A 72,089-nucleotide genomic window follows, 5' to 3' on the forward strand; every position below is an offset into this window, starting at 1 on the left:
TGTTGGCTTTGGGGATGACCAGTGAGATATACCTGCTGGAGCGCAGACTACGGGTGGGCGTTGCTATGGTGACCAGTGAGCTAAGGTAAGACGGGGATTTGCCTAGCAGTGATTTATAGATGACCTGGAGCCAGTGGGTTTGGCGACGAATATGTAGTGAGGGCCAGCCAACAAGAGCGTACAGGTCACAATGGTGGGTAGAATATGGGGCTTTGGTGACAAAATGGATGGCACTGTGATAGACTACATCCAATTTGCTGAGTAGAGTGTTGGAGGCTATTTTGTAAATGACATCGCCGAAGTCAAGGATCGGTAGGATAGTCAGTTTTACGAGGGCATGTTTGGCAGCATGAGTGAAGGTGGCTTTGTTGCGAAATAGGAAGCCGATTCTAGATCTAACTTTTGATTGGAGATGCTTAATGTGAGTCTGGAAGGAGAGTTGACAGTCTAACCCAGGGGTGTCAAACTCATTTTAGCTCAGGGGCCACATGGAGGAAAATCTATTCCCAAGTGGGCCGGACCGGAAAAATCATGGTATATATAACTTAAAAACAACAACTTCAGATTGTTTTCTTTGTTTTAATACGATCAACATACAACATAAAGCTGGAGCCTGAGGACAGTGTGTCCAAAATAGTACAAGCACAACATCACTATTAATCATAAAACACGTCAAGTTTATTTGAAAATTCTAAAGAAAAAGAACACACAAACACACAATGCCTCAGTGATTAACAGAGCTGTTTCACAGATCACAGAACTATATCAGGGTGTCATTTCTCAGGCAGAAATGTAGATAAAAATAACGAAATCCTGTTCCCCAAACAAGTGCAAGAACCACAGAGTCAAGAATAGGTTAAATATACAAATAAAATCAATTAAAAACAATAGCACATCAACATAAAAACATAAACATAAATCTGAAAGCGTTGCTCAAACTCCCGTAACAGTCCCGTTATTTTATCTTTGAACCGCTTCATGTCTGCCACATGTTGGGTCGCGCACACATTTTTCAGACAGGGGAAGTGAGCTGCATCACCACCGGCAAGTTGCGTCTCCCACAATGACAGCTTCAACTTGAAAGAACGTATGCTGTCATAATACTGCGTGACAACTTTGTTGCGCCCTTGCAGCTGTTTGTTCAAGTTATTCAGGTGCTCTGTAACATCCACCATAAATGCAAGGTCCTGCATCCATTCTGCGGAATGAAATTCTAACACTGGTTTGCCCTTTTCTTCCATGAACTGTTCAATTTCTTCTCGTAAATCAAAGAAACGCCTCAGCACAGCACCTCGGCTTAACCATCTTACCTCAGTGTGGTATGGCAGGCCATAGATGTGGTCTTTCTCTCTGAGAAGGCTGTCAAACTGACGGTGATTCAGGCTTCTGGATCGGATGAAATTAACAGTTTGGATGACCACCTTCATGACGTTATCCATCTTTAATGACTTGCAACACAAAGCCTCCTGGTGCAAAATACAGTGAAAAGTCAAAAAATCACGTCCTCCATTTGCAGATTGCACTTTCTCTCTGAACTTTGTCACAACGCCTGCTTTTTTCCCGATCATTGAGGGCGCACCATCTGTAGCCAGGCTGACAGCGCGGGACCAGTCCACTCCGACCCTGTCCAGCGCGCTGACGAGTGCGGTAAAAATATCAGCTGCTGTCGTTGTATCTGTCATCGGCACCAACTCCACGAACTCCTCGGTGACGGTCAATGTGTCATCAACTCCGCGGATGAAAATGGCCAGTTGTGCAACATCTGTAATGTCCGTGCTTTCATCAATTGCAACCGAAAACGCAATAAATGACTTTACTTTTTGCTTCAACTGGCTGTCCAAATCCACTGAAAGATCGGAAATCCTGTCTGCAACTGTGTTTCTTTTCAGGCTGATATTTGCAAAAGCCTGCCACTTTTCAGGGCACACAATCTCCGCTGCCTTCATCATGCATGTTTTTACAAATTCACCCTCACTAAATGGTTTTGAAGCCACTGCGATTTCATTAGCAATGAGGTAGCTAGCTTTCACTGCAGCGTCACTGATGTCTCGGCTGTGAGTAAACACAGACTGCTGTTTCTTCAGACCCGCCAACAGTTCATTCACCTTCTCTCATCTCCGCTGTCCTTGAAAGTTGTCATATTTGTCGGCATGAAGACTCACATAGTGGCGACGAAGGTTATATTCTTTCAGCACTGCAACATGCTCTGAACACACCAAACATACAGCTTTCCCATTCAATTCCGTGAATAAATAGGATGACCATTTTTCTTGGAACACTCTGCACTCTGCGTCCACTTTTCTCTTTTTTGACAGAGACATATTGGGGCAATGAGGGTGCCAAAGCACATAATGTTAAAAGTAGAAGCCGTAATAAATATCGCGGGCAAAACAAAGTAGCTCATTGGCTGCACGTGCTTGACCTACTTGCTCTGCCCCGGTATAAACAGTTTGCTTGCTTAACACAATTGCTATTGCGCAATCCAGTGGACGCAATTGGAACAGCAGTTTATTTTATTGAAAAATTGCAGCGCATTTTTATACTTTACAACAAAAAAAATAATAATAATAATAATAACATTTTTTAAAATTTTTTTTTTTTTTTTTTAATCATCTCGCGGGCCGGATTAAACCCGTTTGCGGGCCTGATCCGGCCCGCGGGCCGTACGTTTGACACCCCTGGTCTAAGCAGACACCTAGGTATTTGTAGTTGTCCACATACTCTAGGTCAGACCCGCCGAGAGTAGTGATTCTAGTCGGGTGGGTGGGTGCAAGCAGCGTTCAGTTGAAGAGCATGCATTTAGTTTTACTAGTGTTTAAGAGCAGTTGAAGGCTACGGAAGTAGTGTTGTATGGTGTTGAAGCTCGTTTGAAGGTTTGTGAACACAGTGTCCAATGAAGGGCCAGATGTATACAAAATGGTGTCGTCCGCATAGAGGTGGATCCAAGGTTCACCAGCAGCAAGAGCAACATCATTGATATACACAGAGAATAGAGTCGGCCCGAAATTTGAACCCTGTGGCACCCCCATAGAGACGGCCAGAGGTCCAGACAACAGGCCCTCCGATTTGACACATTGAACTCTGAGAAGTAGTTGGTGAACCAGGCAAGGCAGTCAGAGAAACCAAGGCTATTTAGTCTGCCGATAAGAATGCGGTGGTTGACAGAGGCGAAAGCCTTGGCCAGGTCAATGAAGACTGCTGCGCAGTACTTTATTTTATCGATCGCGGTTATAATATCGTTTAGGACCTTGAGCGTGGCTGAGGTGCACCCATGACCAGCTCGGAAACCGGATTGCACAGCGGAGAAGGTACGGTGGGATTCGAAATGGTCGGTGATCTGTTTGTTAACTTGGCTTTCAAATACTTTCGAAAAGCAGGGCAGGATGGATATAGGTCTGTAACAGTTTGGATCTAGAGTGTCACCCCCTTTGAAGAGGGGGATGACCGTGGCAGCTTTCCAATCTCTGGGGATCTCAGATGTTACGAAAGAGAGGTTGAACAGGCTAGAAATAGGGGTTGCGACAATTTCGGCGGCTAATTTTAGAAAGAAAGGGTCCAGATTGTCTAGCCCAGCTGATTTGTAGGGGTCCAGATTTTTCAGCTCTTTCAGAACATCAGCTGTCTGAATTTGTGTGAAGGAGAAGCGGGGGGGGGGGGGGCATGGGCAAGTTGCAGCAGAGGGTGCAGAGTTGGTGGCCGGGATAGTGGTAGCCAGGTGGAAAGCATGGCCAGCCGTAGCAAAATGCTTGTTGAAATTCTCGATTATTGTAGATTTATCGGTGGTGACAGTGTTTCCTAGCCTCAGTGCAGTGGGCAGTTGGGAGGAGGTGCTCTTATTTTCCATGGACTTTACAGTGTCCCAAAACTTTTTGGAGTCAGTGCTACAGGATGCACATTTCTGTTTGAAAAAGCTAGCCTTTGCTTTCCTAACTGATTGTGTATATTGGTTCCTGACTTCCCTGAAAAGTTGCATATCGCGGGGGCTGTTCGATGCTAATGCAGTACGCCACATGATGTTTTTGTGCTGGTCAAGGGCAGTCAAGTCTGAGGAGAACCAGGGGCTATATCTGTTCTTAGTTCTGAATTTTTTGAATGGGGCATGCTTATTTCAGATTAAGAGGAAAGCACTTTTAGAGAACAACCAGGCATCCTCTACTGACGGAATGAGGTCAATATCCATCCAGGACACCTGGGCCAGGTCAATTAGAAAGGCCTGCTTGCTAAAGTGTTTTAGGGAGCGTTTGACAGTGATGAGGGGTGGTCGTTTGACTGCGGACCCATTACGGACGCAGGCAATAAGGCAGTGATCACTGAGATCCTGGTTGAAGACAGCGGAGGTGTATTTAGAGGATAAATTTGTCAGGATGATATCTATGAGGGTGCCCATGTATACAGATGTAGGTTTGTTGATAATTTGTGTGAGATTGAGGGCATCTAGTTTAGATTGTAGGTTGGCCGGGGTGTTAAGCATATCCCAGTTTAGGTCAACAAGCAGTACGAACTCTGAGGATAGATGGGGGGCAATCAGTTCACATCTGGTGTCCAGGGCACAGCTCGGGGCTGAGGGGGGTCTGTAGCAAGCGGCAACAGTGAGAGACTTATTTCTGGAAAGGTGGATTTTTAGAAGTAGAAGCTCAAACTGTTTGGGCACAGATCTGGATAGTATGATAGAGCTCTGCAGGCTATCTCTACAGTAGATTGCAACCCCACACCCTTTGGCGGAAAATGTTGTAGTTGGGGATGGACATTTCTGCATTTTTGGTGGCCTTCCTAAGCCAGGATTCAGACACTGCTAGGACATCAGGGTTGGCGGAGTGTGCTAACGCAGTGAATAACTCAAACTTAGGGAGGAGGCTTCGGATGTTAACGTGCAAGAAACCAATGCTTTTACGGTTACAGAAGTCAACAAATGACAACGTCTGGGGAGTAGGAGTAATACTGGGGGCTACAGGGCCTGGGTTAACATCTACATCACAGAGGAACAGAGGAGGAGTAGAATAAGGATACGGCTAGAGGCTTTAAGTACTGGTCTTCTAGTGCGTTGGGTACAGAGAAAAAAAGGGGCAGGTTTCCGGGCGTTGTAGAATAGATTCAGGACATTATGTACAGAAAATGATATGGAAGGATATGAGTACAGTGGAGGTAAACCTAAGCGTTGGGTAACGATGAAAGAGATAGCATCACTGGAGGCACCGATTGAGTCGGTCTCCGCGTGTATGGGGGGTGGGACAAAGGAGCTATCTATGGCAGGTTGAGCTGGGCTGGGGGATCTACAGTGAAATAGTACAATAAGAAATAACCGAAACAGCAATAAGCAAGGCATATTGACATGGGAGAGAGGCATAAAGCAATCACAGGTGTTATTCGAGAGAGCTAAGACAACAGCTGGTAATGGCAACAAAGTTTGGGCTGAGGCTAAACATAAATAGGATGCGGTACCGTATAAAGGAACAGTCCAGCAGTTATTATAAGGTCCGGTGAACAGCAATAGGAGAGTTCGGAGGTAGTTCGGGGGCTGCTATAGCACTGGCGAGCAAGAGGCCACGGCTAGCGTGTGCTAGCGGGCCGGGGCTAACAGATGGATCTTCGTGGTCGACGTCGTAACGGGAAACCTGTTGTAATCACATCAGACGATTTCGTCGGCAGACCAGTCGTGTTGGATCGGCGGGGCTCCGTGTCAACACTAGAAGGTCCCGTCCGGTTCACAGAGAGGTAGATAGCCGGGAGAAGGGCCTGGCTCGCGGCTAGCTTGAGGCTGATTAGCCAACAACAACGTCCATTTGATTGCAGCTATCTAGCTACGATGATCCGGTGTTAAAGGTCCAGTGAATCAGTGATTCCGGCAGAAAAACCGATATGTTCTGGGTCGATAATGCGCTGTGCAGACAGTGCACTGGCGATAATAGTCCAGGCTAGAGCTGGCTGGTAGGTAGTGCAGGCCACGGACAATGGTGAGAAACCGCTAGCGGTGGCTAATGGCAAGTAGCTAGTTAGCTGGCTAGTCCTGTCCGGTAGACAGAGAGGTAGATAGCTGGGATATGGGCCTGGCTCAAAGGCTAGCTCAAGGCTAACTGGTGCTTGCTTCAGGGGCAGTAGTGATTAGCCAAACAGCAACATCCAATTCGGTTGCGGCTAGCTAGTTGCGATCCAGTGTTAGTGTCCAGTGATTCAGTTATTCCGGCAGAAAATCCGATGTTCTGGGTGAAAACCGCTAACGGTGGCTAATAGCAAGTAGCTAGTTATCTGGCTAGCTGGTATCAACTGGAGATTCTAGATAAATGGTAAGTCAATAATAGAATCCGTTCCACATTGAGTGAGGCGGGTTGCAGGAAAGTATATTTTGTAGAAGGATGAAAAGTGTGATAGGGAAATATGTACGAAAAATACAAAAAATACAAAAAACTGGCTATTTACACAGACACACAACAAAGAACACGACCGCACTGCTATGCCATCTTGGATAGTGTATGTGAACTTGCATTGCCTAAGGCAGGGAATATTTATAACTTCAATCAATTCACAATGCATAGCACTCCTACAGTTCAGTTTGCCTCCCATTCACTGTGTGTGTAGCTACAATGAGGGCTTGGATGAATTCATATTCAATGGCACTATAGTTTAAATAATATTTCAAATGGAGATGTGAAGGTGGGATTCAATCAAACCTGCCAGATTCATTATACAATATCTTTGTTTACAAAATCATTCCCCACACTCTTACTATGAAACGGGTGGACATGCAGAGGAAATGAATGGTTTATTATAAATCCATTTGTCAATCCTTTCCATGCTGAAGCATGTTATTCGACTCTACATTTAATTAACATGGGGATCACGGCTAGAAAAATTCAATTAATCAACTGACAGGACCCAATATTTGAGCTACTCCACACAAACACCAGCGCCCAGGTTGTCCCTTATGCATTCCAATGAACCAGCTAGGCCACCAGATCCCTGCTTCACCAATAAGACTGACAGCAAATAATCTCCCTGGCACATCTAGCCATACAGATGTAAAAGTATTGCTTCCGTCACTCTCCTTGCCCCAACCCGGGCTCGAACCAGGCACCCTCTGAACACATTGACAACAGTCACCCTCGAAGCTTCATTACCTATTGCTCCACAAAAGCCACAACCCTTGCAGAGCAAGGGAAACAACTACTTCAAGGTCTCAGAGTGAGTGACGTCACCGATTGAAACACTACTAGCACACATCGCTAACTATCTAGCCATTTCCTACCGGTTACACTCATCCCCTTTGACCTTCTCCTTCTCCGCAGCAACCCCAGCAGCTGGTCAGAGCCCAACGCACCACTAACTAGCTAGCCATTTCACACCGGTTACACAGAGAATAATGACAATTTCTTGTCTGATTCAAAATGTATTATCCAAAACAAGGGAACCAGGCACAGATGTGACACGTGACTTCCGTCTCGCTTCCGCATTGTCTCCGTGCTGCTCTGCTGTTTGTTGCTACTTGGCTACCTGCCAAACTATTCACGTTTTACTTTTAATAAACGTTTAATCAATCTCTGTGTTCAACAAATTTACCAACTTTTTAGTTTTGTCCTCACTCATCTTTTTTCGTTAAACTTTTTCACCCCGGACGTTTATCCCGAGACAGAAGAGTCATTTTCCTGTGCGTTTTAGCTGCCAACTTTACGTTATTTTCCGTTTTTCCATCGCAACTTTTTTTCCCTTATTCAACTTTTTCACTCCGGACGCTTTATCTGGACATGGCTCATCAACATCTTCAACAGCCGAAGCTAAGTAGTAACATTAACATGATGTCTTTTAATTGCAGTCGCTGTACTCATAATATACAGGAGAATTCTCGCCTTACGGCGAGAATAGCTGTGCTACAAGCCCAGCTTCAGACGCAATCGTTAGGCAAGAGTATTATCAGTGTAGGAAAGGAAGAAACAGCGTCTGTGCCACCAGTAAGTACAGACAGTAACGTTAGTATAACTCCCCCCGCACAGTCCCTGCAGCCGGACAACTTTCTCATGGCTTCTGGAGGGAAATACTGTTGGAATGCTCAACCGGTGTCGCTCATTCAGCCGACAGAAACCTTCAACCGGTTTTCCCCATTATGTAGCGAGTCGGAGTCTGAGTCTGAGTCTTCTCTAGTCTCTACTCCTCCCGTTACGGGGTCTGAGACGCCGAAGGCTCCCACCATTAGCTCTGACAAATTGAAAACCCTAGTCATTGGCGACTCCATTACCCGCAGTATTAGACTTAAAACGAATCACCCAGCGATCATACACTGTTTACCAGGGGGCAGGGCTACCGACGTTAAGGCTAATCTAAAGATGGTGCTGGCTAAAGCTAAAACTGGCGAGTGTAGAGAGTATAGAGATATTGTTATCCACGTCGGCACCAACGATGTTAGGATGAAACAGTCAGAGGTCACCAAGTGCAACATAGCTTCAGCGTGTAAATCAGCTAGAAAGATGTGTCGGCATCGAGTAATTGTCTCTGGCCCCCTCCCAGTTAGGGGAAGTGACGAGCTCTACAGCAGAGTCTCAGCACTTAATCGCTGGTTGAAAACTGTTTTCTGCCCCTCCCAAAAGATAACATTTGTGGATAATTGGCCCTCTTTCTGGGACTCACCCACAAACAGGATCAAGCCTGACCTGCTGAGGAGTGACGGACTCCATCCTAGCTGGAGGGGTGCTCTCCTCTTATCTACCAACATAGATAGGGCTCTAACTCCTTTAGCCCCACAGTGAAATAGGGTGCAGGCCAGGCAGCAGGCTGTTAGCCAACCTGCCAGCTTAGTGGAGTCTGCCAATAGCATAGTCAGTGTAGTCAGCTCAGCCATACCCATTGAGACTGTGTCTGTGCCTCGACCTAGGTTGGGCAAAACTAAACATGGTGGTGTCCACCCTAGCAATCTTATTAGGATAAAGACCTCCTCCATTCCTGCCATTATTGAAAGAGATCGTGATACCTCACATCTCAAAATAGGGTTACTTAATGTTAGATCCCTCACTTCAAAGGCAGTCATAGTCAATGAACTAATCACTGATCATAATCTTGATGTGATTGGCCTGACTGAAACATGGCTTAAGCCTGATGAATTTGCTGTGTTAAATGAGGCCTCACCTCCTGGTTACACTAGTGACCATATTCCCCGTGCATCCCGCAAAGGCAGAGGTGTTGCTAACATTTACGATAGCAAATTTCAATTTACAAAAAAAAAAATGACGTTTTCATCTTTCGAGCTTCTAGTCATGAAATCTATGCAGCCTACTCAATCACTTTTTATAGCTACTGTTTACAGGCCTCCTGGGCCATATACAGCGTTCCTCTCTGAGTTTCCTGAATTCCTATCAGACCTTGTAGTCATAGCAGATCATATTCTAATTTTTGGTGATTTTAATATTCACATGGAGAAGTCCACAGACCCACTCCAAAAGTCCTTCGGAGCCATTATCGACTCAGTGGGTTTTGTCCAACATGTCTCTGGACCTACTCACTGCCACAGTCATACTCTGGACCTAGTTTTGTCCCATGGAATAAATGTTGTAGATCTTAATGTTTTTCCACAAAATCCTGGACTATCGGACCACCATTTTATTACGTTTGCAATCGCAACAAATAATCTGCTCAGACCCCAACCAAGGAGCATCAAAAGTCGTGCTATAAATTCTCAGACAACACAAAAATTCATTGATGCCCTTCCAGACCCCTTCTGCCTACCCAAGGACGTCAGAGGACAAAAATCAGTTAACCACTTAACTGAGGAACTAAATTTAACCTTGCACAATACCCTAGATGCAGTTGCACCCCTAAAAACGAAAAACATTTGTCATAAGAAACTAGCTCCCTGGTATACAGAAAATACCCGAGCTTTGAAGCAAGCTTCCAGGAAATTGGAACGGAAATGGCGCCACACCAAACTGGAAGTCTTCCGACTAGCTTGGAAAGACAGTACCGTGCAGTACCGAAGAGCCCTCACTGCTGCTCGATCATCCTACTTTTCCAAATTAATCGAGGAAAATAAGAACAATCCAAAATTTCTTTTTGATACTGTTGCAAAGCTAACTAAAAAGCAGCATTCCCCAAGAGAGGATGGTTTTCACTTCAGCAGTGATAAATTCATGAACTTCTTTGAGGAAAAGATCATGACCATTAGAAAGCAAATTACGGACTCCTCTTTGAATCTGCGTATTCCTCCAGGGCTTAGCTGTCCTGGATCTGCACAGCTCTGCGAGGGCCTGGGATCGGGAGAGACACTTAAGTGTTTTAGTACTATATCTCTTGACACAATGATGAAAATAATCATGGCCTCTAAACCTTCAAGCTGCATACTGGATCCTATTCCTACTAAACTGCTGAAGGAGCTGCTTCCTGTGCTTGGCCCTCCTATGTTGAACATAATAAACAGCTCTCTATCCACCGGATGTGTACCAAACTCACTAAAAGTGGCAGTGATAAAGCCTCTCTTGAAAAAGCCAAACCTTGACCCGGAAAATATAAAAAATTATCGGCCAATATCGAATCTTCCATTCCTCTCAAAAAAAAAAAAAAAAGAAAAAGAAAAAAAAAAATATATAAAAAAAAATTAAAAAAAAAAAATTAAAAAAAATTTTTTTTGAAAAAGCTGTTGCGCAGCAACTCACTGCCTTTCTGAAGACAAACAATGTATACGAAATGCTTCAGTCTGGTTTTAGACCCCATCATAGCACTGAGACTGCACTTGTGAAGGTGGTAAATGACCTTTTAATGGCGTCAGACCGAGGCTCTGCATCTGTCCTCGTGCTACTAGACCTTAGTGCTGCCTTTGACACCATCGATCACCACATTCTTTTGGAGAGACTGGAAACCCAAATTGGTCTACACGGACAAGTTCTGGCCTGGTTTAGATCCTACCTGTCGGAAAGATATCAGTTTGTCTCTGTGAATGGTCTGTCCTCCGACAAATCAACTGTACATTTCGGTGTTCCTCAAGGTTCCGTTTTAGGACCACTATTGTTTTCACTATATATTTTACCTCTTGGGGATGTTATTCGAAAACATAATGTTAACTTTCACTGCTATGCGGATGACACACAGCTGTACATTTCAATGAAGCATGGTGAAGCCCCAAAATTGCCCTCGCTAGAAGCCTGTGTTTCAGACATAAGGAAGTGGATGGCTGAAAACTTTTTACTTTTAAACTCGGACAAAACAGAGATGCTTGTTCTAGGTCCCAAGAAACAAAGAGATCTTCTGTTAAATCTGACAATTCATCTTGATGGTTGTAAAGTCGTCTCAAATAAAACTGTGAAGGACCTAGGCGTTACTCTTGACCCTGATCTCTCTTTTGACGAACATATCAAGACTGTTTCAAGGACAGCTTTTTTCCATCTACGTAACATTGCAAAAATCAGAAATTTTCTGTCCAAAAATGATGCAGAAAAATTAATCCATGCATTTGTTACTTCTAGATTAGACTACTGCAATGCTCTATTTTCCGGCTACCCGGATAAAGCACTAAATAAACTTCAGTTAGTGCTAAATACGGCTGCTAGAATCCTGACTAGAACCAAGAAATTTGATCATATTACTCCAGTGCTAGCTTCCCTACACTGGCTTCCTGTTAAGGCAAGGGCTGATTTCAAGGTTTTACTGTTAACCTATAAAGCGTTACATGGGCTTGCTCCTACCTATCTTTCCGAGTTGGTCCTGCCGTACATACCAATACGTACGCTACGGTCACAAGACGCAGGCCTCCTAATTGTCCCTAGAATTTCTAAGCAAACAGCGGGAGGCAGGGCTTTCTCCTATAGATCTCCATTTTTATGGAACAGTCTGCCTACCCATGTGAGAGACGCAGACTCGGTCTCAACCTTTAAGTCTTTACTGAAGACTTATCTCTTCAGTAGGTCATATGATTGAGTGTAGTCTGGCCCAGGAGTGTGAAGGTGAACGGAAAGGCTGGAGCAACGAACAGCCCTTGCTGTCTCTGCCAGGCCGGTTCCCCTCTCCACTGGGGTTCTCTGCCTCTAACCCTGTTGCAGGGGCTGAGTCACTGGCCTGCTGGTGCTCTTTCATGCCGTCCCTGGGAGGGGTGCGTCACTTGAGTGGGTTGAGTTACTGACGTGATCTTCCTGTCTGGGTTGGCGCCCCCCCCCCCCCCCTTGGTTTGTGCTGTGGTGGAGACCTCTGTGGGCTATACTCGGCCTTGTCTCAGGATTGTAAGTTGGTGGTTGGGGATATCCCTCTAGTGGTGCGGGGGCTGTGCTTTGGCGGAGTGGGTGGGGTTATATCCTTCCTGTTTGGCCCTGTCCGGGGGTTTCTTCGGATGGGGCCACAGTGTCTCCGGACCGCTCCTGTCTCAGCCTCCAGTATTTATGCTGCAGTAGTTTATGTGTCGGGGGGCTGGGGTTAGTTGGTTATACCTGGAGTACTTCTCCTGTCTTATCCAGTGTCCTGTGTGAATTTAAGTATGCTCTCTCTAATTCTCTCGTTCTCTCTTTCTCTCTGAGAACCTGAGCCCTAGGACCATACGTCAGGACTACCGGGCATGATGACACCCTGCTGCCCCCAGTCCGCCTGGCCTTGCTGCTATTCCAGTTTCAACTGTTCTGCCTGCGGCTACGAAACCCCTACCTGTCCCAGACCTGCTGTTTTCAACTCTAAATGATCGGCTATGAAAAGCCAACTGAGAGACCTGAGCCCTAGGACCATACGTCGGGACTACCGGCCGTGGTGACTCCTTGCTATCCCCAGTCCGCCTGGCCTTGCTGCTATTCCAGTTTAAACTGTTCTGCCTGCGGTTATGGAACCCCTACCTGTCCCAGACCTGCTGTTTTAAACTCTAATGATCGGCTATGAAAAGCCAACTGAGATTTATTCCTGATTATTATTTGACCATGCTTGTCACTTATGAACATTTTTGAACATCTTGGCATGGTTCTGTTATAATCTCCACCCGGCACAGCCAGAAGAGGACTGGCCACCCCTCATAGCCTGGTTCCTCTCTAGGTTTCTTCCTAGGTTTTGCCTTTCTAGGGAGTTTTTCCTAGCCACCGTGCTTCTACACCTGCATTACTAGCTGTTTGGGGTTTTAGGCTGGGTTTCTGTACAGCACTTCGAGATATTAGCTGATGTAAGAAGGGCTATATAAAATAAAATTGATTGAAATTGATTGATTGATATTATGCTACATCTGTACTAACTATAAAACCCCATCAGATTATAAAAACAGTCCATTTGGAACAGGGAAGGAGAGGGGAGGCAGAAAGAGGCAGGGAGTGCTGTGGCCTGGAGTTTCCCACTCCCACTCTCACTTCCACTCTACCGTCTCTCAAGGAATGAAAAATTCATGGAAGACCTGGGCTGCGTTCAGTACATAAAATAGAACGTTCAATTGAACGGAAGCAGTGCTGAACTGAACGACCAGTTGAAAAATGGGGAGGGGTTGGGTTTTGGGTCCAAAATGCACTGCTGCCCTTTAAATACGTCACTCATTGCTTCAAACCGCACACCGACTTAACGGAGCAAACGTATCTCAAAGTCTGTTCAAGAACATACAAGAACGTTTTGGGAAACCTTGTTCAGTACAAACCCTTCCGCAACATAGCAAACATTCAAGCGAACTGAATGAACCCCAGGATTTGATCTGCTTCCTATCATACTGCTGTGCCCCCCTGAGTTCACAGTTTATTTCAAGAGCAGGGCCCTGGCAATGGCAACCTCTATCCTCCCTCCATCAGAATAAATGCAAAAGTGTCAAACAGAGAGGGATGCTATGTTAGCTAGCTGGCTATGGCTATCCAACACTGGAACACTTCCAAGTCAAGGTAAGCTTTTGGTTTTATTAATTTATTGCTACTGGGGCCCGCCGGTGGAACCGCTAAACTGCTTGTTGTACACTGTACTGCATGATTGTAGAGGGTTTACTATACGCGTTAGTTCTAGTAGCTATGTTGACTATGACGTTAGCTAATATGGTGACAACGATGTAGGCTGTGTATAGCGGTTAGCGGTTATGGTATGAAGGTTTGGCTTGGTCACAGACAGCTGTTGTGTTGTGCAATGAAGTCCACAAGAGAAGGGAAAAGGTGAGAGGAAAGCACGTAGATGTGAGAAGGAATTCTACAACGAGCGAAGTGATCATGTTGTTTGTATGTGGCTACTATGAAAGTGAACTGTGTTTGCTGGTGATGAGGGTGTATTCATTCCGCCGATTCTGTTGAAAAACGTTTCTTAAACGAAAGCAAATGAAAGGAAACTGGGATAAACATACCTGCATTTGTCCAATAGAAACTCTCGTTTGCAACTGTTGGACTAATGATTACGCCTTAGATCAGCTAGATGCAGGCAAGAGTGTGCAAGTCGGTATTGAATGTGTCACTCACTGTCTGCCACCTTGTTTACTCCAATTTTTATTTCGACCTGTGCACCTACGTTGTAATCTTTCATTCAAAGGCTAGGTTGTACCAACCTCATGATGGATATAGGGAAAATTACAGTATCATGTAGTAGCCTAAACCTATCGATGTTACATTGAGCTGGGTGAATGGAATATGAATGACAGTCATCCAATATGCTGTAATAGAAATAAGGCCATCTGATGTAAGGCCATCTGATGAAATAAGGCCATCTGATGTCTAGATGCAGGCGTCTGCTGCCGAGGGTGAGCCAGCTATTCCTAGTAGCAGTGCACTGGAGATTTTGAGGTAAATGTCACTTGGCTGTTTCTACAAAACACTATATATTTCTTTATTTAACACCACATGTTTTTTCCACACCACCATGCAGAATTGAATGACAAAATCTAAAAGTTTGGAATAATTGGAATGGCAATGCATCTCATCCAGTCAGAGTGAAAAGCAGTGGTTGTTTAGTTACTTCAAAGCCTGGAAGGATGGCTCCCTCAATAGGGCCTGAAAGATTATTCCTTACAAAGGGAGTTTTTCATTGTCAGTTTTTGCTATCTTGGGTTTTGTTTTGGCTTTTAAGTTGATGTATGACTAATTACTTTGTATTAAGTGCTATAAGAATCAAATGTATTTGAAGATTGATGATGATGGGTCAGAATGCTAAGACACAGTAGAATTTATAATTTAAAGGTTTTTATTAAATGTGTGTACTTTTGTACAATATGAGGATTGGTCTCACAGTATTATCACATAAACGTTCACAAACTCAATCTGGGATAAAAATCTTACATTTGTAAATTTCTTGATAAAATCACCAGTGAGCCACAGAGAATAGGCTTTTCAAAACAATAGGATCTCAAGAAACAACATCACAGCCATGTTAAGAGTTTGGCTACTGCCTTGTATTCATATTTGTAGAATGTCTACACAAAATCACATATTCTGTGTGTAACCCTCTCACCAGGCTCGAATTTGACTCTCAAGATATTACCTTACTTAGAATATCTGAACAGCATGGGATATTAGGTGAGAAGGACATCTCCAATAAGAATCCCTATTGTAAACTCGCTAGGATGATGACAACTAGGGTATTAACTTCAGATAAAATGATTATAGATTTGATTATTATTATAAGGATATGCTTCCCCATGCATTAAATGAAACTGAAATGGTAAATGACTCCACCAATGCAACAGACATAAGGTTCAAGATCTATATTATCACATTTTCATTGTACCACATCAAAATAAATAAAAATAATAAACCCCAATGATTTTTCCACAACCCATGTCCAAATTACTTGCAAGCTTGCTTAAACCCTTGGCGCGCGTTGGAGCTAAAAAAATTACGACATACACAAAGTACCAAAGTATCCCACATTTGTATTTCACCAAGAAGGAGAGTGATGGAGTGCTGCATCAGATGACCTGGCCTCCACAATCCCCCAACCTCAACCCAATTGAGATGGTTTGGGATGAATCAGACCGCAGAGTGGAGGAAAAGCAGCCAACAAGTGCTCAGCATATGTGGGAACTCCTTTAAGACTGTTGAAAAAGCATTCCAGGTGAAGCTGGTTGAGAGAATGCCAAGAGTGTGCAAAGCTGTCATCAAGGCAAAGGGTGGCTACTTTGAAGAGTCCCAAATATAAAATATACACTACCGTTCAAAAGTTTGCGGTCACTTAGAAATGTCCTTGTTTTCAAAAGAAAAGCAAATGTTTTGTCCGTTAAAATAACATCAAATTGATCAGAAATACATTGTAGACATTGTTAATGTTGTAAATGGCTATTGTAGCTGGAAACGGCTGATTTTTAATGGAATATCTACATGGAATATCTACATAGGCCTCCTAGGCAGAGTTGCAAAGAAAAAGCCATTTCTCAGACTGGCCAATAAAAATAAAAGATTAAGATGGGCAGTCTGAGATATGGCTTTTTCTGTGCAACTCTGCCTAGAAGGTCAGCATCCCGGAGTCGCCTCTTCACTGTTGACATTGAGCTGGTGTTTTGCGGGTACTATTTAATGAAGCTGCCAGTTGAGGACCTGTGAGGCGCCTGTTTCTCAAACTAGACACTCTAATGTATTTGTTCTCTTGCTCAGTTGTGCACCGGGGCCTCCCACTCCTCTTTCTATTCTGGTTAGAGCCAGTTTGCGCTGTTCTGTGAAGGGAGTAGTACACAGCGTTGTACGAGATCTTCAGTTTCTTGGCAATTTTTCGCATGGAATAGCCTTCATTTCTCAGAACAACAATAGACTGTCAAGTTTCAGAAGAAAGTTATTTGTTTCTGGCTATTTTGAGCCTGTAATCGAACCCACAATTACTGATGCTTCAGATACTCAACTAGTCTCAAGAAGGCCAGTTTTATTGCTTCTTTAATCAGCACAACAGTTTTCAGCTGTGCTAACATAATTGCAAAAGGGTTTTCTAATGATCAGTTAGCCTTTTAAATGATCAACTTGGATTAGCAAACACAACGTGCCATTGGAACACAGGACTGATGGTTGCTGATAATGGGCCTCTGTACGCCTATGTAGATATTCCATTACAAATCAGCCATTTCCAGCTACAATAGCCATTTACAACATTAACAATGTCTACACTGTATTTCTGATCAATTCAATGTTATTTTAATGGACAGAGAAATTGCTTTTCTTTCGAAAACAAGGACATTTCTAAGTGACCCCAAACTTTTTAACGGTAGTGTATATTGATTTGTTTAACACTTTTTTGGTTAACACATGATTCCATATGTGTTATTTCATAGTTTTGATGTCTTCATTATTTTTCTACAATGTAGAAAATAGTAAAAATAAAGAAAAAACCTTGAATGAGTAGATGTTCTAAAACGTTTGACCGGTAGTGTATGTCAATGGGTTGTTGTCTGTTCTAACCTCGAACTTGACCCCATACAGGTAATCATGTAGTTTATCAACCACGGCCCACTTCAACGCAAGAAACTAACTTGTGAGCTGGGTAGTTGTGTTCAGAAGCGGTCAGGCTTCTACTCACAAATGCCACAGGACGCAGACCCTCACATTGATCTTGGTACAGTACTTCACCTAACCCTTCGCGGCTAGCATCTACATGTAGAACGTATGGCAACTGAGGATCAGCAAAAGCCAACACAGGAGCTTTTGTGAGGCTTTCCTTCAATGTCTCGAATGCCAATTCACACTTCTCATTCTACCTTGATTCAAATGGTTCTGAGGGGTTGAGGTAGGCTTTCTCCTCTTCCTTGGACTTTCTTCCTTTCTTGGCTGCGGGAAGATAATAATATATAATAATAATATGCCATTTAGCAGACGCTTTTATCCAAAGCGACTTATAGTCATGCATGCATTCATTTTTTGTGTATAGGTGGTCTCGGGGATCGAACCCACTACCTTGGCGTTACAAGTGCCGTGCTCTACCAGCTGAGCAGATATCCACATAAGAGCTGATTCAGGGGGTAACTCACTTTAGAGTAGTCTTTCACAAATCTTCTGTAATATCCACAGAATCCTTGGAAAGAGCGCAGAGCAGTCACAGTTTCAGGCCTTGGCCACGTGGTGACAGCTTCAATCTTTGAGGGGTCTGTGGCCACTCCATTCTGGGATATGATATGTCCAACATAGTTGACAGATGTGCGGCAAAACTGACACTTGTCAAGGGACAGTTTTAGGCCTTCACTTTTCAAGCGGTCTAACACCTTGAGTAACCTCTACTCGTGTTCTTCCAGCGTCCTTCCAAACACGATTAAGTCGTTGAGGTAAACAAGAACTTCGAGTACATTCATATTTCCAACTGTCTAATCCATGACACGTTGAAATGTTGCAGGTGCTCTGGACACACCCTGCGGCATCCTCTCAAATTGGTCAAATCAAACTGGACAGAAAATGCAGTCTTCTCTTTATCTGTGTCGCCCATTGGGGTTTGATACTATCCGCTTCTGAGATCTAACACACTGAACCATTTGCTCCCACTCAAACATGTCAGAGCATCCTCCACACGTGGGACTGTGTACTGATCGGGAACAGTGCGCTTGTTGAGGGTCTTGTAATCAACACACATGCATATGGTGCCATTCTTTTTCCTCACCACCACAATAGGAGATGCATAGGGGCTTCTCGACTCAGATATGACCCCAGAACTTTAAGTTATTAAGATGCTTCCTCACATCTTCATCATCAGCTGGAGCCAAGCGGTGAGATCTCTCCCTAAACGTCTTCAGTAACTCTGATTGTGTGGTGAGTACACTTTGAACAACCCACATCAAACTCATGTGTTGAGAACACTTCTTTCCGTTCCATCATCTTTTCACATAACCTCTTCTTCCATCCCTCAGGCACTGGAGAATCTCCAAAATTGAATGAAGAAGACGTCAGTTTCTCAGATGAATCCTGCTTACTTTTCAATGGAACACCAGGAACAACATCTACAGGAAACAGATGAGCAGTAGGCATACCTCATTTCAGGGTGTTCTCCTTTGTCGCGACATCCCTGACAGTAAGGGTGATTCTTCTAGACGATACAACTGCAACCGTCTGGATTTCAGGCCTCACTAGTAGTTCTTCAGGGAACCGGGGTTCTTCAGGCCTCTCTACCAGAAGGGTTTGAGTAGAAGGTATCCCAGGAAACTTTGGAACTCCAGAGACTCTCGCCTGGCCACCAGGTGGCAGGGTGACAGGTTTTGTCTGTGCGAACCAGACCATTCCTCTCTTCTCGTCCTCATCAGTTGCGCTTTCTCTCATCCTCTCATATGCCTCCTTGATTGCAGGATGAACTTGTAGTGTGCTGAGGAAACCTTCACCTTCCTTTACTCTGCAAGCAGTCATAAGTCTCTTCACTACAGACGCATTTGTGCCAACCAGAATAGACACATCACCTTTCATGGCCGGATCTGGACATACCAACACAAGTGCTTCAATGGTCTCTGCGACGCCCACAACCGATCCTGAGAACTCAAGCTTGAGTGACAAATAGCCATCATATGGATACTACTCAGAGCTAAGGCCCCATATCTCTAAGTTTACTATAGGAATCAATGGCAAATGCGTCAGGTACTTGTCATAAAAGGATCTGTAAAGTAGAGTCATCTGAAAACCACTATCTAGTAAAGCTTTAGCATAGATAACTTCAATCTGTAAAGAAACGACAGAACTTGGGCCAACTAAACCTGTAGGTAGCATGTCTTTCATGTCTTCATACTTGTGGCACTTTGTGGAATGTATCTTCACCGGGACGTCAGGCCGCTACTTTACTGGGTCCCTCTGTAGTTTCCCCATAGACCGCTTTTGTTTGATCAGGCGTGTTGACTTTCCTCAAGTCCTCTTCACCTTCACAGTTTCTCTTGAAATGGACATCTTCTCCACATCTATAACAGAACACTCCAGGGTTTCTGTCGGCCTGTGTCTGTTCTTGTGATGGATTTACTCTCTTCTTTTCGCTTTTAAATGCAACATCTGACTTTGTGTGTCGGATTGAGCTGCTGTGACGTTAGCAGACATGAGACCTGTCATTTCAATTTGCAAACCTTTTAGCTCTTTTCTCAGCACTTCTATCTCGGTATTAGCTTCTTCGCAAACTGTAGCAACAGGAGCAACAGCTGATGGCTTCACAACACTCTTCGTTGTGTTCCTGTCTTGAATCATGTCCTCCTCCTCCCTTACTTCCTGCAGCAGCTCAGTAAAGGTTGGTGGATCACGCAGCTTATAGGTCATGCGAATACGAAGCGCAACCATGTCATGTGAGGATGCACCTCTCACTACTTGGCCAATGCGTATGCGATTAATCTCTGACAGCTCAATGCCTCCTGCAGCAATTTGTCAAGTCTCAACAGATAAGCTGAAAGCTTCTCTCCTTCACTCTGGAATGTGTTTCTGAACCTTACCATGAGATCAGGTGCATTTTCGGTGGTACCGAATGCGGTTTCTAGAGCCTTCATGTATTCGATCGCTGTAGCATGGGGGTTTCCTGTCTTGAAGAACCTCACAATGTCAGCAGCATGCCCTTTAAGACTTTCTATTATTCTCTGCTTTTTCACATTGTCAGTGCACTGCCATTCCTCTAGAAAATGGGTGGTTTGCTCAGCCCATGCGTCATACTCTTCCTCTCCACTAGGAGTGGGCTTCACACCTGAGAACATACATAGCTTACGGTAACTCTGAGTCTCAAATGGCACATTGTTGCATTTCTCTACCAGTGAACTTATGGCAGTAACCAGTTCAGCGTTGAGGTCAGCACCAGAGGGACTTACCAGGCCTTTAACATCAGCCACAGTCTTCCCTTCATATCTCAGAAAGGATAATAGCTTCGCCTGAAAATCTTCACCCTCTCTCTCTCTCAACAGGAGATGTGACTTGTGAAACTACATGTACAGGCCAGGGACCCAACTCTCCAGGTATCCCAACAACACTTGGCACAGCTATTTCGTTAAGGTTGTTTGATATCTCTACCAAAACATACTGCTTTTTACCAGCTGAATAAGAACAACGACCACGCAGTCTAATTTTACCAAAAGCCTTAACATAAGTCAACGTTTCCAGCAGAACCTCATCAGACACATAATCTGTAACACTGCTAAGGACAACTGCACGATTAGTAGCAAGCTGTTTCTCTCTACACCAGGTAACAATCTCTTCAACATCCATGTTGTAGATTTATGCCTATACAGCAATGTCAGAAAGAAATCCAAAATGTCTGGTGAGTCAGTGTAGAGTCTTAGTATAGATGTCAGCAGTGAAACAGTTCAAAAAATTACACCAGAGTCATTTCTGAAAATATCCATCAACAATAACAAAAATCCCGGACGAGCCCGCAAAAATGTAACCCGCTCACCAGGCTCGAATTTGACTCTCAAGATATTACCTTATTTGGAATATCTGAACAGCATGAGATATTAGGTGAGAAGGACATCTCCAATAAGAATCTCTATTGTAAACTCGCTAGGATGATGACAACTTGGGTATTAACTTCAGATAAAATTATTATAGACTTGGTTATTATTATAAGGATATGCTTTCCCATGCATGAAATGAAACTGAAACAGTAAATGACTCCACCAATGCAAGAGACATAAGGTTCAAGATCTACATTATCACATTTTCAATGTACCACATCAAAAGAAATAAAAATAATAAACCCCAATGATTTTTCCACATCCCATGTCCAAATTACTTGCAAGCTTGCTTAAACCCTGGGCGCGCGTTGGAGCTGAAAAAAAATGGCAACATACATAAAGTCCCGAAGTACCTCACATTTGTAGTTACTCACTCACTACTCGTAGATATTGCTTCAGCAAAGTATAGCAGTTCCGTGCAGGTGTCCTCACAAGATCCACAGCAAACACAGCTATCAATGCAGCCAGTACTCCGTAGCAGCAACAGACATCCCGTGGAAACCCAAACTCGTTGATCGTCACAAGCAATTCTCTCCAGGTCTCGCACGATGCTAGGCTAACCTCGAAGATGTCAAATGCCTCCACAATGCGAAGGCAGCTTCAGTCTCCACTAGGTCTTTCTTAACAAAATAATAACACTCTCTTATAGAAAATAAAATCAGGATTTCCCTTCAAAACTCTGTAGGTATGTTTTTGTTCTCTCTTTATCGTTTCCTTTAGTCGTTTTTCTTCAACTACACCGATAACGTCTCTCCTCTCTTTCCTTTCAACGTTTCCCTCTCCTTTTTTCCCAGGCCTTCCTGTTAACCAGTCAACTCTCCCATTGGCCACAACTTAACAAGCTACCTCATTGTTCAAAACTTAACAAGATACGTGGGAAACTTAAACCTAAAAGTAAACCAACCTATTCACTTGTACATTAAAGAAACATTGATTCAAAAGAAATGCATTACAATGTATTACATGTGTATATACACCCATAGTGACCCGGTCTCCATCCACTGCAGGCGGTAGGTCACAATTACCTAAGAAGAGTTTTAATTTGGGGAGACCCCATTTTTAATGTCACAATCTTCTCAGATCATCAGAGATAATTTAAGCACGGCATTTAAAGGGTATGATGCGGAAAAAGCTATGTTTCCTAGCTAATTATGAAATTAAAATATTTAATCTCCTCCTGAACAAGAAAGAACCCTATGGATTGTGTTGACTATCTGATTATGGACGAAGTAGACCAAAGCATGTAATTAAAAGTGAGGAAAATCTGCAATCTGGTACTGCATATCCATTTCTACAGCAAGAGCATGATACTTTACCAAATTAAATCAAATACTATTAAGTGCTATTGTCAGCCACTAATTACGGCAAAAGCATAGAAATGTTACGTTAAAATGCTGCAATTATTTTTTTATATATATCTATATGCTTTACATTAATATTATATAGACGTCATACATTTTAGGATCAATTTGTTGTCGGGTAATGTGTATTGTAATTCATGATGATTGAATCAGATTTTCCAGTAGAAGTGTCATGGGACTCTGAGTTACAGTGTGTATAAACGTAGGAGCTAGACTATTTGTGCACCATTCTACTCTCTCCTTATGAGGGTGTAGGTTGCCTCATGAGGCTGCCTTATCAAAAATAAATAAAATATATATACCAACTAAATATATGTGCATAACTGCACCTTTATTTGCACTTATATCTTTATTCAACACAACAGATGTGCAATGGCTATGGAATGCTGTACTTTTCTTTACAAAATAAAGGAACAAAAACTCATTCCTCATAAAGAATGTGGAATGAAGTATAAGGTGCGACATATGGTACTTGAAAGCAAACTACAGGTAGTAGTACATTAATAATATTACACATGCTCATAGGAAACACAAAGGGTATGACAACAAGCAATGTGACATATTCCTCCTGGACCACTATCCTTGCTTCTTTAGACAATGTTCTTCATGATAAAACATTAAAATAAAACTGTTTCAGTTATTTAGTTTGGAAAAAACAATGAATTAGAACCTTCTTCTTTCCTGAGACACAATCAAACCCTGTTGAAGTACATTAGGGCATCCTCATTAAACCTCTTTACAACAGAGGCAGATAAAGTGGCGAGACTAATACTGCGAAGTGGAGATGGACAGAGATCCTACTAAGGAAAGAAATACACCTATACCTGAGATCAAATAATGTCATCTTAGCTATCTCCTTCCTCATTCATAATTTTTGTGCTTAAACAAGATTTGATAACAGGTAAGCATTACAGTTGACTCTATGGGAAAAATGCAAATACATGTATTACCTCTTTGACATCAATATGAACCTCTTGGTTGATATACAGTACCAGTCAAAGGTTTGGACACACCTACTCATTCAAGGGTTTTTCTTTATTTTTTAAAACTATTTTCTACATTGTAGAATAATAGTGAAGACATCAAAACTATGAAATAACACATATGGAATCATGTAGTAACCCAAAAAGTGTTAAACATATCAAAATATATGTTTTATTTTAGATTCTTCAAAGTAGCCACCATTTGCCTAGATGCCAGCTTTGCACACTCTTGGCATTCTCTCAACCAGCTTCACCTGGAATGCTTTTCCAACAGTCTTGAAGGAGTTCCCACATATGCTGAGCACTTGTTGGCTGCTTTTCCTTCACTCTGCGGTACAACTCATACTAAACCATCTCAATTGGGTTGAGGTCAGGTGATTGTAGAGGCCAGGTCATCTGATGCAGCACTCCATCACTCTCCTTCCTGGTCAAATAGCCCTTACACAGCCTGGAGGTGTGTTGGGTCATTGTCCTGTTGAAAAACAAATGATAGTCCCACTAAGCGCAAACCAGATGGGATGGCGTATCGCTGCAGAATGCTGTGGTAGACATGTTGGTTAAGTGTGCCTTGAAATCTAAAGAAATCACTGACAGTGTCACCAGCAAGGCACCCCCACACCATCACACATCCTCCTCCATGCTTCATGGTGGGAACCACACATGCAGAGATCATCCGTTCACCTACACTGCGTCTCACAAAGGCACATGGCGGTTGGAACCAAAAATCTCCAATTTGGACTCATCAGACCAAAGGACAGATTTCCACCGGTCTAATGTCCATTGCTCGTGTTTCTTGGCCCAAGCAGGTCTCTTCTTATTATTGGTGTCCTTTAGTAGTGGTTTCTTTGCAGCAATTCGACCATGAAGGCCTGATTCACACAGTCTCCTCTGAACAGTTGATGCTGAGATGTGTCTGTTACTTGAACTCTGTGAAGCATTTATTTGGGCTGCAATTTATGAGGCTGGTAACTCTAATGAACTTATCCTCTGCAGCAGAGGTAACTCTGGGTCTTCCTTTCCTGTGGCGGTCCTCATGAGAGCCAGTTTCATCATAGCGCTTGATGGTTTTTGCGACTGCACATGAAGAAACTTTCAAAGTTCTTGAAATGTTCCGTATTGACTGACCTTCATGTCTTAAAGTAATGATGGACTGTGATTTCTCTTCGCTTATTTGAGCTGTTCTTGCCATAATATGGACTTGTTCTTTTACCAAATACGGCTATCTTCTGTATACCATACCTACCATGTCACAACACAACTGATTGGCTCAAATGCATTAAGAAGGAAATAAATTCCACAAATTAACTTTAACAAGGCACACCTGTTAATTGAAGCTGGTTGAGAGAATGCCAAGAGTGTGCAAAGCTGTCATCAAGGCAAAGGGTGGCTACTTTGAAGAATCTGAAATATAAAATATATTTTGATTTGTTTAACACTTTTTGGGTTACTACATGATTTCATATGTGTTAGTTTATAGTTTTGATGTCTTCATTATTATTTTATAATGTAGATAATAGTAAAAATAAAGAAAAACCCTGAGTAGAATGAGTAGATGTGTCCAAACTTTTGACTGGTACTGTATATGTTTTTACAGCTGAATATCTCAAACATTAAAAAAAAATTACTTAACATTGTAGAACATGTGACATCGCTCAGCTTTCCTAATACTATCATAAAAAACTTAAGACAATAAAACAATAAAGAAATAAAATCAGATTGTCAGAAAAACAATGAAAGAATACAAACTGAAAAGAATACAAACAACAAAAACACAGGTCTACTAAGACACAGAGAGGAGATATTGATCATGCCAATGTTAGGCCCTTGGGCTGAGTTCAGGTGTGTTGATCCTACTGCCTTTCCATTGTTCTAAAGAGGTCAGTGAGACCAGGGCCTCTCAACACATCAACCACTTTCACCCACTGTGTTTGTGGATGTGTCAGGCCTCGACAGGACATCCCAACACAGCCATGCTTTTGTTTTTACAGTGTGGGGAATGCTGACACTCTCAGTTAAAAATAAACAGTATGACATTTGTAATAACCAATAGGAGAGTTATTTCCACTGAATGTTTAGATGTTTTTCTAAAGATTGTTTTCTTGCATATAACTCAATGCCTGGACCCCATACACAAGCGCACACAGTATCACGCAAAATACTTTTGATAAACATTATTATGAATGATTCAATGAGTACGTTTATATGCACACTAATCATTTGATATTAAACTGATTATGGCAGTAGGCCGAGTATGGCATTAGTCATGTAAACACCTTACTCTGCTTATCTTAATCGGCGTAAGGTCATAATTAAAGTAAGCATATACTGATTAAAACACCTGGATTTCTGAGAAATCTTTTGATTTATTAGAACATGTAAACACCTTAATCGGGATTCCAGCGATGTATTTGATCTGTGCATGGGCTATCACCAGCAGCGCGAGCCTCCCTCTTTTGCGTGAGTGAATTGAGTTCGGAAAAACTGAAAGTATGCATTTTAGAAATAGTTTTCACATAAAAACTTTATATGTCCGAACTCAATTATATGTCCGAACTCAAAGTCCCATCAGGTAGCCTGATTTCAGATGTGTCAATGTAAACAGGATTATTATGGAATCGTTCTTATAACACATTTGCGGTGGGTGGTTGTCGTATTCTTTCTGATCATGTGGATTCATTTAGAGGTTTCATTATTACATGGTGTTTTTCACTCAAAATAAGCTAGTATATGCCTACCTAAATTTCTGGTTAAAATCATGTGGTCAAGCCTACTGTACCTTGAGTAGATTAAGAGAACACTCTCAGAAGTTGCCTTGTGGCCTGTCTCAATGTGAGTTAAAGATGGAATCCACAGTAGGGCAAACAGCGCCACTGTCCGCTCCACGGCCACTGTTATTAGGGGCTCACAGCGAAGCTGTGAAAGCTATCGTTATTCTTCGATTTAAAAAAATTGGATGGTCAAACAACTCAAGCATAGATTGGTAACTTTCTTTCTAATTTGGCACACAGAAACTAAAGGCCATGAGTAACTTGGTCAAAAAGAATGGCACTGATGGGCCTAAAGATGGCGCTGTTATAAGCAGTCTCACTTAAACCCTCATATCCGCCATCTTGTTTGACCTAGAGAAACTTTGGATGTAGGTGTCTTTTCTCCTCAAGGGCCAATTAGGTCCATCAGGATAGATTTTCCGCCATCTTGGACATTTTGGAAAACCTTTGAAAAACGTATTCTCATGAACCAAATAACACGAACTTCGGTATGTAGGCCCATTGACATTTTGACATTTTAGTCATTTAGCAGACGCTCTTATCCAGAGCGACTTACAGGAGCAATTAGGGTTAAGTGCCTTGCTCAAGGGCACATCGACAGATTTTTCACCTAGTCGGCTCGGGGATTAGAACCAGAGACCTTTCGGTTACTGGCACAACGCTCTTAACCACTAAGCTACCTGCCGCCCCATGGTACATCTTAGTTTGAGGAAGGTTAAGGGATTGGTTAAGAGATGGCTGAGTTATTAATTCGATTTTACGTGTCCATTTAAATCCTTTGTAAATCCTCTTCACAATGGCCTAACAACTTGCAACTTTTAGGGTCGTCAAAGACATTACCATGATGAACCATGTTAAGTTTGGCATTGATATCTTAAACAATAACAAAACTATGAATAATTCACTTTTTTGACTATGTAAAGCTAATGCTTAAAATAATCATAAAAAATATTTTTCTCACGGACTAAAAGTCAGATTTACTGAAAATCATTCAAAGATTGCCACAATCTACCAGTAGATGCATTTACACTTCAAAATACTTCAAAAATCTTCTGCTGATGAACCATAGGACCAAATAACAGACCATTTCGAATGTAGGCCCATGGTACAAAAATCTGATTTTATGTGTCCATTTAAACCACTGTAAATCCACTCCACAGTGGCCTATCAACTTGACATTTTTAATCGCCCCTAAGACACCCCTAAGATGAACCACACTGAATGTGGTATTGATATCCCCCAAAACAAGGAAACTATTAACAACTCATTCTTTGCATATGTAATGCTAATGCTCAAAATGATCTGCAATCGTCTTCTCCTTGTGAACCACATGTCACATTCACTCCATATGTTGTATTTAGATGCATTACATCAGTCTTTAATGTTAAGGGTTTTGAGAAAGAAAATGTTGCTGCATTCAAATATGGCCGCACAGTACATATAGATGCATGTTAGTACATACACTAATACTTCAAATATTTTACAAATCTTCTTCTCATGAATCATAGGTCAGATTGACTCCAGATCTGGTATATAGACTCAATGACTTAGCCTGTAATGAATTTGAGAATAATTAGTTGCTGCATTCAAAGTCTGCCACGCTACACCACTAGGGGCTATAAGAACTGAACTGATGAACATGGGGCCATGCAATTTGGTATGTAAACCATATGTATATGTCCTTAGAAGCTGTGTGAATAGAGTACCACATTATAAGTCATAATACCCATAAAAGCTAGCGGTCAAACAGGGAAATGGTTCCAATCATTTTTCCACCATTCATTTTCCCCATAGTGGATTTTAGAAACACTTAAAATAAGGGCTATGTTTCATGTAGGCTTACCCTGGCATGACATTTTGATAACCATGTAAATCTCTGTAGGACAATGTGACTTTTATCAATATATTCACATGCATTTACCCCCCCCAAATGAAATGTTAATTAGCTGCTAATGTGGCTATCATAAAGAACTACAAATGCCATGATAATCTGGACGAGACTGCCGCATCGAGGCTAAGGTAAGAATCTCTGGATTAACTATCTAATGTTAGCTAAATGTAGTATTGAATAAATTGGCTACATTTCTTTAAATGGACAATTCTGTGAACTGTCTTGTGCAAGTTTTAAATTGACACAATACCTGTTAGCAAAGATGTCAGCTAGAGATGACGTGCAGGAGCTTGCAGGGATTTGTAGTTTTGCATGATGTCTACTTTGATGCTAATTAGCATTTTCGAATCTGAGAGTAAGTAGAGCCGAATATATTGATTAAAGTCACCTTGCCAAGAGAGATTTACATAGTTATCAAAACGTCATGCCAGGGTAAGCCTACACTAAATGCAGCCCTTATTTTAAGTGTTTCTAAAATCCCCTATGGGAAAATGAATGGTGGAAAAACGATTGAAACCATTTCCCTGTTTGACCGCTAGGTTTTATGGGTATTATGACACCTCCACTGTGGGGCTCTATTTAAAATCACTGCAACTTTATATGACTGCACCAGGCCAGTTGGTGGGACTATAGATGTCATTGGCACCAGTGGCACAATAGGATACTAGAACAATAACTATTAATCAAGTGGACTTTGTCTCATGCAAATGAATGCAGACAAACAATGAGAAATAGTTCCTGCATGCTAGAGTGCTTGCTTTCCCACTGGGCACAGACGTCAATTCAACGTCTATTCCATATTGGTTCAATGTCATTTAATTGGGTTGTTATCCAACTGATCTTGTATCCTATCTGTCATCCTGTGAACCCCGTTCATTGCTGCTCTTAGCTATATTTGTTAGTTTTTTTGTTGACAAAGTGGGGGTTAGGAGCGTCGGCTAACGTGGTAAAAATAAATTGCAGTACATATTTTGCTGTTCTATCGCACGTGCAATGATGTCAGAGGGAAAAAAACTGTATTTGTGGTTTGCAGTAACTTCTTTGTTGTTTTAGTATCGCAAACGGACGTGGCAATATCACCATTAAGGATTCCAGCTAAGGTGCTGTATGTAAACCTTTGGTAACTGTTGTTAGTGGAGGATTTCCGACTGCTTGTGCGTGAATATACTACTCTTTGAATGGGTTAGACCTTTACTACCAACAATGCTCTCGTCTAAGATGTAAAGACTGACATCAGCGCATACAGAATGGTTAACAATGACAGGAACATAGTGCTGTAAGACATAGCCCCTACTTTAACAGACATTGTTGTGCTGTTTGCCTTGATTATTTGGTCCAGCTACTACATGCACTGGCTGTTACGTTGCAATGGACCTTGCAGTTTGTATATGAGCTAAAATTTTATTTCATTTTCAACGACGTCTGTGAACATGTATCCAGGGACAGTAAGAATCATATGATGACTTCGATTGTTGATGAGAAGTGCTGCTATAGTCACACCTGCCTGAAGCAGGGGATAACACTAAACCCCGACACCAACACCACAGTCTCTCCAGCTTTCTTTAGAGTATATCAACAGCACTTTAGATCTTACAGGTGCACATAAAGGTTTAAATGTCTTTAAACAGGTGACAGGTGCAAGAGTACACAATATCTGTAAAAAGTGTAAAAAACCCATCTTGACGCCAACCTTGAACTATAAACACAGAGAGGGACATGAGGTAGGAGAGTACAGAGAGCTGTTTGGAGCAGGAACATAGATACAGCAAGGCTGGGTTACGTAGGTCTGGGTGGTGAGCGGTGGTCAATGTCTTAGCAGTTGATAGCAGGGTTGTGATTGGACTGGTGAGGGGAAAGGCCAAGAGTCATATCACAGGAGTGTATCACTTTTTTTTTCTCACATTTCACTGTGAGACTCGTTTACGGATGGTCTGTCTTTAAGCGAGCCAGAAATGGTGTAAAACCTATGGGAGATACGACAAGAGAAAAGTTAAACTATGCAGTTTTAACTCTTGAACTACAAACCTGTTAAACAAGATTAATGTTAAACTATACAGTTTCACCTCAAACTAGTGACCTGTGAAACAAAATAAATGTTAAATTATACAGTTTTAACTGTTGATCTAGCAATCTGTTCAGAGGAATAGAAAGTAGAAGAGAAAGCAGTGCAATTAATTATACCTTGACTTTTGAAAATGTCTGCGCTTCTTCAGGACTTGGAAACAGGATGATTTTGCACAGGAGTGTTTCAGGTCAATAACTTGGTAGATGATGGGGTTGTACATGGCAGAGGACTTAGCCAGCAGAGTGGGGATCACAGAGACAGAGATAGGCACTGAGTCGGGCTCGCCAAACGCAGACACCACTGAGACCACTGCATACGGAATCCACGCTATTAAGAAACCAGCACAGATCAACATCGCCACCTGGAGGACACAAGTAGAAGCACATCACAGGTCTGTCTCACAATAGTAAAAGCATCTCTGAGGTGAGGTTCCATGCACAAACACACCACACACACACACACACACACACACCTTGGTCAGTTTCATCTCCAGGCTATGGTTGTTCTTGTTCCTGGTGTCAAAGTGGGATATCTCTTTCGCTGAGGAGTTGACCTTGAAGATGATCATGACATAGGAGAAGACGATGATGCCGGTAGGGAAGATAAGGCAGAAGAAGAGGATGGCCATGACGAAGCTCTGGCCTGCCACGGAGGTCTGGGCCTGCCACCAGTCCAGGGTACAGGAGGTGCCAAACGGCTCTGGAGCGTAGCCGCCCCAGCCCACCAGGGGCATGGTGGCCCAAAAGCCTGAGTAGAGCCACACCAACACCAGACACAGGAAGGCATGGTGCCTCATCAGCCACGTACCTGTGGGCAGAATTATGGGATTGATCATTTATTGGTTCATTATTACAATAACGTTTTAATTCAAACTGTTCAGATATCACAGATCACTCAAAAGTGCTAATTATTAATTCTTATAAAGGTCTTGTGTTACTGTAAACCAAACACAAACTGAGAGCATAGCCCACTGTACCGTATCTGAGATGACAGATCTTGAGGTATCGGTCTAGGCTAACTACGGTCATAGTGATGAGGCTGCCAACACCGAAGAAGAAGCCAGCCCAGCCATAGAAACGACAGCCCTCCCAGCCAAACAGCCAGCGGTGGGAGAAACTAGATGCCACAAAGAACGGTTTCCCTGTGACTTCAAGAGCAAACATGGAGACGTTACCACCTCAGATGAACACTGTGTGCTGTAAAGACATGAGAATGTATAGTATGCATGTACAGTAATGTCCTAGGCATGAGAATGTATGAGAATTACAATGAAAACCATCGTCTTCATCCACTTCACAGAAAACAAGTGCTGTTTCTTCAGAACCCTCAATGATAACAGATGCAGTACAGTAACAATCATGAGGCAAAGCATGTGAAAGAAGAGCAAATCATATATTGTGTTTCCCAGTGCCCTATATCATTCCCATAATTGTGTGAAGAGGCATCCTCACTGCACTAGTCTGATGCCACAGAGGTCCAGCAAGTAAAGCTGTACTCTCCACCAACTCTCAAAGTTAACAATAGACTCTTTGTCTCAGTTTATGACTCCTACAGTATCAGGGTAAAATGGCTACCAAACATTCTGGACTTTCAACCATTCTGGACCTTCTGGACCATTCTAGCTAATTCTGGACCATTCTGGACCTCTGATATTCCCAAGATGCAGGCAAAGCTGGCAGACACATAGATCATGCCTGTTTTCTGCTGTGGACAATGGTTCTAATCCTAGAGAGCAATACAGATGTCTCATACAGAGGGACGTAGTTGGCCCAGACTCTGAGAAATAAACAGATAAACAAGTGAGAATCATGTGGTTGTATGAGGCACAGAGAGAGCTGGCCAGAACTTGTTCTGAGACAGAGAGAGACACTGTTGTGAATTCTGCTTCTGGCTGGGTCACAGCTGGGTAAAATATTCCCCATACATTTTATTTTTGAAACTACATTTCTTAACTAAGATGACTGTTTGCAATGGAACTAAATCTCTTGTACATAAAAGGCCTAGTCTGATGCTGTTCCTCTAATATCCAAACAGTGGCGATAAAGGACCAACTTCAGGTTTGGCCACAATTCAGCATTTTTGAGTATTGAGTTAACAAACATACCTATACATGTAAATGATTGAGAGAAATAATGGCCTGTTACATTAATATTATTTAACAAGGAATTGATGGAACCTACATTGTTCTGAAAGAGAGACAGGAATGTAATTAGACACTCCACACACAACAATGAAATTTCAATATAATATAATTCAACAATGGTGATTCAGACTTGGGATCAGATGAGACTTCAAACAATGATGTCAGTTGTATGATGTCTATGATTTTTTTTTTTTTACTCTGTGGTTCTCCCTCTCTCTTTCTCTTTATTTGTTGTCATTATATTCCACCACTTCATCTTCTTCCAACCATGACAACCGTTCCCATGTGTCAGGATGTACAGCCAAGAATGTTAATGCAGCGCTAACATTGTTCATATACATGCTGTTCTGAATTTAAATAAACAAAATACATGGGACTAATCCACCTTACAATGTTCTGTGCAGAGACACACTGTAAATGGACATACTGTATGAAAAGACTGATGAATGGTTTACCTGATATGCCAAAGTCAAAGATGGCTAAGTTAACTGTCATAAGCTCAGGTGGCCTTAGCTTTGTCTTGCGTTTGATGGTCATGTATATAACATAGCCATTTCCTGTGGCAGACATGATCCCTGCAGAGAAAACAGAGGACAAGAGGAAGACATGATAAGTAGTAAAAATGCAACATGACAGGGTGTACCTACAGGTTAGTTCATTTACGTACTTAGGCCTATGGCATAATTGGTTTAATAATAATGTTGCAATACTATCACTATTAATAATTGAGATTTTGCCCTGTGTGTGTTTATCTCTAGAGCCTTGATACATGATAATGATGCATTGTCACGATCGTCGTAGGGAATAGACCAAGGCGCAGCGTGATGAACGAACATGTTAAACTTTATTATCTTTAGTGATAATAGACAACAATAAACAAAACAAGAAACGACTCGTGAAGTCCACGGTAACAATGACCAACACGGAACAAGAACCCACAAACACAAAGGGAAAACAGACAGTTTAAATATGGCTCCCAATCAGAGACAACCAACGACAGCTGACACTCGTTGCCTCTGATTGGGAGTCACTCTAGCCCACATAGAAATAAACACAACAGAATGAACACACCCTGGCTCAACATATAGAGTCCCAGAGCCAGGGTGTGACAGTACCCCCCCCTAAAGGCGCGGACTGCGACCGCGCCTCAACTTGAACAAAACAGGGGAGGGCTGGGTGGGCATACCTCCTCGGCGGCGGTTCTGGCTCCGGCCTTGCCCACCACCCTCCAATAAACCCCCCATAGCGCCCCTGGTCCAGTCTGGCCCCGCTGGCTGGAGCTGAACTGGACTTAGCAGGAGCGGTTAGCTTCAGCTCCGTAGTGGAGCAGTTGACCGGTGCCTGGTGACCCAGGCACGGGTTGTGCTGGACTGACGACGCGCACCCCTGGCTTGGTGCGTGGAGGAGGAACGGGCCTTACCAGGCTGACGACGCGCACCCCTGGCTTGGTGCGTGGAGGAGGAACGGGCCTTACCAGGCTGACGACTCGCACCCCTGGCTTGGTGCGTGGAGGAGGAACGGGCCTTACCAGGCTGACGACGCACACCGTAGGCTTGGTGCGTGGAGCAGGGACAGGCCGGGCTGGGCTGGCGACGCACCCCGTAGGCTTGGTGCGTGGAGCAGGGAAGGCCGGGCTGGGCTGGCAACGCACACCGTAGGCTTGGTGCGTGGAGCAGGGACAGGCCGGGCTGGGCTGGCGACGCACACCGTAGGCTTGGTGCGTGGAGCAGGGACAGGCCGGACCGGGCTGACGACGCACACCGTACACTTGGTGCGAGGGGCCGGAACAGGCCGGACCGTACTGGGGACACACACCACTGGCTCTACCTCGGGATCTGGAACGGGCCGGACCGGACTGGTAACACACCCCAGTACCTCTCGCCGTGCCTCTACACCTTCCTTCCCTACTTTGACCAGTGGCCCCCGTAACCTGGTGGCCTTCTGAATCCGCCCCTTTTCTGCCTCCGTCAGCCCCGTCGTCCATGCCGTGTGCCCCCCCCTAAAAAATTTCTGGGGTTGCCTCTCGCCTGTCCGACGTTGACCCGTTTGGCGCCGCTGCTCCTCTCTACGGCGCGCCTCCACCGTCTCTTCCCACGGACGCCGATCCATCCCGGCCTGTATCTCCTTCCAAGTCCAGGACCCTTTCCCGTCCAATATCTCCTCCCATGTCCAGGCTGCCTGCTCCTGGACACGCTGCTTGGTCCTTTTATGGTGGGTTCTTCTGTCACGATCGTCGTAGGGAATAGACCAAGGCGCAGCGTGATGAACGAACATGTTAAACTTTATTATCTTTAGTGATAATAGACAACAATAAACAAAACAAGAAATGACTCGTGAAGTCCACGGTAACAATGACCAACACGGAACAAGAACCCACAAACACAAAGGGAAAACAGACAGTTTAAATATGGCTCCCAATCAGAGACAACCAACGACAGCTGACACTCGTTGCCTCTGATTGGGAGTCACTCTAGCCCACATAGAAATAAACACAACAGAATGAACACAACCTGGCTCAACATATAGAGTCCCAGAGCCAGGGTGTGACATGCATGCCCTACTGTCAAGTTAAAAAAATACAAATGGGTTGTGGGTAAATGCAAAGACAGTATACATGCATGTTTGGGTTGATCAAACACATTTTGACTACTGTCTACAATATTCATAAGACTTGACATACACTTTCACAACAAAACAAGGTTTTTGAAATCCGCCCCCAGTCTGAAATGGTCAATATGCTTTTAAGTCATTGATTTCCATGCACAAAAGAAAGGAATAACTAATTTGTCATCTCTATGACCTCTGTTTTGGCTCATGTCATCACTTCCACTGTGTGTGTGACACAAGTTGTGGTAATTATATGTCACAACACATTGAATGGATTCCAATTGATGCTCTTTGTTGTTGCTGATCAACAGTTCATTGTCCTTCACAAACATGTATTTATCTGTCAATAACAACGTCAGTGTGCTGCTAACAGCTTCACTTCCTCCATGGTCCCTGTCCCCTTACTGGACTGGAACCAGTGGTTGACAGACATTATCCTCTGCTCCATTCTATGATGTGTGATAGGAGTGTATACGGTATGATGTGCAAGATCTCTAGTGCTCATTTTCTTGTGAAATTGTCCCATTAACTCTGGACTGTATCAGCTGAATGATCTTGTTTCACACACAAAGCAATTTATTGAGATAAATTCAAGGAAAAGAAAAATGAAATATCTCTTTCATTCCAATTCTATCATATGATAAACAGATTAGAAAACAATTATAGAATGGGTTCCAGTTTGTTTGCTACTTATAATTCATATGTGTATATGTATACATCTACAGGATATGTAGTATATTCTTCATGGAGCATGAGGAAACATTAAATAACGTACTTATGATAATGAACCTATGCTGAAAGGAATGATCATATATTCGAGAATAATATCCGCAAGCATACAATATACAGTTAGAATGAGTCACTGTACATTCCATGGATGGCTGGTGGCACCTTAATTGGGTAGGACGGGCTCAAAGTAATTTCTGGAATGGAATCAATGGAACACTTTCAAACACATCGAACAAATCTTCTCCATGTCCTTGAAACCATTCCATTCACTCCATTCCAGCCATTATTATGAGCCGTTCTCCCCTCACCAGCCTCCTGTGATTCCCACTTACAGGAGATTATCCTCTAGGGTGGCCCTCCAATAGTTAGCACTGATTGGACAAGACAGATAAAACCAGAATAACCACAACCTGTAACCATCGTTTTATCTTTTTAATGATTAGCTCCAGGTCTCGCTTAAGGGTTTAATAAACATTTTCTTAGAATGGCTGCATACATTTGTTTGTGCCATGCAATATCAATGTGAACATGAGCTGTTTGACTTTTGTGAGTAACTTATACCTGAGCACAGGGGCGGTGTGTTCAATAGGGCGATATGGGCGACGCACTGCCAAACGGGAAAAGGAAGGGATTTTTTTTCTAATCAATTATATCACGGCAACAGTAGTTATCAGTGTTGTAATCTAGACGTCTGATCTGCCACAGTGCCACTAAATGTCCAATCAGGCTAAAGTCGTGCTTCAAATGCCCCCCCCCCCCCCCCCTTTTGGGGCGATTTCAGTCAGGTTGAAAATCGCCCAGAAGTCTGTCATAGACTCCCATGTAAAATCTATTTTTTTCAAATATCAGAGCTTTCAATACAATCTCTATGGGTTTCTGAGGGCTTGCACTTACGCGCTTTCGTCATACGTAACATATAACCATGAACGTAACTAAGAAAAGAGCGGGTAGCAGCGTCAATCAATTCACTACTTCTATCAAAATGGCTAGGCTTCAGTGCAACTCGATTGTGTCTTTGAAAGAAGTTCCTTTTTGTCGGCGAACAAATGAAGATAAATTGGCAACGAAACAATTAGGACCTCCCAGACCAAATTTAATAATTCAACAGGTTTCTACTAAAGGGGGGAAGTCCTACACCCGAGGATTTTCCAAAAATTGGTACGAACGAAAAACCTGGCTAGCAGGCTGCGATGTAGCTAATGCAGTCTTCTGCTACCCCCTGCTTACTCTTTCACCCTGAAGGCGGCATGGCAGACAGCACCGCTTGGACAGCGACTGGTGTGTAACGGACATGCACCATCTTTCAGGAAAGATTAAGAAACATGAGCTGTCAAAGACCCACATGGATAGCTGTTTGAGATTGTCTGCTTTGGGGAGAGTGAACATTCCCACTCAACTGGATGAGGGATACAGGCTAGCTGTCCGCCGCCACAACGATGAGGTTAGTGTTGATAATCACAAGTTTACTGGAGAACTGAAACTGACAAGGCTGACAAGATAGGACCCTTTTGTCCATTGTTATTGGATAGGAACAGAACTTATAACCAGCTCCTGACCTAAATAGATCTTAGCACAACATTTTACTCAACATATCATATTCCATATTCACTATAACAAATATATTTACTACGACATTAGCAAGAACCGCCACATCCTCAGCCGGCTAATCCAGTGTGTGAAGTTTTGTGGAGTGTTTAGAGTTAGCTTTGCGAGGCAAAGATGAAACTGAGGGCTCCACCAACCCTGGTAAGCCAACACTTTTGAGATCAGTCAATAAATGCTTCTGGTATTGACTTATATGCTGCCCCTGTCTTCATGTTGTTGCTGGACATATCTTTTTTTAAATGTGTGTAGGTCACCTAAATCATCAGAAAAATTGCCCCCCCTGAGAATTTTTTCAGGAGCCACCACTGCCTGAGCAGAAAAGAAAACATGCAACAAACATGCAAGAGAAACATACAAGAAACTAAGGACCAATACAACGTGAAAACCTTTAGCAAACAAAGGAGTGTTGCGAATGTGCTTTGAAAGGCTGGTCATGGCTCACATGGCTCACATCAACACCATCATCCCGGAAACACTAGACCCACTCCAATTTGCATACCGCCCCAACAGATCCACAGATGAATCAATATCAATCGCACTCCACACTGTTCTTTCCCACCTGGACAAAAGGAACACCTATGTGAGAATGCTGTTAATTGACTACAGCTCAGCGTTCAACACCATAGTGCCCACAAAGCTCATCACTAACCTAAGGACCCTGGGACTAAACACCTCCCTCTGCAACTGGATCCTGGACTTCCTGACGAACCGCCCCCAGGTGATAAGGGTAGGCAACAACACATCTGCCATGCTGATCCTCAACACGGGGGGCCCTCAGGGGTGCGTGCTTAGTCCCCTCCTGTACTCCCTGTTCACACACGACTGCGTGGCCAAGCACGACTCCAACACCATCATTAAGTTTGCTGACGACATAACAGTGGTAGGCCTGATCACTGACAACGATAAGACAGCCTATAGGGAGGAGGTCAGAGACAACAACCTCTCCCTCAACGTGAGCAAGACAAAGGAGCTGATCGTGGACTACAGGAAAAGGAGCACAACCCATTCACATCTATGGGGCTGTAGTGGAGCGGGTCGAGAGTTTCAAGTTCCTTAGTGTCCACATCACCAACAAACTATCATGGTCCAAACACACCAAGAAAGTCGTGAAGAGGGCACGACAATGCCTTTTCCCCCTCAGGAGACGGAAAAGATTTGGCATGGGTCCCCAGATCCTAAAAAAGGTATGCCGCTGCACCATCGAGAGCATCCTGACCGGTTGCATCACCACCTGGTATGGCAACTGCTCGGCATCCGACCGTAAGGCGCTACAGAGGGTAGTGCGAACGGCCCAGTACATCACTGGGGCCAAGCTTCCTGCCATTCAGGACCTACAGTTGAAGTCGGAAGTTTACATACACTTAGGTTGGAGTCATTAAAACTCGTTTTTCAACCACGCCACAAATTTCTTAACAAACTATAGTTTTGGCAAGTCGGTTAGGACATCTACTTTGTGCATGACACAAGTAATTTTTCCAACAATTGTTTACAGACAGATTATTTCACTTATAATTCACTGTATCACAATTCCAGTGGGTCAGAAGTTTACATACACTAAGTTGACTGTGCCTTTAAACAGCTTGGAAAATTCCAGAAAATGATGTCATGGCTTTAGAAGCTTCTGATAGGCTAATTGACATTATTTGAGTCAATTGGAGGTGTACCTGTGGATGTATTTCAAGGCCTACCTTCAAACTCAGTGCCTCTTTGCTTGACATCATGGGAAAGTCAAAATAAATCATCCAATACCTCAGAAAAAAATGGTAGACCTCCACAAGTCTGGTTCATCCTTGGGAGCAATTTCCAAATGCCTGAAGGTACCACGTTCATCTGTACAAACAATAGTACGCAAGTATAAACACCATGGGACCACGCAGCCGTCATACTGCCCATCCTAGAGATGAACGTACTTTGGTGCGAAAAGTGCAAATAAATCCCAGAACAACAGCAAAGGACCTTGTGAAGATGCTGGAGGAAACGGGTACAAAAGTATCTATATCCACAGTAAAACGAGTCCTATATCGACATAACCTGAAAGGCTGCTTAGCAAGGAAGAAGCCACTGCTCCAAAACCGCCATAAAAAAGCCAGACTACGGTTTGCAACTGCACATAGGGACAAAGATCGTACTTTTTTTTTTATGTCCTCTGGTCTGATGAAACAAAAACAGAACTGTATGGCCATAATGACCATCGTTATGTTTGGAGGAAAAAGGGGGATGCTCGCAAGATGAAGAACACCATTCCAACCGTGAAGCACGGGGGTGGCAGCATCATGCTGTGGGGAGGCTTTGCTGCAGGAGGGACTGGTGCACTTCACAAAATAGATGGCATCATGAGGAAGGAAAATTATGTGGATATATTGAAGCAACATCTCAAGACATCAGTCAGGAAGTTAAAGCTTGGTCGCAAATGGGTCTTCCAAATGGACAATGACCCCAAGCCTACTTCCAAAGTTGTGGCAAAATGGCTTAAGGACAACAAAGTCAAGGTATTGGAGTGGCCATCACAAAGCCCTGACCTCAAGCCTATAGAAAATGTGTGGGCAGAACTGAAAAAGCGTGTGCGAGCAAGGAGGCCTACAAACCTGACTCAGTTACACAAGCTCTGTCAGGAGGAATGGGCCAAAATTCACCTTCTTGTGGGAAGCTTGTGGAAGACTACCCGAAACGTTTGACCCAAGTTAAACAATTTAAAGGCAATGCTACCAAATACTAATTGAGTGTATGTAAACTTCTGACCCACAGGGAATGTGATGAAAGAAATAAAAGCTGAAATAAATCATTCTCTCTACTATTATTCTGACATTTCACATTCTTTAAATAAAGTGGTGATCCTAACTGACCTAAGACAGGGAATTTTTACTAGGATTAAATGTCAGGAATTGTGAAAAACCGAGTTTAAATGTATTTGGCTAAGGTGTATGTAAACGTCCGACTTCAACTGTATATACTAGGCGGTGTCAGAGGAATGCCCAAAAAATTGTCAAAGACTCCAGTCACCCAAGTCATAGACTGTTTTCTCTACTACCGCATGGCAAGCGGTACCGGAGTGCCAAGTCTAGGTCCAAAAGTCTCCTTAACAGCTACCCCCAAGCCATAAGACTGCTGAACAATTAATAGAATGGTCACCCAGACTATTTGCATTGATGCCAAGAGTGTGCAAAGCTGTCATCAAGGCAAAGGGTGGCTACTTTGAAGAATCTCAAATATAAAGTATATTTTGATTTGTTTAACACTTTTTTGGTTACCACATGATTCCATATGTGTTATTTCATAGTTTTGATGTCTTCACTAATATTATACAGTGTAGAAAATAGTAAAAATAAAGAAAAACCCTTGAATGAGTAGGTATTCTAAAACTTTTGACCGGTAGTGTATATTTTTTACAAACTATTATTTATTTTACTATGTCAATATGTATTTGTTGTCAATGTTTTGGCGTCAAACTGGTTGCAGTTGTGAAAAAAGTAAATAGTTGGAAGAGTTGCAGAGTTCATTGAAAATAATGCCATTGTTGATTAGATGCTTTTTTCATTCATTAGGCTATTTTCTCTTGAACCATATGGTCTATCTACTAGAAACTCATGGACAATATGAACACACATATAAAACATTAATACTATATATGAATACATTTTTTTTTTACACTTATTCAAGTATAAATTACCAAAGTTACCAAAGATTGGCATAGATTTTCTGTTAATTACCCAAAGTACTGAAAATTCTAGTCACTTTCATAAATTACCGGCATACTGTAGACACAAAGTTAGTATCTCAATGGGGGAATTCAAGCAGAGTTTGAAGTCACGCAAACAACAGATTCAAGCTAAATCAAACACGTGAAAGCATGTTTATACATGCTGAAAACACACCAAACACACAATGAATGGATCGAGTTAATCCTAAATTCATATGGTAACCTTTAGAGTGTGTCCTCTCATTAATCAATGAATAGACAGACAACACAGTATCCATATATCTCACTGAATAGCCACATCAAAATGCATGAGACCCCCGCATGAGACATCTTCACTGTCCATCGGTTCGTTGGGTCAGGACAGCAGTTAAACTAAACAGGGTATTACATGGTTTGCAAATGGCTCAGCACAGTATAAAATACAAAGAATGAGTTGCTATCAAGTAGAGAAATAGATAATCTGACAGACAGGAAAATAAAATCCTGAGTTGCCCCAATGTTGTATATGAAGGTGAGCACAGGGACAGAGATTGCATAACTGTATCTATCTATAAATGAATCTATTCTTGTATTTATCCACTCACTTGATTTGAGTCACTGTAAAAGCACAGCTCAGTCATGGATACACATTGGCATGTACAGCAGAAAACCCCAACATCAGGAGAAAAGAGATGGAACTTCCTTGAATTCACATTTTTCCATCCCTAAAGCTATTCTGGGGGTTAAGATCGTGTCTACATTAAAATGCAGATGCAGAGCTGCATTTTCAAAGTAGGATGTACAGTGGGGTCCATAATTATTGACACCCTTCATAAAGATGAGCAAAAAAAGACTATAAAATAAATAATACAAATACTGAGCTATATTGTATGCTCCAAAAATTGAATATATATTTATACTAATACAATTGCTCAGAGAAAGAGATTTTGTTTAACAAGTAATAAAACAAAATCTAAAAAAGATAATTGGATCCCCTGTTTTCAATGTTCCAGCACCCTCCCCTTGAGAGGATAACCACACTGAGCATTTTTCTAAAATGTTTTAAGAGATTGGAGAATATATTGGGCGGGATCTTAGACCATTCCTCCAGATCCTTGATATCCTTCATCTGCACTTATAGACTGGCCTCTTCCATTCAAACCACAGCTTTTCAATGGGGTTCAAGTCCAGAGACTGACATGACCATTGCAAAGTGTTGATTTTGTGGTCAATTAATAACTTCTTTGTGGATTTTGATGTGTGCTTGGGGTTATTGTCGTGATGGAAGATTCACTTGTTGCCAAGTTTCAGCCTCCTGGCAGAGGCAATCAGCTTTTGGCTAAAATGTCCTGGTACTTGGTCAAGTTCATGATGATGCCACTGACCTTAACAAGGGCCCCAGGACCAGTGGAAGCAAAAATAGCCCCATAACATCAAAGATCCACCACCATATTTTACAGTATGGGATTACCTTCTATTCAAATCCCTTTTTAAATACATTTTGAATCGTCTTACACAATGGACAACCTTGATGAATCAGAATTGATTGCAAACGTAATCGAATCAGAATTGCACTCCTTGTTGTGAAGAATGGTTAGGCTATGTCTCAAGAGAGGTGGATGAGCAGAGGATATGAGGGTGTATTGATGAGTCTACTTCCCTTTGCAGTGTATTTCCCTGTACTTTATTGACACTTACCTATGATGCAGATGTAGAAGGCAGCCACGATGTCAGCCTCCTTAGACAGCTTGGAGGCGAAGGGATCACCCGCCAGGAGGTAATGGGGGACATAATCGGGGCAAGCTGAGGTCTCATTCCCCGTAAGAGCCATGCTTAGGTGTCAACCGCTTTCTGGGCAACCAAAACAAAATTAACATGTTCAGTACAAGATGTCCACACTGAAACAGTCAGAAATACATTTGTCACCTATCAAGTTTTGGTGACACCCTTTCTTTTCAGATGGGCAGTCCCTCCAGGATTTCGTAGAGATTTTAGGTGATATTTGCTAGCAAATATGCTTGATTTTGCTGCAGCAATTCTGACATTTTGCATGGCAATTTGTCGCAAAAATGCGCTGACAAGAGAAAGACTTGGTTGACATGTGGCTTGATTGAACCATATTATGCGGTAAATGTGCGGTGACTGGTTGAAATTGCAAGCCCTATTTTTATACTGCGGTGATGGGTCAGATTTATGCGATAATATTGCAATGATTTGTCTGTTTTATGCGGAAATAGCACAGTGATTGGTCAAATTTGCAAGCCCTCGCATAATATGCAGCAGTGGAAGCTGGTGGGAGGAGTTATAGGAGGACCGGCTCATTGTAATAGCTGGAATGGAATCAATGGAAGGTATCAAACACATCAAACATATGAAACCATATGTTTGACTCCATTCCATTAATTCCATTCCAGCCATTACATTGAGCCCGTCCTCCTATAGCTCCACCCATCAGCCTCCTCTGATATGCAGGAAATTGTTGATTTTGCAAAAGAAAAATTGTGAACTCAGAATTGCAGAATCCTGGAGGGACTGGACAGGTAGGTTTGTTTCTGTCACCTGTTTTCTAGAAAGTGCAATCAAGCGACACAACAGCATCAAAGGTTAGATTAGGTTCACTAACGTTTTCTTGGAAATTCAATCTAACTAACTCCACCCCAAAATCAGGGGTGCAGGCTTTTGCTCCAGAAAAAGCAGTAACTTACCTGATTACTAGCTCACATTATATTACTGCAAGTGAAAATCTCACTTTCAAAAGTTAATATTCTGTTAGCTCATACCCAAATAATGTTGTTGACTCATCCTATACTTGTATTTGTGGCCAAAGCATAAATTCGAGAAAAAACATTCAGAAAACCGCACCTCAAACTTGTATTTCCTCCTGAGGAGGATGAGCAGGCCAATCAGCAGTCTACTCGCATTAATATTTTTGTATGACCAATATACGGTCACACCGTTGTTGGGATACACCCACACCATTCCAACACAGAAATCTGCTTTTTAACATACTTCATTACCATTTTTTGGTAGGAACAGGATTTCACTCATATTCTAATTAATTATAGGCCATATTTCATAGAAATCTGGAAATACTGGACAGTTACTCTGACACTCAATCATGTCTTCAATTATTAGCCTATTCCTCCACGATGTTCAGTGCTGTTTACAGTATTACCTGTAATAGAAAGCCAGAGCGATAAGAGAGGGAATTCTAATTACACTCTCGGCCATGAAGAATAAACCAGATTAGTCACCATGGGGTTCAGTTTCGTGTCCTGCTGACTGTCATTGGTTATCTCTCCCTCCACACACTACACCATCTCACTTCTCATCAGCAGAGCAAAGCACAGCAATGATTGGAAATTACTACATAACTACTAGATTTGTAATGGCAAGAAGCACATAACTTTAGACAGAGACTAAATTAACCTCTAAATATAAATAATAATTTAGCAATTGCTTTCCATTGAAGAGGAGTTGAGCAGTTATTGTTGTTGCGAAGTGGAGTAAGGAACTGTCAGGAGCAGTCCATAAAAATATTTCCGCAAACCATTGTACACAACCATAATGGTTGCAACAAAACACAATTCTGTTTTGCTATGGCCATTCTATTTGAAACTTCTTTGACATGGACATACAATTGGACAGCAATGACAGATTTTGGAGCATGAAAAGTATTCTTTCTCCAGGCTAATGTTCAAAAGAGAAGAATAGTTGTCAAAAAATTACCCCTGACACAAGATTGATGGCTTGAACCCGACCTGTCATCAACATGGTTTGACTTCACATTTGTTATATCAAATCGATCATTATCATCATCATCATCATCATCAACAACAACAACTCTTTCTCCTTCTTCATCAACATAATCATTCATCTGTGCCACCTACATAAACATCCAAGCTCACCAGCATCTTAACAGACCCCATAAACTAGCTACAGATCCAGAAAATTGCTGCAGAACCACTGACAACATCCAACATATATAGTTTGCCTAGCTAATTGAAAGTCTACACACGCATTGCACAGCATTGCACACGCATTGCACAGGGAATTGATTGGATTTTTCGCCTACCGATCTATACAACCTACTCCACATTTTCAAAGTAAAAAAAAATGTCTAGAACATTTTCCCACCCCAAAGAATTACATCTAATATTGCGTCTTCACACCCCAGAGACAATGCTTGATGGAAGCACATTTAGCAGCCATTACAGCTGTGAATACTTTTGAATATGATTCTAACAACTTTTCCCAACTCTTAGGGAAACATTTATCCATTGTTTTTGTTAAAATACATATGTAAATATGCTTGGGAGTCATTAGCTAGGTTCCCATTCAATTGGCAACAGATTTTCATGTGAATATTCTAAAATCTGCATAAAACAATATGCACATTTTCCCACCAGAGATGTGTTTCCATCAAATTGACTTATTGCGTATAAAAGGCTGTGCGTGATGACGTAGTGCACATAAAAATAGCTTTTGCGGTAAATTCCCATGTACCGAATAAAAAATACAAGTTAAATGGGTTTCCATCGCATTTTCAACTCTACCGATGCTTTTGCCACAATATTTTTTGCATTATATAGCAAATGTGCCCACTCTGGGCTTGGCACGTGCGCTCTAGCCTACAGCTCGCAGATATATATGCAGGTATAGCCTACATGATGATATTATTATGGACACAAGAGCAAGATTATTTTTATTTGTCAAATGGCAGCCAAGCATCGATCATCAAGTCACCAGAATAAGACCCTCGATATTTATTGGAAAGGAGCATCAAACTTATCACCATACACTTTCACCACCCTGTGAAGTTCATCATAATTTATTTAATCTGTAGCCTAAGTCGTATAGCCTAAGTCGTATAGCCTAAGTCAAGTATTGTGGTGGCAGCATCATGTTATGGGTATACTTGTCATTGGCAGGGACTAGGGAGTTTGTCAGGATTAAAATAAATATGAAAGGAGCAAAGCCCAGATAAAAACCCTGCCTTAGTCTTCTAAATACCTAACCCTGCGATAGAGTTTTCTTTTTCAGAGGGACAATTACACACATGTTAATGCCATAGACACACCAGAATGGCTTTCCAATAGATGTTGAGTGTTCCTGAATGGTCCAGTCTCAATCCTGACTTAAATCTGCTTGACAATCAGAGACAAGTTTGAATATTGCTGTCCATCAATTACTCCCAACCAAATTTACTGAGCTTGAGCAATTTTGACAATGTTTTTAGCAATGTTGCCTTAAGAGTTGTGCAATGTTGGTAGAATCTTATTAAAATGTTTCACAGCTGTAATGGCTGCCAAAGGTGCTTCCACCAAGTATTAACTCTGGGGTGTGAAGACATACGCAATCAATATTTTTTTTCTCATTCATTTGGAAAATGTTCTATAATTTTTCATTCAATTTGGAAATGTGGAGTAGTACATTGGTAGGAAAAAGTGAAGACTGTGCAAGTTCCAGGTCTCCGGCAGCCTCTGGAACTGCCATTCTGCGGCCAACAAGGCAGAGTTAATCTCAGCCTATGCTACCCTCCAGTCCCTCGACTTCTTGGCGCTGATGGAAACATGGATTACCACTGAAAACACTGCTACTCCTACTGCTCTCTCCTCGTCTGACCATGTGTTCTCGCATACTCCGAGAGCATCTGGTCAGCGGGGTGGTGGCACGGGAATCCTCATCTCTCCCAGGTGGACATTCTCTCTTTTTCCCCTGGCCCATCTGTCTATCTCCTCATTTGAATTCCATGCTGTCACAGTCACTAGCCCATTCAAGCTTAACATCCTTGTCATTTGTCGCCCTCCAGGTTCCCTTGGAAAGTTCATCAATGAGCTTGATGCCTTGATGGGTTCCTTTCCTGAGGATGGCTCACCCCTCACAGTTCTGGGTGACTTTAACCTCCCTACGTCTACCTTTGACGCATTTCTCTCTGCCTCCTTCTTTCCACTCCTCTCCTCTTTTGACCGCACCCTCTCACTGTCCCCCACTACTCACAAGGCAGGCAATACGCTTGACCTCATCTTTACTAGATGCTGTTCTTCTACTAATCTCACTGCAACTCCCCTCCATGTCTCCGACCACTACTTTGTATCCTTTTCTCTCTCGCTCTCCTCCAACACTACTCACTCTGCCCCTACTCAGACCTTTGCTCTCTCTCTCCCGCTACTCTCTCCTCTTCCATCCTATCATCTCTTCCCTCTGCTCAATCCTTCTCCCTCCAATATCCTGATTCTGCCTCCTCAACCCTCCTCTCCTCCCTTTCTGCATCCTTTCTGCATGTCCCCTATCCTCCCGGCTGGCTCGGTCCTCCCCTCTTGCTCCGTGGCTTGACGACTCATTGCGAGCTCACAGAACAGGCTCCGGGCAGCCGAGCGGAAATGGAGGAAAACTAGACTCCCTGCGGACCTGGCATCTTTTCACTCCCTCCTCTCTACATTTTCTTCCTCTGTTTCTGCTGCTAAAGCCACTTTCTACCACTCTAAATTCCAAGTATCTGCCTCTAACCCTAGGAAGCTCTTTGCCACCTTCTCCTCCTTGCTGAATCCCCCCCCCCTCTCTGTGGATGACTGTGGACAACCATTTTCAAAAGAAGGTTGACGACATCCGATCCTCGTTTGTTAAGTCAAATGACACTGCTGGTCCTGCTCACACTGCCCTACCCTATGCTTTGACTTCTTTCTCCCCTCTCTCTCCAGATGAAATCTTACGACTTGTGACGGCCGGCCGCCCAACAACCTGCCCGCTTGACCCTATCCCCTCCTCTCTTCTCCAGACCATTTCCGGAGACCTTCTCCCTTACCTCACCTCGCTAATCAACTCATCCTTGACCGCTGGCTATGTCCCTTCCGTCTTCAAGAGAGCGAGAGTTGCACCCCTTCTCAAAAAACCTACACTCGATCCCTCCGATGTCAACAACTACAGACCAGTATCCCTTCTTTCTTTTCTCTCCAAAACTCTTGAGCGTGCCGTCTTTAGCCAACTCTCTTGCTATCTCTCTCAGAATGACCTTCTTGATCCAAACCAGTCAGGTTTCAAGACTGGTCATTCAACTGAGACTGCTCTTCTCTGTGTCACGGAGGCTCTCCGCACTGCTAAAGCTAACTCTCTCTCCTCTGCTCTTGTCCTTCTAGACCTGTCTGCTGCCTTTGATACTGTGAATCATCAGATCCTCCTCTCCACCCTCTCCGAGTTGGGCATCTCCGGCGCGGCTCACTCTTGGATTGCGTCTTACCTGACAGGTCGCTCCTACCAAGTGGTGTGGCGAGACCACGTGCTCTCACCACTGGTTTCCCCCAGGGCTCAGTTCTAGGCCCTCTCCTATTCTCGCTATACACCAAGTCACTTGGCTCTGTCATATCCTCACATGGCCTCTCCTATCATTGCTACGCAGACGACACACAACTAATCTTCTCCTTTCCCCCTTCTGATAACCAGGTGGCGAATCACATCTCTGCATGTCTGGCAGACATTTCAGTGTGGATGACGGATCACCACCTCAAGCTGAACCTCGGCAAGACGGAGCTGCTCTTCCTCCCGGGGAAGGACTGCCCGTTCCATGATCTCGCCATCACGGTTGACAACTCCGTTGTGTCATCCTCCCAGAGTGCAAAAAGCCTTGGCGTGACCCTGGACAACACCCTGTCGTTCTCCGCTAACATCAAGCGGTGACCCGATCCTGTAGGTTCATGCTCTACAACATTCGGAGAGTACGACCCTGCCTTACACAGGAAGCGGCACAGGTCCTAATCCAGGCACTTGTCATCTCCCGTCTGGATTACTGCAACTCGCTGTTGGCTGGGCTCCCTGCCTGTGCCATTAAACCCCTACAACTCATCCAGAATGCCGCAGCCCGTCTGGTGTTCAACCTTCCCAAGTTCCCTCATGTCACCCCGCTCCTCCGCACACTCCACTGGCTTCCAGTTGAAGCTCGCATCTGCTACAAGACCATGGTGCTTGCCTACGGAGCTGTGAGGGGAACGGCACCTCCGTACCTTCAGGCTCTGATCAGTCCCTACACCCAAACGAGGGCATTGCGTTCATCCACCTCTGGCCTGCTGGCCCCCCTACCTCTGCAGAAGCACAGTTCCCGCTCAGCCCAGTCAAAACTGTTCGCTGCTCTGGCACCCCAATGGTGGAACAAGCTCCCTCACGACGCCAGGACGGCGGAGTCACTCACCACCTTCTGGAGACACTTGAAACCCCACCTCTTTAAGGAATACCTGGGATAGGATAAAGTAATCCTTCTACCCCCCCCTTACCCCACCCCCCCCCCCAAAAAAAAAAAAAAAAAAACATATTGTAAAGTGGTTATCCCACTGGCTATAAGCTGAATGCACCAATTTGTAAGTCGCTCTGGATAAGAGCGTCTGCTAAATGACGTAAATGTAAATGTAAATGTAGACTTTCTCTAGGCACTGTACATGTGGACTGGGGAGTTTGTTTGTTTGTTGTGGCCAGTATCAGTGCAGTGAATCCTATGGCAGACACCCCCAACTTCTGAAGGTGTGTCTCAGCTATGAGAAACAGCAGCCAGCCAGGCAATTCTGAGTGGGCACTTCTGCCTTAAAAATCTACTTCATCTCACAAAGCAAACCTCCATTTACAGCTGACCTTTCTCAACAAGTCAGACAAAAGGTTAACTTTTGCTTCAACTCTAAAGGCCAGGTGCAAGCCAATCATTCCACCATTGTTGAAGCTACAACATTACACACCCCAAAATAGTTTTTGTTCGTTTCAAAACACTTCATCAAAGTCTACCAGATGAAACAGAATCACAATAAAAGTTTTGAGATTTTCTCTATGCGAGGAGAATGTTATTTTTTCCATGCTCCAGGTTTCCAGCAGTGCAGTTTTAATGCAATTCAGCCTATGTACCAGACTCTCTGCAGAGTACTAAAACATTCTAACAGAAGTTTGCACAGTCACAATATCTCTCACTCTATTATTCGCGTAGTATCTGGCAAGTCATGGTGTAGGCCTATAAACGGTGAGTCGGTGACAAATGAGGACATCTGTGAACAGTCACGTTTGTAATATTCTGTTTCTTTAAAAAAAAAAAATATTTTAAAATAAAGCATTTCAGAACAAAGCATTTCAGAAGCCCCTTAACATTTTTAATTTAACTTTAAATTATGTTTGGAAATGAATGGCCATACGTGGTAGAGATGAAGGGTAGATATATGAATTTCAGACCGTGTAAAATGATATCATACAGCACATATATGTGGTCCTCTGACTCTATTGGTAGAGCATGGCGCTTGTAACGCCAGGGTAGTGGGTTCGATCCCCGGGACCACCCATACGTCTCTGTAAGTCGCTTTGGATAAAAGCGTCTGCTAAATGGCATATTATATTATATATTATGTGTAATACTTATTGGAAAGTGTAGGTTTATTTGAATCATTGATGAGCAGTCCAAGCGAGGGCAGAAGGGTCTGACTCTGTACAGCAGTGCTAAATAAAAAAAGGAAAATAGTAACACAATAAAATAACAATAACGAGGCTTTATACAGTACAAGGAGTACTGGTACCGAGTCAATGTGCGGGGGTATGAGGTAGTTGAGGTAACTGAGGTAATATGTACATGTACTGTAGGTAGGGGTAAAAGTGACTAGGCAATCAGGATAGATAATAAACAGAGTAGCAGCAGCGTATGTGAAATGTGAAAGAGTGTGAAGGTGTGTCTCTCTGTGTGTGGCGTCTATGCATTTGTTTAAATGTGTGTTTTGTGTGTGTGAGCGTATGTACTGTGTGTGTGTGTGTGTGTGTGTGTGTGTGTGTGTGTGTGTGTGTGTGTGTGTGTTTGTGTGTGTGTTGGTGTGTCAGTGTAGTATGTGTGAGTGTGTGGGTAGAGTCTAGTGAGTGTGCATAGAGCCAGTGCAAGAGAGTAAGCGCAAAGAAAAATCAGAAATAAAGGGGGTCAGTGTAAATACAGTGGCTTGCGAAAGTATTCACCCTCCTTGGCATTTTTCCTATTTTGTTATTGAGGGTTTGTATCATTTGATTTACACAACATGCCTACCACTTTGAAGATGCAAAATATTTTTGGGGGTGAAACAAACAATAAATAAGAGAAAGAAACAGAAAACTTGAGCGTGCATAACTATTCACCCCCACAAAGTCAATACTTTGTAGAGCCACCTTTTGCAGCAATTACAGTTACAAGTCTCTTGGGGTATGTCTCTATAAGCTTGGCACATCTAGCCACTGGGATTTTTGCCCATTCTTCAAGGCAAAACTGCTCCAGCTCCTTCAAGTTGGATGGGTTCCGCTGGTGTACAGCAATCTTTAAGTCATACCACAGATTCTCAATTGGATTGAGGTCTGGGCTTTGACTAGGCCATTCCAAGATATTTAAATGTTTCCCCTTAAACCACTCGAGTGTTGCTTTAGCAGTATGCTTAGGGTCATTGTCCTGATGGAAGGTGTACCTCCGTCCCAGGCTCAAATCTCTGGAAGACTGAAACAGGCTTCCCTCAAGTCTTTTCCTGTATTTAGCGCCATCCATCATTCCTTCAATTCTGACCGGTTTCCCAGTCCCTGCCATTGAAAAACATCCCCACAGCATGATGCTGCCACCACCATGCTTCACTGTGGGGATGGTGTTCTCGGGGTGATGAGAGGTGTTGGGTTTGCGCCACACATAGCATTTCCCTCTATGGCCAGAAAGCTCAATTTTAGTCTCATCTGACCAGAGTAAATTCTTCCATATGTTTGGGGAGTCTCCCACATGCCTTTTGGTGAACACCAAACGTGTTTGCTTATTTTATTCTTTAGGCAATGGCTTTTTTCTGGCCACTCTTCCGTAAAGCCCAGCTTAAAGTGGTCCTATGGACAGATACTCCAATCTCCGCTTTGGAGCTTTGCAGCTCCTTCAGGGTTATCTTTGGTCTCTTTGTTGCCTCTCTGATTAATGCCCTCTTTGCCTGGTCCGTGAGTTTTGGTGGGCGGCCCTCTCTTGGCAGGTTTGTTGTGGTGCCATATTCTTTCAATTTTTTTATATTGGATTTAACGGTGCTCCGTGGGATGTTCAAAGTTTCACATATTTTTTTATAACCCAACCCTGATCTGTACTTCTCCACAACTTTGTCCCTGACCTGTTTGGAGAGCTCCTTGGTCTTCATGATGCCGCTTGCTTGGTGGTGCCCCTTGCTTAGTGGTGTTGCAGACTCTGGGGCCTTTCAGAACAGGTGTATATATACTGAGATCATGTGACAGATCATGGTGGACTTTTTTTAACTAATTATGTGACTTCTGAAGGTAATTGGTTGCACCAGATATTATTTAGGGGCTTCATAGCAAAGGGGGTGAATACATATGCACACACCTCTTTTCCGTTATTTATTTTGTATAATCTTTTTTAATACTTTTTTTCATTTCACTTCACCAATTTGGACTAGTTTGTGTATGTCCATTACATGAAATCCAAATAAAAATATATTTAAATTACAGGTTGTAATGCAACAAAATAGGAAAAACGCCAAGGGGGATGAATACTTTTGCAAGGCACTGTAGTCCGAGTAGCCATCTGATTAACTGTTCAGCAGTCTTATGGCTTGGGGGTAGAAGCTGTTCAGTAGCCTTTTGGTCCCAGACTTGGCACTCTGATACTGCTTGGCGTGCGGTAGCAGAGAAAACACTCTATGACTTGGGTGGCTGGAGTCTTTGAACATTTTGCGGGCCTGACACCACCTGATATAGAGGTCCTGGATGGCAGGGAGCTCAGCCCCAGTGATACTGGGCCGTACGCACTACCCTCTGCAGCGCATTGCGGTCGGACGCTGATCAGTTGCCATACCAATCGGTGATGCAGCCAGTCAAGATGCTCTCAATGGTGCAGCTGTATAACCTTTTGAGGATCTGAGGGCCCATGCCAAATCTTTTTAGCCTCCCGAGAGGGAAGAGGCGTTGTCGTGCCCTCTTCACGACTGTTTTGGTGTGTTTGGACCATGATAGGTCCTTTGTGATGTGGACACCGAGGAACTTGAAGCTGCTCGGTCCTACATTTCCTGATCAATGGAGTGTGTTTGAATTAACAACTTTGGTGCGTTGTTTGTTTTGGTGACAAACATCTATAGCACATCCAGAGTTTGTCATGCAGACCTGAGAAATCCTTCAACCTCTGTGGGAAAATAATGTATCTTTAAGGAGTCATTCAACAAAGAGAAGGGAACCAAGTCCAAGGACACAGTGGGTAATTTCTCTGTTCTCAGCAGGAGAATACGATTTGGAATGCAAACCCTTTACATTAAACTATTTGATATACAACTTAAAATATGTAAATATATATTCACATCTCACTACTCCTACATTGTTAAAAACAATGCAATTTCCATGGTCCAGATATTTCCTGAAGATAAACAAAAATGTAGACACAAGTGAGCATATCTAATCAGATTTGTGTCTGTGGCCGCAGCTGATATATAAATAAAAGTGCTGTTTTAATTTTCTCCAAATATGATCCTGCAGCTCTGCATCAACTTTTCCTCCAGAGTCATATGTGCACTGCATACATCATGTACTTTAGGCCTTGGTCTTCCACCTGCAATGTATTATGAATGCATGCATTATGTATAAGCCTCAAGCACACCAACAGCGTCAAACTGTATGTGTTTCGGTGGAAGTCCATTAATTTCAATGGGAGGCAATCTGCACCGCTGCGACTCATCTGCTGGACTAAGTTGCAGTGCACGCAGTGTGTCTCATGCGTTGGATTTCTCCAACTTCTGCATTGCTTTGCCATGCGGTATCAGAAAGCGGAAGTAGATAAACCACCGATGAAGGTGCTAATGTGTAGCGTGATTGTTTTGTTGTGATGCGGTGCATGGATTGCCCCTTTTCAGGTGTTCCGACTTTTCTATAATAAAGGTCATTTGTCAGCGAGACGCATTAATTAATTCAGGCTAGAGGAGTGTAGACCTACTGACAATCACTGTTTTGTAACAGATGTGTCTTTCCATTCATCAAAAGGCTGGTGCAAAGTGCACTGTTTGGATGCTGGAATTATTTTGGAGTGGATGAACATGCACTGGTAGCTTACTTTTTGAAGTGATTTGTTTGACAATCAGTCATCAATGTAAGGGGATTATTAATTTTTCTAACCCACCTTTTAACTTGATTTCACGCTAAATTCACATTAGTTGACAACTCAACCAAATGTAAATCAAAACTAGACATTGAACTGATGTCTGTGCCCAGTGGGATATTCCTATGCATGATGATGTCAATCCCAATGGATATACTATAGTAGCTTATATCCTATAAAATGCCTTGTTTGCTATCATATGGTTTATTAGGCTAGCCTAGAGATAATTGCAGAAGTGATAATGATGTAGCCTTAATAAAGACTAAATCGATGCACATTCCCTGCTTACTGACAGCGAATTGCGCAAGGTTATCCCTCGATCAGACAGACAAAGCTTTTGCATCAATGCTTAATCAATTCTGCAGTCAAACTTTTTCCATTATGTAATTCAAAATTGTTACTGGATATGTGTGCAACAAAAGTTGAACATTCACCTTTTGCTACTATTTCTATCAAGTCTATGCATACAATTTGATGCATATGCACAACACAGAACACAGAACGCACCGCAACTGCCTCTGCAACGCAATTTCCATTGGAAGTTAATGTACTTCTGATGTACCAAAACGCAAAGCCCTGTCGGTCTGATCTAGGCGTAGCCTAGGCGTACTGTACAAACATTGTTACGAGAAATGTAATATCTACCCTTGCCTACATTTCACATTCATGTCAATATTGTTTTGAAAATACATCGAAGTTTTCCACAAAGACACGCAACCATAATCGTATAATATTGAATAAATATAACAATGTGAGTCTTCTCGAAATTACTTGCCTTACAAGTGTTCAGTCATCCCTGTAGTTTTGTTCACTTTGCACCAAAACAATACTGTCCGACTGCCTCCTTCCACAAAATTCCAAATAAAGAAACGACAATCAACTGTCGAAAATACTTTGTAACTGTTCTTGTGATAATATAGCCGGTGGACAGAAAGTGCACTAGTCCGTGGCGGGGATCCTCAGTAGAGCGCTTTGGTGATGCGCGGCGCCTCCAAACTACCGCGGCGAGTAAATCGACCACAGCAGAATCATTGCGTTTAGTAATTTACAATAGTGTCATGTGCTGACTTCATTACGGAATTCAACACATCCCATCTAGATTGGACAAACAGGAAACCGCGCAGGCTCCTCTTTGGAGGCCCTTGAAATCTATAAATATAACGGGAAAGATAAGGCGTCATTAGGCTTATTCTCTATATAATCCAAATAAGTTAATCAGGTTGCAATCGAAGAGTTTGATTCTCATTCATTAGACTCTGAGTGTGTAGAGTAGCCTATCCAAGCAGCTCCAAGCTATGCCACATACTTGAATGCACACTGGAGCCTGTTCATTTAGGCGTGGATTGAGCACCACCCATCTCACTCAGCCAATGTAATGTAAAACAAAGAGCAGGCTATATGAAGCTGCCAGATGTGGAGGGGTGAGTGCCATAGGTGCTCACATATTATATTGGATATTGCAAGGAGGCCGTAGAAACAAACAGGAGGGACATGACATTGCTCTCAATGCTGCATGGAGCTCACTTGACCCATTTCTTACACTTTCTTAACCATAATATAAACCAAGTTCTACTTTAGATGTTGCAGTAAGCTCAAGGGAGCAGAGACAGAAAGCATAACCATCATTGCATCACTTCTAGTCGCTTCTCCAAACTGCTCTCTGCTCTCAGTCATTTCCATGTAAAAGGAACATGTAAAGTTTGTAGGAGCATGTCAAATTGGGTGTCAAATGAAATCTAAGAGTCCATATTTTTGTGAAATTAAGGCATATATGCATTTTTCAATAATTTTCCATACTAAAATGTGGAATAAGCAAAGGTTTTGATTTCTTGTCAAACAGATGGATAAGGGGTCTTAAAAATATCTACCAGAAAAAGTCTTAAACATTATAAGAAATACATCAAAACACAATCATTTTCAAGTAAAGACTCCTGCCAACTAATATCAACACTTATATTTAGTTTAGGATACTTTTTTCTAATTTCTCTCCCTCATGAGTAGGGAGGATAATGAAAGTTCACAGAAGTAACAAGTAAAGGTAGAACTATCGATTATGTATAGTATTTTAACTGATATCAATTTTGTTTATGAATTATTAAGTGATTAAAACTTGAAATTCTGTTACCAAATGGTAACAGAATAAATAAATTAACATCTGTAATGGAATTTCTGCAATTGAATTTTCTACAATGGGAAATAATAGTAGTCAAAAACCACTATTGGGTCACCTGCTACTGTCCTTCCACTGGCAGAATGTTAGGTTCAGCTGATAACTGTTTTCTTTCTCTTTCTGTCTTCTGGTGGTCAAAGAAGAGTGTTAAAAGTCTGGACAACCTCTTTATCTCTCTCTCGCTCTCTTTCTGTCCAATTAATACCACCTCTCCCTGCTCTTACTGACATCTACACATGAGTCCCCTCTCTTTCCATTTACTGTAACCAGAATCCTCACCCACTGAGCACCGACCGACACCAGACGTCCATGGACGTTGAAAAGTAATTTGGTCAGTCTGCCCTGGCCTTCAATTGGCCCAAGCAAAGACGTCCATGATTGGTTAAGATTTGGTCTGGTCAGGACCAGACCAAATCTGAACCAATCATAGATTTCTATGTTTCACAAATTTGGACAGCACATTACAGTACAGTACAGTAAAGAAAAGTAGAGTAGAGTAGAGTTCAGTATATTACAGTACATTACAGTACAGAAGAGCACAGTAGAGTACAATAATATACAGTAAAGAAAAGTAGAGTAAAGTACATTACAGTACAGTCCTGTATTGTACAGTAGAGTAGAATAGAGTGGAGTAGAGTTCAGTACAGTACACAGTGAAGCACACTAGAGTTGAGTACACTATAATGTACTGTACTGTACTGAACTACTGCATACTCTACTTTACTGTACTGTACTCTACTGTACTGTACTGACCTATACTGTACTATGCTGTACTGTACTGTACTCTACTGAGCTCTACTGTATCAGACAGGAAAGTTCCGGGATTATAGAACTGTTGCGGGATCCTGAACAGTACAGGAAAATAATTGACAGGACAAGACGGGACAGGAATTAATTTTCACTTCCGTGTCAACCTCTACTAGAGGCCTCTATCATTTTCTATGGTATCAACACAAGCTCCAACCATGTGTTTTGGGAAACGCATGTTACATCTTAGACCCTTATAGGAAAGTTGCATCCTTAAAACACTGGTAAGCCTAAATTCCATTGCTATCGGGAAATCAGGCCCTGCTCTGCTCTTGTTGATCAAAAGCTTTTTTTGTGCTGCCTAACCGATGGCTGTGCTGTGTAGGCCTACCGAGGTAGTTCAGGAGGAGAGTCAACCCATTGGGCACAGACCTCAGTTCAACTCTAGTTTTGATTTATATTTGGTTGAGTTGTCAACTAACGTGAATTCAACATGAAATCAACAAAAAATGTCACCATGTCATTGGATTTAGGTTAAAAGTACGAAATTCCCTTACATTCCCAGTTAGTAAAATTACTTGGGCTCTGCTGTGGGCCACATACTTTGTGTTTTTCTGGCCCAGTATACGCCTATGTCCCTGGCCCTGGCCCAAAGCTGGCGCACATACTGCAGACCGATGAAATTAGAAAGCCCAGCTCTATGTGGCCCAGCTCTGATATAGCGGGCCATTTAGTGCAAAACGATTGTTTAAAAAAATTTATAAATACGATGTCACGATCGTCGTTAAGAGAGGAGGACCAAGGCGCAGCGTGATGAACGAACATGTTTATTTATCATTAGCGATAAACACGGACAGTAAACAAAAACAACAAACGACTCGTAACGTCCTAGGTAACATAGACCAACACGGAACAAGAACCCACAAACACAAAGGGAAAAACAGACAGTTTAAATATGGCTCCCAATCAGAGACAACCAGCCACAGCTGACACTCGTTGCCTCTGATTGGGAGTCACTCAGGCCAACATAGAAATAAACAAACTAGAACTCCCAACATAGAAATACACCACATAGAAAGAACACACCCTGGCTCAACATATAGAGTCCCAGAGCCAGGGTGTTACAGTACCTCCCCCTAAAGGTGCGGACTGCGACCGCGCCTCAACTAGAGCAAAACAGGGGAGGGCTGGGTGGGCATTCCTCCTCGGCGGCGGTTCTGGCTCCGGCCTTGCCCACCACCCTCCAATAAACCCCCCATAGCGCCCCTGGTCCGTCTGGCCCCGCTGGCTGGAGCTGAACTGGACGTAGCAGGAGCGGTTAGCTTCAGCTCCGTAGTGGAGCAGTTGACCGGTACCTTACCAGGCACCGGTGACCCAGGCACGGGTTGTGCTGGACTGACGACGCGCACCCCTGGCTTGGTGCGTGGAGCCGGAACGGGCCGGACCGGGCTGACGACTCGCACCCCTGGCTTGGTGCGTGGAGTAGGAACGGGCCGGACCGGGCTGACGATGCGCACCCCTGGCTTGGTGCGTGGAGTAGGAACAGGCCGGACCGGGCTGGCGACACACACCGTAGGCTTGGTGCGTGGAGCAGGGACAGGCCGAACCGGGCTGGCGACGCACACCGTAGGCTTGGTGCGAGGAGCAGGGACAGGCCGGACCGGGCTGGCGACGCACACCGTAGGCTTGGTGCGAGGAGCAGGGACAGGCCGGACCGGGCTGGCGACGCACACCGTAGGCTTGGTGCGTGGAGCAGGGACAGGCCGGACCGGGCTGGCGACGCACACCGTAGGCTTGGTGCGAGGAGCAGGAACAGGCCGGGCCGGGCTGTGGAGACGGATAGGAGACCTGGAGTGAAGAGCTGCCACAACCCGTCCTGGCTGAATGCCTACCTTCACACACTCTGTGTGAGGCATCAGCACAGGACGTACAGGGCTGTGTACCCGTACTGGCATAACAGCACGTGACACTGGCGCAGGATATCCGGGACCGAGGAGGGGCACTGGAGGCCACGAGCGCTGAGCCGGCACACTCCGTCCTGGCTGCATGCCCACCTTCGCACAACACGTGCGGGGCGCTCGCACAGGACGTACCGGACTATGCCGGTCCACTCGTGGCACAGTGCGCAGCTCCGCATACCGCGGAACCTGCCCAGTCTCATGCTGCCATGCCTGAGTACGGGGAGTTGGCTCTGCTCTCCATCCAGGCTCCGCCAACCTGCCTTCTGGCCCCCAAAACCCGGTGGCCTCCTCTCCAAATCGCCCTGTGGCAGCCTCCTGCTGCCCAGCCGCCCATGCCGTGTGCACCCCCAAAACATTTTTTTTGGGTTGCCTCTCGTCCGTCCGACGATGACACTGCTGACGCCGCTGCTCCTCTCTCGCCAGGGCCTTAATCCTAGCCCATGGCCCTTTGCCCCCGAGCATGTCCTCCCAGGACCACGATTTGCCCACCTGGGCCATCGCCAACCTCTCCATCTCCTTTCCCGGCGCTTCCTCCCATGTCCAGTCTGCCTGCTCCTGGACACGCTGCTTGGTCCTTGTATGGTGGGTTCTTCTGTCACGATCGTCGTTAAGAGAGGAGGACCAAGGCGCAGCGTGATGAACGAACATGTTTATTTATCATTAGCGATAAACACGGACAGTAAACAAAAACAACAAACGACTCGTAACGTCCTAGGTAACATAGACCAACACGGAACAAGAACCCACAAACACAAAGGGAAAAACAGACAGTTTAAATATGGCTCCCAATCAGAGACAACCAGCCACAGCTGACACTCGTTGCCTCTGATTGGGAGTCACTCAGGCCAACATAGAAATAAACAAACTAGAACTCCCAACATAGAAATACACCACATAGAAAGAACACACCCTGGCTCAACATATAGAGTTCCAGAGCCAGGGTGTTACATACGATTGTAAATCCCAGGTCTGGCCCACATACTGCACACAATTACAGCTGAGTTCCCGTGTAGGTCCCCTATCCAAAAGGCGGGCCAGACGCAGGCTGCCACTCAGACCTTATATGGGGCTACCCAGTTACCCAGTTACTTCTCAAATAACATTAAAATAATTTGCTATTAATTGCTTCATTTAAACAAAAGAGAAGAGCAGTTGCAACCCTAACCATAGGAAGGGAAGCTAGGGAAGGAAGAAAGAGACTTAGGAAAGGAAGTAAGTAAGAATCGAAGATGTTTCTGAACACATCTACATTAATGTGGATGCTACCATGGATAATGGAAAATCATGAATTAATTGTGAATGATAAAAAGGGAGAACGTTACGGAGAACGTTACAGAGGGACAAAGATCATAGTGTGTAGAGTCACAAGCTTGTTGTAGTCATTGCGTGCTAGGAATATGGGACCAAATACTAAACTTTTGACTACTTTAATACACTTTGAGTGAATTTGTCCAAATACCTATGACTTCTTCAAATGGTGGTACTAGATACTGTATATAAAGTGCATTCATTTCTAAATGGTAAAACAGATATGTATGAAATACCCTCAAATAAAAGTTGACATTCTGTACTGTCGCCTCATATGAAACGTGCTGGAGTATAGAGATAAATATTATTTTTTTTGCATCACTGTCCAAACACATACGAAGGGAGTGTATGTGGTAGGGAGATTAACCACAGTCAATAGTATAAGTGTTAGTTTTAGTGAGAGGCCAGTGTTTTACTGACAGGCTATGATGTGAGACTGCAGCTGGATACTATTAGGTTGGGCCACATACCACCCGCCACACATTTTTGAAATTACGTGGAAACAACGTTGATTTAACCAGTTTTTGCCCAATGGGAAAGGCTTCTTCCAAAAATAAAACAGTCCAAAAAATGCAGTATCGTGTGCGCGGACTAGCCTATGTTCTGAGCCTAGTTTCCCAGAGCCTAAGTATCCTTAAGATCATCGTTAGAACCTTCTTATGATGTATCTTTAGTAGGCGAGGTGTTTCCCAGAGCCTTCATTAGTAACGTGGCTCTTAAAACCTTTGCAGATCTACGTGTGATCCAGACCACTCGTAGAGCAGCCAAAATGCATCTTTAACTTTTTTCCCTTTCGCGTCATTTTAATCACAGAAGATCTCCACTAAACATAGTGTAATGACCCAGCTGGGTCATAAAGTAAAAGAGAGACGGGCACCAGGTGTACAGGCAGAACACAGGTTTATTCCTGAATGGGCTATTGTTCAGGCCACAACCCACGCCGCTAAACCTCGAACATACACAAATAGAACATGTCAAATCAAGGATCCCGAACAGAAGAGAGAGAGATGAGACCGTAACCCCTATTTAATCATTCCAAAACCCCGCGGGATTACCCATCATACCCCCCCAACCTTTCCATCTGTCCTGGCATATTTAACCCCTGCTAGTACCCATGAGAACGATAACACATCCATGAACACAGAACCAATACAGGGTCGTTACATAGCCCCCCCCCTTTCTAAACCCTAGCCCCTAGGGTTACAAAACAAAATCCTTAAAACGACCCGGAGGTCGCATCAGTCTCTTGTGCCTCCCCTTGACTCTCACTGGTGGACCCCCAGAACACTCATCTGCCCCAGTGTCATTTCCAGCACCCCCCGAAGAGGCAGCCCCCGTCCCAGGCTCAGCTTGCACTAGAGTCTCCTCGCTAGACTGTCCCCGTGTGCTCACATCAGAGTCCTCACTTCCATTCCCTACCGTTTTCCTCCCTCTGTAGGGCGCCAATCGGTCCCGGTGGACCACCACCTTCCTGCCCCGTGGGGGAACCTCCACCCGGTACGTCACCTCCCCCACTCTCTCTATCACCAGGCACGGCCCCACCCAGGCACTGTCCAGCTTTGGGCACCGCCCCTTCTTGCGCGTGGGGTTGTGAAGCCACGCGCGTTCTCCCGCTCCAAAGTGCCTCCCCCTAGCGCGTGAGTCATAGTGGCGCTTTTGGCGCATTCCTGCGTTCTCGAGTTGCTCTCTTGCGAAGGTGTGAGCCGCTTCTAACCGGTTCTGCAGTCTACGAACATTTTTACATTTTACATTTTAGTCATTTAGCAGACGCTCTTATCCAGAGCGACTTACAGTTAGCACATACATTATTTTATCGAACCCACAACCCTGGCGTTGCAAACGCCATGCTCTACCAACTGAGCTACATCCCCTGCCGGCCATTCCCTCCCCTACCCTGGACGACGCTGGGCCAATTGTGCGCTGCCCCATGGGTCTCCCGGTCGCGGCCGGCTACGACAGAGCCTGGATTCGAACCAGGATCTCTAGTGGCACAGCTAACACTGCAATGCAGTGCCTTAGACCACTGCACCACTCGGGAGACATAGTGCCTTAGACCACTGCACCACTCGAACATAGTTCGGGCCAGGCAAAACCCCGTCGTCGTTATCAGGAGGGTGGCCAAACGTCAGTTCGGCTGGGGTGCGCAACTCACGACCTAACATTAGTAGCGCTGGGGAGCACACAGTCGATTCCTGAACAGCCGACCTACATGCCATAAGAATAAACGGTAAGTGGGTGTCCCAATCTCTCTGGTGTTTTGAGGTAACGATAGCCAGCTGTTGTGCTAATGTTCTGTTAAATCTTTCCACCAGCCAATCACTCTGGGGGTGAAGCGGAGTAGTGCGCGTCTTCTCCGCGCCTAACCGTCTACACAACTCTGAGAACACCCGTGACTCAAAGTTTCTCCCCTGGTCGCTGTGTATAGACTGTGGCACCCCGAACCGACTGATTATTCCCCCTACCAATGCATCAGCTACTGTTTCTGCCTCCTGGTCTGGGAGAGCGTAAGCCTCTGGCCACTTGGTGAAGTAGTCCATAGCAGTTAGAATCCACCTGTTACCGCTGTCTGTGGTTGGAAACGGTCCAACTATGTCTACCCCCAGTCTCTCCATGGGCTCCCCTACTGGGAATTGTTGTAGGAGGGCGTGTGACTGACCTGGAGGTCCTTTCTTAGCAGCACACTCATCGCACTGCCTGCAAAAGTCCTCCACATCCCTCCTGTGCCTGGCCCAATAGAAGCCTTTACGTACGCGCTTTAACGTTTTGGAGACCCCAAAATGCCCTGCGCCTACTCCACCGTGAAGCTGCTGTAACACGCTCCCTTGCAGCCTTTTGGGAACCACTACCTGCCACGTCATTTCTCCAGTAGCTGGCTTTTTCCACCCCCTCTGGAGCACTCCCTCAGCCACTCTAAGGACTGAGAATTTAGCCCAGAGTCCTTTGGTGACTGGTGATAGAGGGGCTACTTCCCCCCATGGCGGTCGTCTTCTCTCTTCCACCCACCCCAGCACAGGACGCAGCTCTGCGTCCTCCTCCTGGCGACGCCTCCACTCCCCGACGTCCACAGCCTCAAGCTCCCGGCACTCTGTCACCCTCAGCTGACTCACCGTGGCGGTGACTCCCTCCTCCATGCACAGTTCCCTCTCTCGCTCCACCCGTTTGGCGCAGTACCCACAGCCGTCCTCAGCACACGGGCGGCGGGACAAGGCGTCTGCATTACTGTGGCGAAGGCCGGCCCTGTGCTCCACCTGGAAGTCGTAGGGTTGCAGCTCCTCCAACCAGCGGGCGATCTGACCCTCTGGCTCCTTGAAGGAGAGAAGCCACTGCAGGGCGGAGTGATCCGTCCGCACCACAAACGGCAGGCCCCCCAGGTAGTACTTGAAATGGCGTACTGCTGCCACGACAGCCAAAAGCTCCCTCCTTGTCACGCAGTAGCGTTTTTCAGCCTTATCAAAGGTTCTGCTGTAATAAGCTACTACGTGCTCCCCGTCAGAACCACGCTGAGCTAGCACGGCCCCCAAGCCCTCATTGCTTGCGTCGGTGTCCAGGATAAACGGACGGTTTGGGTCTGGTGAGGACAGGACAGGGGCCTCCACCAGGGCACGTTTGAGGGCCTCAAACGCCCGCTGGTGCTCTTCGGTCCACTGAAAGACAGTGTCCTTCTTGAGAAGGTGGTTCAAAGGAGCTGCTATCCCCGCAAACCCTTTCACAAACCTACGATAGTAGGATGCCAGACCCAGGAAGCTCTTAACCTCTTTTTTTCCCCTTGGAATTGGCCACCCCCTCACAGCCTCCACTTTGTCTGGCAACGTGCTGATACCCTCACCACCCAGCTGATGACCCAGGAACGCCAACTCCCTTTGCATGAAATGGCACTTTTCCGGGTGTAATTTTAGCCCCGCCCCCGAGATCCTTTCCAGCACTCGCCTAAGTGCCCCCAGTGCCCCCTCAAACGACGTGCCGTGTACCAATATGTCGTCTAGGTACACGACACACTCGTCTCTCGGAACCCCCGCCAGCACTCTGTCCATGAGCCTCTCAAAGGTGGCAGGAGCATTACAAAGCCCGAAGCACAGCACCTTGAACTGCCAATGGCCCCTATCCGTGGAGAAGGCCGTTTTTTCACGTGCCCCAGGCGAGAGGGGCACCTGCCAGTAGCCACTGCGCAGATCAAGGGAAGAGAACCACGAGGACCCTCTGACGTGGTCTAGCGACTCATCGATCCTCGGTATGGGGTAAGAGTCTTTAATGGTGACAGAATTTAGGCCCCTGTAGTCCGCACAAAACCTAAGTTTACCCCCTTTCTTAGGCACCATGACGACCGGCGCGGACCATGGGCTATCTGATGGCTCAATGAAATCAGCCCGCAACATGTCAGCAATAGCTGTGGCTGCTGCTTCCCTCTTGGCAAGGGGAATGCGACGGGGCCGAATTTTAATGGGTTGGTTGTCCCCAGTGTCGATGTCGTGCTGAACCAGGTGCGTTTGCCCTACCTCATCTTCCCCCCAAGCGAAGCTATCTTTAAAGTCAAACAGCAGCTGCTTTAACTGTCTCTGTTGTCTCTCGTCCAGACCTTGACAGTTTTTCAGCCACACAGCCTCAACGGCGTCGATAACTTCCTCCTTACCCCCGTCGGGCTGATGGGGTGAAGGAGCCAGTGTGTTTTGGGCTACTGGGATGCCTGTGCTTGCACCATTATGGGGAGTGAAGGTCGTTGCCGCCGGAGACAGCTGCTGGAATGGCACAACGACCAAGGGAGCAGCCGGGACGACCAGTGGAGTTTCGGCAAGCTTGGAGGAAGACGGAGGGACAGCCCTGCCCCCTGCTGGCCCTCCCGAAGGCGACATTCCCACTGTGGGCCCCCCCGACAGCCTCAAAGTGCCCGAAGCTAAGTCCAACTGAGCCCCACAGTTTTTCAAAAAGTCCATTCCCAGTATACAGGGGTCCTGTACCGCTGCTACCCACACCGGACACCCCACAGTTCTCCCCCCCACAGTCACAGACACCCGACACTTCCCTAACATGGGGGCTAGCTCCCCCGTGACAGTCCGTAGCTGGACAAGGGTCGGCTCCACCCGCACCCCAACAGGTAGTATGTCTGGTCTCACCAGGGTTACTGTAGAGCCCGTGTCGACCAGGGCCAAACATTCCACCCCCTCTACCTTGACGATGACATTGCAGAAGTCCCCAATGGTGGTACGTCCCACCACAACTACCGGACTAGGAAACACGGTGGCAGCTACACCCTGGGGAAGCAGGTCCCCACCCTCTTGCCTGCACTGCTGGGTACATCTTCTGCTTACTGTGGGTTCGGGGGCGGAGGAATGGGCCCGCGCTGCCCCCTGCGCGAGAACCCGCTGTCGTTTCCCTGTTGACTGGAGAATCTGCCACACTCCCGCTGAATGTGGCCAGGCTGGCCACAACCCCAGCAGACAATGGAAGTTGAGCTGACACTGCGATGTTGTCTGGAGCCCTTCTCAATGACAAGCGAAGCGGTCTTGACTAACCCTCCCAACTCGTCGACCCACTCTGGTTTGGTGACCCCCGGCACCCCGGCCGCCGCTGCTCTCACCTCTGGTTGACTGGCAACCTCCACTCTCACTCCCTCACCCCAGATCAGCTCCCTCTTCCTGGCTATCTCTACTGCAGCCCGCAGAGATGCTGGGTCCGACATCTGCACATGCTTACCCAGTTCGGTGGGGGAGAGCGCTCTAATAAAACTGTCCCGTGCCAGCTCGTCTTGCACCCCAATCGGCATATTTGCATAAGCCCGCCTGTTCAGGCTCAGAATATCACTTGCCAACGCCTTTAATGATTCCCCCTGAAGTCTCTTTTTGTTATTCAGTTCAATCCGCAGCATGTTGGGCTGTGCATCGCTGCCGAAACGGCCCCCCAATGCCTCCACTAGCGCACCGTAGTCGCCCCTCTCGTCCGGGGCTAGCGTTAGCAGGCATTCCAACGCCTCCTCTGACAGGCTCAGGGCAAGCTGTAACCCTTTCGTCTCGTCAGACCACCTCCCGGCTCTAGCCAACAACTCGAATTGAGTGAAAAAAACTTCCCATTTACCTTGTCCATTGAACTTTGGAAGTTTAGCCGCTACCGTGGCTAATGGCAATAGGGCGCTGCCATCTCTGTTTACATAAGGAGGTCCAGCCATTTCCGCACGCGGTGACGTCGATATCTCCGTCGCCGTGACGTCTGTTCTGGTCGAGCGGTTTGAAGGAAAACCCGCCCGTTCTGCCATCTTGCTGACTGACAATTTAACTCCCGCCATGTGGCTCTCCAGCTCTTCTACAGCCGTCATCGCCTGACCCTCCCGACCGGGTACACCCGAGCCCACAACGGACACTTTGTCCGACTCTTCCTTAACTTTCCGCCTCGCCCCGATCATCCTGACCGTAGATGCGAGTCACGCTAAAGCTAACCACGGCCTATACTGAAACAGCTAACTCGCCTAATCTCGATCTATCCCGTCGTTCGAAAGCACTTCTGACACCAATGTAATGACCCAGCTGGGTCATAAAGTAAAAGAGAGACGGGCACCAGGTGTACAGGCAGAACACAGGTTTATTCCTGAATGGGCTATTGTTCAGGCCACAACCCACGCCGCTAAACCTCGAACATACACAAATAGAACATGTCAAATCAAGGATCCCGAACAGAAGAGAGAGAGATGAGACCGTAACCCCTATTTAATCATTCCAAAACCCCGCGGGATTACCCATCATACCCCCCCAACCTTTCCATCTGTCCTGGCATATTTAACCCCTGCTAGTACCCATGAGAACGATAACACATCCATGAACACAGAACCAGTACAGGGTCGTTACAATAGATTCAATATGTTTAGGCTGTCTGATTGTGATGGCTGATAACTTCAGAACAAAGATGACTACAAAGCAAAGTTGCCAAAGTATTTGCAATTGCTACAAACAAGTGATGGACTAAATGATGCTTCAAATGAAAACTGAGATGATTAAAAGATACACAGGCTACATGGGCATATATGGGCTATTTAAATCATATTGATTTCATGTTCAATCAATTGAGGTCTATTTTGCGACTAGGCTACTGTCTGTAATTTTTTGCCTCAATGTGTTTCATGAGGTGTGACAACGTGCGCAATGATGTGCCCAATCTGTGATTTAGTGTATTATAATTGGGTAAGCATAATAAGCCGCCTCAATAGCCTACCAACTGGGTACACACTGGTTGAATCAACGTTGTTTCCACATAATTTCAATGAAATTACGTTGAACCAACTTGGAATAGATGTTGAATTGTTGTCTGTGCCCAGTGGGTATTTGCAGCTAATGGGTATTGATATCTCTCTAGGAGTTGATCCGTTGTCAGTATTGTGGAATAATTATAATGTTAAGGTAAGATTTGAATGGAGAAAGCTGATAGGAGAGCAGCGCTGCTTTTCTTTCGATCCTATCAGTATCGACACATGGTCTAACGATGCACTTAGCGAACGTTGCTACTACTATAATTTATTTTAATAAAAACAATATGTTTCTTGCCCATGATGAAGCTATTTATCAGAGATATTGACCTCACAATAAGCCAGATTCGAGTGGTGCTGAAAATGGTGCGGAAATGGACACCTCATTGTGCTGAAAGTAGGCAATTTCAAGTAGGCCTAATTCATTTAAACCGTCTTCATTTTAATTCAACTTTACTAACAACAAGAGGGCTTTGTGTTAGAGCCTATTTCTTCCCAAATTAGAAATAAGAGGTAGGACTACCTCTTTGGCGGACGAAATTAGGCTAGGATGCTATCCCTAGATTTGTTGGCCAATTTCTCCACCCACCATGCACTCTTTAAATGGCCTACTTCCGTCTATGTGAAGTTAAAACCAGGACTCGAATTGAGGGGGTATGAGAGGGTATGTGTATGCCATAGGTCTTCCTTTTGTTAAAGAAAATGGCAAAAAGCACAGGCCTACTACCTTTTGTTCGCTTAAGAGTTTGAAGAAAATAAAACGGATAGTTTTTTTTTCAAGCGTTCAGTGAGGTTTTAGTTAAAATATATTTTGCTGAAGGGAGGGCCATAGATGAGGTAAAGAAGTGATGGAAATCAGACCCTGGAGGATAGAAGGAGGACACCGGACTGGCGCACATTACACAAATCTGATCTAACAAAGTGGATATTCGTCAAATCCGTCATGATTGATATTGTAACAGGCCCACGAATGTGGTTACTAAAGTATGATTTGGAAATATTTAGCTGCATAACCATTTCAGGTTTAGAAGAAGTGATAGCTAAATGCTAACTCCCGTTCTTATAAGCTGGTAGCATAGCTAGGTCCTGTGTGGCTCAGTTGGTAGAGCATGGCACTTGTGGGTTTGATTCCCATGGGGGACCAGTACAAAAAATAAAAGAAATTGCTCTGGATTAGAATGTCTGCTAAAATGTAAATGCATACAGAAATTGGTGGTGATAGTCAAAGTAGTTTTTAACTGTAATGCAGTTGATTGGTGACGATGACATGAGCATGTATTGGGGTTAACATCCATACAAGCATTATACTCAGATTTCTTACTCAACATAGTGTGAAATACACATAAACAATAGCCTAAATGTAGGCCCATTTTGCTGGGGGGCAATGAGGAGATTCGGGATCTTTCCCCCACGGCATCTTTCCCCCATGTGTTTCCATGGCATTTCCATTGTTTTGGTCGAGTTCCACTGACCTCTTTACCACATCTATCCATTTTTATTTCAGAGAGGTCCGATTTTCTCCAGGTAACCCTTATTATAAATAATGTACATTCCCTTATGGATACCTCATTTGTACAGTTCTTTATTGAAAATGTAGTTATTTTTTTACATTTGTGATCGGTTACAGGATCAGAGGTCATTTGACGCTGGTTCCTATTTCACAGTAGGGCCTTGAACTGCCTTCTTGAACAACTTTGATGTGCCTTGAATACAAACGTGTATGGGATCTGTAAATATGAATACAAGTGTTAAAATATAAACTACCAGTCAAAAGTTTGGACACCTACTCATTCAAGGGTTTTTCTTTATTTTTACATTTTTTTTTTACATTGTAAATAATACTGAAGACATCAAAACTATGAAATAACACATATGGAATCATATAGTAACCAAAAAAGTGTTAAACAAATCAAAATATATTTTATATTTGAGATTCTTCAAATAGCCACCCTTTGCCTTGATGACAGCTTTGCACACTCTTGGCATTCTCTCAACCAGCTTCATGAGGTAGTCACCTGGAATGCATTTCAATTAACAGGTGCCTTCTTAAAAGTACATTTGTGGAATTTCTTTCCTTCTTAATGCGTTTGAGCCAATCAGTTGTGTTGTGACAAGGTAGGGGGGGTGCACAGAAGAGAGCCCTATTTGGTAAAAGACTAAGTCCATATTATGGCAAGAACAGCTCAAATAAGCAAAGAGAAACGACAGTCCATCATTACTTTAAGACATGAAGTTCAGTCAATACGGAACATTTCAAGAACTTGAAAGTTTCTTCAAGTGCAGTAGCAAAAACCATCAAGAGCTATGATGAAACTGGCGCCCATGAGGACCGCCACAGGAAAGGAAGACCCAGAGTTACCTCTGCTGCAGAGGATAAGTTCATTAGAGTTACCAGCCTCAGAAATTGCAGCCCAAATAAATGCTTCACAGAGTTCAAGTCACAGACACATCTCAACATCAACTGTTCAGAGGGGACTGTGTTAATCAGGCCTTCATGGTCGAAATGTTGCAAAGAAACCACTACTAAAGGACACCAATAAGAAGAAGAGACCTGCTTGGGCCAAGAAACACGAGCAATGGACATTAGACCGGTCGAAATTTGTCCTTTGGTCTAGGGTCCATATTTGAGATTTTTGGTTCCAACCGCCGTGGCTTTGTGAGACGCGGAGTGGTGAATGGATGACCTCCGCATGTGTAGTCCCACCGTAAAGCATGGAGGAGGATATGTTATGGTGTGGGGGTGCTTTACTGGTGACACTGTCTGTGATTTATTTAGAATTCAAGGCACACTTAACCAGCATGGCTACCACAGCATTCTGCAGCGAAACGCCATCCCATCTGGTTTGGGCTTAGTGGGACTATCATTTGTTTTTCAACAGGACAATGACCCAACACACCTCCAGGCTGTGTAAGGGCTATTTTACCAAGAAGAAGAGTGATGGAGTGCTGCATCAAATGACCTGGCCTCCACAATCCCCCGCCCTCAACCCAATTGAGATGGTTTAGGATGTCGGACAGCAGAGTGAAGGAAAAGCAGCCAACAAGTGCTCAACTATATTCCTTTATGTGCAATCAGTGAAAGCATTACCATGTTGCTTTAAATCTCAGTTGGAACACTTCGTATCAGCGTACCAAAATACTTCAATACATTCTCACAGCTGTAATATGCTGACTGCAGAAGCGGCAGGACTTCCGGTTTCTAATTTGACCAAATAAAATATCTACTTTTCACTACATTCAGACCACATAATTTGCATCTACTGGTATAGTGTGGCCATCTTTAAATGTATCAACGTTATTTTCTTAAATAGACTATTGTGATGAGTCCAAAGACCAAATTTGGAGTGAGTCTATTCCATGATAATATTTGTTATTATTATTTTAAGCATTAGTGTTACATAGTCAAAAAAGTGAATTGTTAATAGTTTCCTTATGTTTTAAGATATCAATGCCAAATTTTAAATGGTTCATTATGGTAATGTCTTTGATGACCCTAAAAAGTTCCAAGTTGATAGACCAAGTGGATTTACAAAGGATTTAATTGGACACATAAAATCTGACTTTCTGATTTATCAATAACTCAGCCATCTCTTAACCAATCTCTTAGCTTTCCTCAACCTAATTTAAGAGATGTTCCATGGGCCTACATACCGTGTTATTTTGACTTTCATGAGAATACATTTTTCAAAGGTTTTCCAAAATTTCCAAGAAGTAGGAAAATCTATCCTGACAGACCTTATGGGTCCTTGAGGCAAATTTGTTCAGCATGAGGAAAGTCTCTAAGTCAAATAGGGCGGCGGATATGAGGGTTTAAGTGAGACTGCTTATAACAGTTCCACCTATAGGCCAATCGATGCCATTATTTTTTACCAAGTTACTCATGGCCTCTAGTTTCTGTGTGCCAAATTTGAAAAAAAGGTACCAATCTATGCTTGAGTTGTTTGACCCTGTCAAGGGAAAGAAATCTAAGAATAACAATAGGTCTCACAGCTTTGCTGTGAACCCTTAATTATCAGCCTAGTTGAGCCAAGGAGAAAGCACTGAGCTATACAGGGAGAAAGAATCTTGTCATGATTGGCTGAGATAATGGAGTGGTTGTACATGCTGAGAGATGAGTCCTGATTGGTCAGTCATGTCACAGGCTTCTGTATAATATATAACAGAATGGGCTCGTCCCTGATCAGTACAGTGCCTTTGGAAAGTATTCATACCCCTTGACCTTTTTTTGAAATGTTTGCTAATTTATTAAAATTAAAACATTGAAATATCACATTTACATAATTATTCAGACCCTTTACTCAGTACTTTGTTGAAGCACCTTTGGCAACGATTACAGCCTCAAATCTTCTTGGGTATGACGCTACAAGCTTGGCACACATGTATTTGGGGAGTTTCTCCCATTCTTCTCTGCAGATCCTCTCAAGCTCTGTCAGGTTGGATGGGGAGCGTTGCTGCACAGCTATTTTCAGGTCTCTCCAGAGATATTAGATCGGGTTCAAGTCCGGGC

General features: G+C 44.0%; 1 protein-coding gene across 1 annotated transcript; it reads right to left on the bottom strand.

Moving 5' to 3' along the window:
• Window positions 1–30,153: 30,153 nt before the first annotated feature.
• Window positions 30,154–42,912, bottom strand: opn5 (opsin 5; the record flags this gene model as incomplete). The annotated part of the gene is made up of 6 exons (XM_084150802.1): window positions 30,154–30,220; window positions 30,438–30,682; window positions 30,794–31,128; window positions 31,298–31,468; window positions 32,920–33,039; window positions 42,780–42,912. 6 exons carry the CDS (start codon window positions 42,910–42,912, stop codon window positions 30,154–30,156), a joined length of 1,071 nt encoding a protein of 356 aa, XP_084006928.1.
• Window positions 42,913–72,089: the final 29,177 nt, after the last annotated feature.

The sequence above is a fragment of the Coregonus lavaretus genome (assembly GCF_964263955.1).
Source record: "Coregonus lavaretus genome assembly, chromosome: 33".
Lineage (NCBI taxonomy): Eukaryota > Metazoa > Chordata > Actinopteri > Salmoniformes > Salmonidae > Coregonus > Coregonus lavaretus.